We start from the raw sequence: 72,089 nt of genomic DNA, 5'->3' as shown, positions 1-72,089 counted from the left end.
AATGTTAGTTTACTCCAATACTTAAATATTTTATTTATAAAATTGATGTTTATAAGATTTGATAAGGTTTTTTAAAGTTATACTTACTAATATTAAATAAAAATATTATTTGTTTTTTGTTATTGCTTTGAACAAAATTGAAACCTACATAACCTAAATTCAAAGGAGGAAGTTCTTGATAAAGATAAAAATGATAAACTCTGATTTAATGCTATTTTTTTCAAACGTAAGATACTGTATCAAAGTAAACAACCTGATAAAAATCAAACTAATACCAACATTCAGCATCATGTGATTGAAATCAGGATTGGTGTCACAGGTAGTGACACCAATCTTGAATTTACCCTAACGTTGAGAGTTAAATGTCATTGCCAACAATACAATATTTACAAAAATAGGTATGACTGTAGCAGATCTAAATTTAGAAAAATGACGATTCAGAAACTTCCTTGCAATCATCTCTAATTTACACCTAATACAAACAAGTAAAAGTAAAACTGATCTACCATTAACAAATGAACATCAGGTATTTTTTTTTAAAAACAATAATTTCAAAAAGAACTGGATACTATATTGTAAAGAATTGGATACTTTATTGTAAAGAATTGAAAACTCGGTTTTGCAAAAGTAACAGAAACAAAAATCTAAAAGCACAGGCATCAAAGAATAGAGTAACATGAAAACAGAAATTATCTAAAAACATTCATAGTATGTTGTTTTTTTAAGAAAATAAAATTATACCATAAAGTTACCAACAAGTTCATGAAAAAAAAAAAACATTGCTGGAGAGAGAGTAGTTAAAATTCTAATATTAATTGATAAATACTTTAGTTATCGGTCAAAAAATGCTGCTGCTAATTAAACAATACAATTGATTATGGAAAAATCTCAGATATATTATTTATTTTGTCTAAATTTGACTCAATATTTATCTAAGAATACTTATCTTGTCTCAATTTGACTGAATAAATAAAATATATTGATGCACTTATAATCCATTTAACTTGGAAAATTTGATTATTCTTAAACCAAAAAAAAATAAATGTATATTATTATTGATGCAATGAAAAATAATATAAAGAAAACTATTTTAATGGAAATTACATCAGATGTGCTTCATTGAATGCAATAATTATAGGATTTCACAGAAAAAGTTCATGAGTGACTGATATGTATTGCAAACTGCACGTTTTCAACAGGTAAATGTATGTTTGAAGTATTTAAAGAGAAACTCAGTGAAAGTAAAAAGTATTAAAAATTACACCAGTAATTTTGCCTATATCTGGTGCAACATACACTTGTTGCAACTTTTTTAAATAATACCACTTAAAGAACAACCTCTTTAATTTCTGCACATTGCAATAATTAGTACCATTGTAAAAATCAGTGATGAAACTCAATCTTTACTAGATAATTAAATATATTTACCTGGGGTAATAATAAGTTAAAAAAAAGTATTGAAATTACTATTGTAAAAAACCATCAGCAATATTACTAAATAAACTCCTTAATTATCTGATTTAAATTATTTAACTTTGAGTGCTAGTAAAATAGTATTTTACATAATAAAACATTATTTTTGAAATTATAATTGTGAAAAATGTTTACTACATCACATAAATCCCCTTTTTAAGAATAAATTAAAGAAAACACGCAAAGGGTTAAATTTAGCTTATTAACACGTTGGCTGCCAACTATGAGTATACTTGTAGTAGGTTGGTGTCATTTATTTGCCAACTACGATTATACTTGTAGTAAGCCGGCGTCATGAGTTTGCCAACGAGTAAACTACTTGCCAACAAGTAAACTCGTAGTTATACTAACTTGTTTCAAAATTTTTTTTTTTCTTTAATTTTATTTAATGAAAATTAAAGTGTAAACCTATTCTTTTGAATGATACATTCTGAAACATTTGCTAATACATAACGAAGGTGAAAATTTTCACAAAAGGCACATTCATATCGTGTTTCTTTACTTTTTATTTTAGAGCAGACTCAACATGGTTTTGTTGGGAATTTTTTCTTTTCATTAGGTGATATTGAAAACAAATAGTGGAAGCTATTATTGGTGATTCGAGGCACAGTTTCATTCAAACACTCAACCAATAAATCCGTAACAATTATTTCTCTAAACCTAAGCAAGGAAATTGTTTTATCTAGTCTATATTTGCTGTTTAGACAGTAAGCATTAAACAATAAAGTCAAATCAAAGAGATGAAGTGCTACTTTTTATACCATCTAATTGTCTTTCTGAGGCAATCATAATATGATTCTATTTGTTCTGCCCTATCTACTCCTGAGATACATTGATTGTAATCTTTAATAATATTGGGTTTCATTTTCTTCTCTCCTCTCCTGTTTGTCACTTCAATCATTTGCAATGAATGCAATTCACTAATCATTAGCACGTCTCTTTTGTCTTTCCATTTAGCAACCACTAAACCCCCTCTGCTTCAGCTTAAAATGTCTCCCTGTTTCAGTTTTGCTTTGGTACATTCTTTTGGGTTTCAAAGGAATTGTAAAAGTTATTGGTGTATACCTTTTCCAATAAATTTTTCCAATAAGTCTAAAACAATAAATCTCGCCATTTGACCCAACAAATGTTTATCGAGAGTTGTCTCACCAGAGTAGATTTTTACTTACAATATCATCTGAGTAGATTTTTACTTACAATATCATATTTTTATTTACAATATCATCTGATTCGCAAAGCTCATAGAATTTGATACCATACTGTCTTTTATTTTTCAGATACTACCTGAATACAAGACATCCAAAGCATCATTGACTCATCAATTGATATATTTTTATTAGGACAGTAGATGTTATCCATTGAATTATTTAAGTGATCGAGAAGTCCAATAGTTTTACAGAAGCGTCCACTACCTGAATCTGCATTGTTAATAAAATGCCAAAACCATAACATTAGTTGGAATTTATTTCGTGGCATTATTCCAGACAATAAGGGAACTCTATAGAGACTGCTCTTAGACCAATAGTGTTCTAAAGATGGCATTTTGACACACCCCATATGAAGGAGAACACCAAGAAACTGCCGCATATCTTCTGAATTTATTGATTTCCAATCTTTAAAATGTGGGCTTTGTCTGAAGGGACGCTGCTTATTTATTTCTTGCGTTGCGTAGCGATTAGTTTTAGCTACCATAGTATTTATAAGCTCTTCTGTAACAAAAAGTCTAAAGAAATCTAATGGTTTCTTGCTCTCCATGTTTATCTTTAAACCAGGATTGGCAGTAAATTGAATTTGTTTTATAATATTCGGCTCATCTTTCCATTGGTTTGAGTTTCTAGATGGATTTGTTTCAGAAGTTGTTTTGTCAGGCAAAATATTACTTATAAGATCTACCTGTTGAGCTTTGTTTTGATTTTGTCTATAAGCAAGACCACCCGTTGTTCTAGCTCTTTTTGGCCGCATTAAAAAATTTTCTGCAGTGACTGCTAGATGAACATCTGTAAACTGATTGACATCACTCACATCTCCCAATGTGCATGTATAATAATTGAAACACAATTTATAATAATATTGCATCAAATAAGCTACATTACTATACCTTTTCAAGATGTAATTGAGAACTTGAAAGTTGTAATTAAGAAAAGTAAGATGCAATTGAGAAATACAATATGTAATTTAGAAGTCACAATATGTAATTAAGAAACACAAAATGTAATTAAGAAATTTTAAAATCTAATTAAGAAACCCAACATGTAAATAAGAAATCACAATACGTAATTGGAAAAACAAAAGTTCTAATTAAGAAACCGTATTATAGAAATAAGAATAAATTATTTGTAATTGCAAATTCACAATGTGACCTCAAAGGTCATTATAAAAAATCTTCTTGTACATGCATTTTAATAGGTTAATAATATCTAATATAGTAATTGCATGCACCAGCAATACAGTAATACAGTAATGGAATTGAAAGGTCATTGTGTTATTTGTCAACACACTATAAACAGAAAGTCTGTTATTAAATTGCATCCGTGCATTTATTTAACTAAATTTGTTTACATCCACTTAGAACAACCAGAACCACCTTGTTCAATTTGTAGACATGAAATACATACAACCAAATAAGTTGAAAGAAAACATGTTTTATCTTTATCGAAAGAGTTATTGAATGTGCTGAGTGAAATGACAACCCAATCATCATTTTGTGACTCTGGCGCAAACTTATTGATAATATATTGTTATTTATTGAAAACAAACCCATATGGCTACCTTGGCCAAATTAGGATCAAACCTAATAATACAAGGTAAACTAAAGCAACAAAATTAAAAATACAAATAACTTCTTTCTGATAATCTATATTATAAACATTTCTCAATTACAACTTTTATCTTCTCAATTACATCTTGCGATTTCTTATTTACAACTTTCATGTTCTAAATTACATCTTAAGTTTCTCAATTACAACTTTCATGTACTAAATTACATCTAACGTTTCTTAACTACAACTTTCAAGTTCTCAATTACATCTTGATAAGGTGCAGTCACCGCAAATAGAGTTATACTCATTACGGTGTTATGAGTAAACTCAAAGTTCAGCACTGGCAAAATTTCTTCTCTATTGTCTATATGTCTGCAATGATTAATTTTTGCCGAGGCTGTTTTTCGCGGTTTCATTCTCATTGCCAAGGCAAGTTATCAACATTTCAATAAATAAAACAAAATATTTTTTATTCTGAATATAACTGATAAAAAATAAGCACTACGATTATACTCGTACTTTGGCAATAGAGAAGAAATTTTTTTCTCCAGTGCTAAAGTACGAGTATACTCGTAGTGCTTATTTTTTGTCAGTTCAGAATAAAAAATACTATAGAACTATTTTAGATTAAAAATATTTTAATTATTAAAATGTTGATAACTAGCCTTGGCAATGAGAATGAAACCGCGAAAAACAGCCTCAGCAAAAATTAATCATTGCAGTCATTATGGCTCAGCAAAGAAACAAAGCGTAGTTTAAAATAGCTTGGCAGCGAACGTGTTAAGCGATTAAAATATTTTCACAATGATAAAAAATGATTTGAAAAATTTACTTTTTTAAAAAGTTTTAAAATTAAATCTATCTTTGAAAAAATCAATTGTGTCTATTATCAAATATTTTTAAATATATCTAACAAAGATCTCTAAAAAAAAAGAAATTGTCATTAGACTAGTTAGAGTTTTGTTTTTTTCAATTAAAATTATAATTTTTTAAATGCCTTTTATAATAAAATTATAAAAGATATCTAAAAAAGAAAAATAATTTCTTTAAAAAAAAAAGAAATTGTTATTAGACTAAAGTTGTTTTTTTTTAAATTATTTGTTTTTTTCAATTCCAAGTTATCAAAAAAAAAAAAGGTATTTAAAGTAGGTGATTTTAAAGCATGACAATTATTTTAAATGACGAAAAAATATAAATTTTAACTTTAAAATAGTAACATGAGCATTTTTTTTGAAAAAAAGTTAAACACTATAAGTATTTCTAGTTTTACAAGTTATTAAGCAAATTTTTATTTCAAACAAAACTTGGTAAACATTTAAACTATCAGTAAAGTATTTACAATTCCTGGATTATTTATTGTTCAGTTAACATTATAAAAATACTTTTCAAAACAATATATTGTTTTAGGAAAAAAACTGTCGGGTGATTAAAATTATCCATTAAATTATATCACATTGTCAATAATTATACAAATGGTGAGTTTACCATATATGCATTTTTAAAACTACCTCAATAAAAAAAATTACCGCAAAACAAGTTTATTTTACTAATTTGGAAAAACAAATTTTGTAAATGTATATCTTGTGAAATGTCTATTTTGTTTCAATTTTTTTTTTTTTTTTTAATATTAAATAATTAAATTTACTTTTTTTATTATAATTTAACATAAATTAATTTCTTTCTTTTCTTGACATTTATATTATTTGTGTCGTTTTTTTTTTCATTGTATATATATTATATCAATAATTTAAAATTGATGCTTCACAAATAAATGATTTTTTACTTTTAAAAAGTTATTAGCAATCAAAAAATATTACTTGTTGCAAAGAAAAAAAATCAAGAAAATTACTGTACCAGCATTTTTTTTTGTAACAAAGATTTAAGGTTTCAAGTATCATTTATTAAAAAAATACATAGTGATACGGTTTCATTTGCCTTAAGGCAAAAAAGGAAAACATAAGCTATATTGCTTCAAGTGTAAATTTAACCAAAAAAATTAATTACAGAGCTATACCTATAAAAGTAATTGTTTTTTTATTGATTATAAAAAAATAATTTCTTTTATAAAATATTTTATAAAACTTTAATAAATTGTTTTTTTATTGATTGTTATTGTTTGTTATGAGAAATAGCCTGATAAGTATTCTTGCAGGATGATAAAACAAAAAATTTTTATTAAGTTTATTTTATGATTTTTTATTGTACACGTCTATAACATCTTTTTTGTTAAAATTTTTGATGGAAAATTTAAAAAAGCATAAACTGGCAAGCCATTTAAGTACGCTGTAAGCCATTTTACATAAGCAGTTTTATGATTTTTTAATATTTAAAGAAAGCGTAAAATATAACAAGTAATTAACATTATAAAAACCACTTACAAAGTTTGAATGGCGATTATGTAAAAAAGTTTGCATGACAATTATGTATTATGACAATTATGGTAAAATACCACCCAAATAGGTCTTTTTAGAAAATCCTGCATGGGTTTTTAAGAGCCACTCTACTGCTTATTATTGACAATTTTCACGTAGTAGAAAAACAATTTTATTAACAGGAAAACATTTATGCCATGAAAAAGATTAAATGGGTAAAAAATAAAAAAAGATAAATTGTGTCAATCATTCATGAACATTTTTGTGACACATTGTGTCTACAATGTTCACTGTCTTCTACATATCACTAATGAAGTTGAATATTTTAAAAGTAGTTTAGACTAGATTTCTTGCTTCTAGTTAGAATTTTTTGCAAGTAGTTGCAATTGTAGAGCAAGATTATTGACAAAAAACACAATTTAAAAATTTTTTGTTTTATGACAAAAAAAAAATTGAATTAAATTTTTTAGAATGTAAAAAAAATTACTTTGTGATGTCTAAACAAAAAAATTATTTAAAATTCACAATTAACATCTGAAAATACCAATAAAACCCTCTCATGGAATACATATTATAAAGAGCTACAAATAAGTAAATATAGAGATCTTGTAAAACCTTTTAATTTTGTCTTAGAACAAATCTTTGTGATTTTAATAGCCAGCAAACCCATCTGAAAAGCAATTAATAGCTTCTATTTGCTTAGAAATATTTTAATATGTTCAATTGTTAACTTTATCATATATATCATATTTATATCATGAAGGAAACTATTAGAGATGAAAAATATCAAAAATCTTTAATTACATTTGCTTTATGTTTAACTTCTTTATCTAATCTATTTAGAGAATTTAAATCTAAAATTTAAATTTAAACTTATAGTCAATATCTAAAGTTTTTATGTCTACTTGTTTTTATCCTTTAAGAAGAGTTCGGGCAGCTTATGTGGAATGTTTAGTTATTGTGTTTTTTTATGAAATAAAGTTTAATTTGTTTTCTCAACATTAAGTGAAAGTTTATTTACCCTATTTACTTTGGTTAACTCCGTATTAATATATCTAAAGTATATTCCAAATTTTTGCTGAAATTATAATAACTTCCTAGACTAATCCATGGATGGACTTTTTACTTTAATTTCTCCTATGTTTAACTTCATTATATAATTTATTAAAGGAATCTCAGGTCTTGTGACGAAGCAGGAGCGATTGCTCCGTACAAGTGAAATTTGCCCATAAATGATCTTCAGGGCACAACAAATAGCACTCGCTAACTTCGTTACAAGAGTGAAAAATTATACTTGCCTGAAGAACCTGCAAAAGGAGAAAATTGTAAGTTGATTTTATAGAAAATATTTTTGGTAAAATTATTTTACTGAAGTCAAAATATGTTTAATTAAACAGTAGAGTTTCTATATTGCTAAATATACTGGGCCGTATTCAAAATTACGCATGTCATTAAGAACAATTTTACAAATAATGGAACTCTTAAAAATGTGCATGAATGAAAATCACACCTTTAAGGAAATTTCATATGCTTATGTTAAAAAAAAATTTGTTTGTTTACAAAAAAAAGAAAATGAGAAACAATACTCAATGCAGTATTATAAGAATTGACTACACAATAGGGTGTTTCATATTTTATCAACTTTTGAAATTGAACTCGAGAATCAATTTATAAATTGATTATTTATATGAAAATAAGTTTTTATATAAATAGTTAATTTATAGGGTCCCCGCCAGTTTGATTTTGGGCCAAAAATGTTGGGTGTTTTAAAGGCCTGGCAAGGACCTTAAAATTTATCCTAATTTTTTATTCTTTTATATAGTAGATGTTGGATTGAATATTATTCACATAAAAGGAGCATGTTGAAAAAATTAAGAAATTAGTCTACAGAATCTTCTAAAATTGGTGAAAAATCCAAATTTTTCTTTACGAAAATTTATTTTATAACCAGTTGGCGTATAAAAAATCTTTTTGATTTCCTAATAAACTATTTTCAGACGCTGAAAAAACAATAACCTGGATAGTTTTTATAATAGTGTCAAATGAGGTTTATATAGGCCTTTAAAAAAATTTCTTTTATCCTTGGAGGTAACCTGACCCTTACGCTAACCTTAATAGCCTAATAATAATTCATTTTAGTTGCTTTTAAGATAAAAAGTCATAATGAACTTATTAAGACTTTTTATCTTAAAAACAAGGTTAAAAGTGGTTAAAGTTGTTAGTTTTGTTGCCTCAAGATCAAGATTATGTAGATCTTTAACTTTAAATGATAGTTGTTTTTGTAAAAAAGTAAAAAAAAAAGAATGAAATGTTTAAATATTATTAAATAAAAAATTTATAGGGGAAAGTTCCAGTTTAATTGAAACCGTTTGAACATTAAGTTTTCTGGAGATTTAGTTTTTCCACTGCATTGTTTTTCAAAGATGTTTGTTAGATGTTATTCATAAACATGCCTCCTCAAAGCCAGCTCTAGTTCAATTGAATTTTGTTTATAACTAAATCTGAAATTTGTATCAGAAAGTCTACCTGTATTTGTAGCAATTGTATCAAAACATAAACCTTTTACGTCATCACATATTCCATATACATCCAGTACTTTAACTAAAGCATCATATTGAGCTTGTCCAGTACCACGATCAATAGCTGGAACGCCAAGAAGCTTCATTTTACCATCAATATTTACTGAGACTGCAAATCAATCTCTTTTTGATTTTTACTTTCGGGGATATCTTGGATAATTTTCCCATTAAAATGTGCTATTATGGGAAAAATAGCTTTACCGGTAGTGATTTTAACATTTTGCAAAAGTTATTCGAGTTTTCTATCAGCTTTTCTTTAGGTTTATTTCAGGTTATTTTTGTTTAAGCATTGGAAAGTAGTTTTCAAAATTTAAATTGTTTCTTAAGTACTTTGGTTTATACATTTTTCAATAATATTTTCCGATCAAATTTCAGAATTTTAAATTTATTGTGCTCTAATGCTTATTAAGTAGGGACCATTAAGGTTAGTGTCCGAGGCAGGTTACTCCATGGATCAAACTAGTTTTTTTTAGACTTGATTTGACACTATTTTAAAAACTATCCAGTTTATAGTTTTTTCCGTATCTGGAAACAGTTTATTAAAAAATCTAAAACTTTTATATACGCCAACGAGTAATAAAATAGGTTTTTGTGAAGGAAAGTTAGGATTTTTCACCAACTTCAGAAGATTCTATAGATTAATTTTTTAATTTTTTCAACATGCTCTATTTATGTGAATAATATTCAATCCAACTTCTCATATTTAAAAGAATAAAAAATTTTATAGGATAAATTATAAGGTTCCTTCCAGGCATTTAAAACACCCAATATTTTTGGCCCAAAATCGAACAGGCGAGTATTCTAAAAACTATAACTTTTTTTTTTTTTAATGCTCAAATTTATTTTTATATAAATGGTTAATTTATAAATCGATTCGCGAGTTCAATTTCAAAAATTGATAAAATATGAAACACTGTACTACACAATCAACTGTGCAACACATGATTGTTATATATTTTGCAATTGTATGTTTGGATTTTCATGTAAGTATTGATTATAATTAAGAGTGGTTGTATTTTTTTGGCCAAAATAAAAGAAGCAGCGATTATTTTTTAATAAACGATATATACAGCGATATAATTTTAAAAAACGATGTTTGGAAAAATAATTTTTGGTTTTACAAATAATAAATATTTAATAAATAAAGTAATTCAATTAATGCCATTCTTTTATTTGTTACTCGCTAATTTTTTTAAAATAAAAAATCATTTGCAGTAGAAATAATCATTTAAAAATTAACAAATTTAACATACTTTAATTCATTTATGCAAATGTCAATAAAAGAAAGAAATTTGTTATTACTAAACATTTTTAAGAATGTCTTTTTAACTTTAATTATTTAATATTAACATTACTTTAATTATTTAGTATTAACATTACTTAATAATACAAAAAAAATTAACTGACATTTAACTTGTTTTGCGGTAATTATTATTATTGTAATAATTTGAGCATGGCCAAATTTTTAAAACAAAACATAATATATGTGGTGAGGCAAGACGTGCAACTGCATGTGCCTCCTGTAAAAACCAGATATAAAAAGTACAATACTAATCTAAAACTCACTAGAAAAATGATTTGCCAGGTCAATCCTTCCGATTCTAATAAGTACCTTAACAAAAGCATCATAGTTATCAATCCCTAAAAGTGTACGACGTTCTAAAGTTTGAATTAATTCAATAGGAGTTTTAATTCTTTCAAGATGACCATCGCCAATTTCTTTTAAATATAAAAACTTAATTGCTTCAACATCCTTATCCAACAGATGATCTGCAATCCTCAGCATAATATCTCTATGTTTCTCATTATCCATTTCTTTAAAATAATAATCTAAAATTTATACAACATTTTAAATGTTTTCACATTTCTTAATATAAGAATATTATAAATAACATAATAACAACTAATTAGTTAACTAATTATGTAATAATATTATTATTGCCATAATAACATAACTGTTTCATAATATAAATAATATATTGTATACTAATATAATACCAGTTTACTAACATAATATAAATATTTACTAATATCAGGGATGAACCTAGACCTGTTTTAGAAACCTCTGTAGCAGTACGGGCACCAAAAAAAAGCGCTCAAAAATTATTTCTACATTTTAATTTTTCTTTTGCTTTTTTATGAAAAATAGAAAAAAAATTTCAGTTTTAAATTAATAATTTTCAGTTTATTTTAGCTACATCATTTTTTTTACAGGACAATAAAATAAATTGCTGTTTTATGTAATTACGTACTGTCCTTCAGTTACTAACCGAATGTTTAAAAAAAATAAATGTTGTTACAAAACTTCATTTTAAAAACTTGTTGCAAAACTTTATAACAATGGAATATTTAAAAAACTAGCTTTTTCTAAAGATAAAGCGATTTTGAAACATCCATTCAGAGTAAAGTTAACTTTTGTACTTTGGAAATTAAAAGTAAACTGCTTTTGATAATAAATGAACATAAGTAAAAAATTTCAGTCCTAATAACTATCGCGCAAATTTAATTTTTGAATGAATAAACTTTGGATCTTTAGGTTGCTATTATAGTTTACATGAGGAAAACGAAAAAATGAAACATTGTTTCTTCTCAATGTTCTTTTTGACTTTTAAAATAAAAAAAAATAACAATTACAATAACTTAATAAAAGTTTTATTAAGGTCTGTTTAAAATATTGTAAATGTAATTTATTTATTAAACATAATTTTTTAAATAATACTTTATGATTAAAAATATATATACTTTTTAATATATTAGGGAAGGTTGAGTAAGATGAGCAGGTTCCTAAGATGGTATAACCTCTTTTACAGATAGGCTGAAAAATTTTTTGCAAACTTTTTTGGTTAAGGATATTCAAACAAGCTTGACGGTGTTACTTATTTTAATTTCTTGGTTGGATAGTTAATATTCTTTGATTTACTGTTATTTTGTTTTACTGTTAAAAAAATTTACCACCCCCTGTTATAATTTTTTATTATTTAATATTTTGTAATTACGTCAGAACGACCAAAAATTTATTACATCCTCAATATTTTATGCTTATCTACTGCTAACTCCATAGGTTATATGAGATAAAACATAAGCTGTTGTCATGCTATTTAAATTATGTTAGTACTTGTTGAAGTTGCTTAAGATGATAAGTTTTTAAACACTGAAGATGAGATGCAGCTTTTTATTAAGAAAAGAGCGTTTTTCTAAAGTTATTTTCCTCGGAGCTTTATTTTGTTATTTCAAGAGCGAAAGTTTTTTCAAAAAATAGTATCGTTCACTTTTTTAGAGATAGTAAAGATTTATTTATCTTTTTTTTTTTATGGTTGAGATAATTACTATTTACCATAAAATGTCAGTTTTAGGTTTTTTTTAATTTTAAAGACAGGAAAAACTTTTTTTTTTAATAATTATTTGATAAACCTGCCTGCCCAAACCAAACCCTCAGTCGATGTAGAAGCAGTCCCTCGTGAGTCAGGCTATTTGTAAGTCAATGTAGCAGAACTCCATAGCAAGTCAGGCTATAAGATAATCGATATAGCAGCATTCCGTGGATGTTTTACAGTTAATAAATAAAAATAAAAACATTCAGAATGTTTTTAAAATTTGTCTTTTATTTTGAGGTTTTGTGGTTCCTGCAATTAAATTTATGTTTTTTGACATAATCTAACCTTGATTTTGTCAGCTTTAAATCCACAAACAAGCGATAAACCATGGTTCCTGCATTTAAATTTATGTCTTTTGACATAATCTAACCTTAATTTTGTCAGCTTTAAATTCACAAACAAGCGATGAGCCAATTTTTACCAAACACGATTTTTTAGCAGTAAAGTATAGATATATATATATATATATATATATATATATATATATATATATATATATATATATATATATATATATATATATATATATATATATATATATATATATATATATATATATATATATATATATATATATATATATATATATATACATGTATATACAGGGCTCATTTTAACGGTCGGACATCACCGTTCCCACACTGTTTTTGAGATCTGAATTATGGGGGCAACCAACCATTGTTCATTTTTACCGAAAATGTCGGTGGTTTGTTACCCTCCTCTAGCAGGTCTTAAGAATGGTCCAAGCCACCATGATGTTCGATTGTTAAATTGAGCTTTGTTTATATATATATACAACCCTTGGAATTAAAAAAAATTTAGTTCAGCAATAATTTGCCAATCTCAATCTTTTAGAAGTCAGTATAAGGTCGGCAAAAAAAATTGATCCAAAGGTCTTACCACAAAACATCTTTTAAATCGGTAGTTAGGTTGACATTGCCGAATGCTGACCTTAATATCAAGGGTTGTATGTATATATATATATATATACATATATATATATATATATGTATATATATATATATATATATATATATATATATATATATATATATATATATATATATATATATATATATATATATATATATATATATATATATATATATATATATATATACATATATATATATATTTGAGTCAAATCATTATATTTCAACCAATCACCCGTGGGTCACCATCTCTGACTTTCATGATTTTTACATATTGTTATGTGCATTATGTAGATAGGTTAAATTTGAAATTTCAGACTTCTAAGTACAACGGTTCAGAAATTATAGCCTTAGAAACATGACACAGTGGCCCCCCCCCCCTGAATTACAAATGGTCATAACAGACTACTTTAGAGCTGTATAACTTTTTTCTCACTTTCAACAAGTGTCTCATTTTTTCTGGAACTATATTCTGGAGAGTTCTCTCTCTGAAAAAGTGGTTAAATTAGAAAAAAATTATGACTACAACTTTGGAAAAATTCCTAAAATTGCTAATATATGCCCAAATGAAACTAACTGTTATCTTTACAAATAAGTTTTCTGATTAGCTACTAATGTCTGCAATGAATGGGCAAATATTAGGCAGCTTGTTGCAGTTTAGAACTTAAATATATCTAAAAGCAAAATGTCCACTTGCCTAAAAAGTCAAATTTTCAGCCATTTTAAGAAATTTAAATTAATCATTTTTAAAAATTTAAAGAAACTTAAATTTTTCATTTATTCATAGTTTTATCTCTTTTTGTAATATTATTTGGGGTAGTACTAATTATAGTAAATTAAAAAAACTTTATAGAAAGCAAAAACACGCATGCAGGATTGTATTTGGTGCACACAGAACTTTTTGTTGCGAACTTCTTTTTAGGAAGTTGGGTGCCCTAAGTACCTACAAACTTAATATACACTAAGTTCTACAATTCATGTTAAAAATAAAACATGGGCTTTCTCCTATTGTATTTCAGACTTACTTTAGTGAAATCTCGCACAAGTATCCTACTAAATTTTCAATTAACAACTTTATTGTACCAAAAACAAATTTAAAACTAAGTTCTTACCAAATCCGATACCATGGACCGTTTCTATGGAAACACATTTAAAAACTTATTACAAAAAAAATAATATTTAAAACATCTCTTTAGAACAATTCAGGAAAGAATCTAAGTCTCTTATTACAAAATGACTTCGATTTAAAATAGCTCTTTTTAAATAAATACATAAATAATATATTTATGTATTTATAATTATCTAAAAAAATATATAAATATACATAATTATCTAAAAAAATAGTTATTGACACTACTTCTCTTTTGTTGCAGTTTTATTTTTATTTAATTTTTTGTTATTAAAAAACTTTAATACTTTTGTATTGTTGTTAATCTTTGATATATTACGTTATAATTCAACACTAATATTTATATTATATTAATATTTATATTGTAACTAACGTGTGTAACATTCTTATTATGTACTTAGCTACTTTTCATTTTTGTATATAAACTAACAATTATTTCAATGTAAATGGGGCTCGATGATAAGACAGTTTATGCCTTCTGCTTGCTCCAGCTCTCTTAATTATTAACACAATTTATTTCATTGTAAATTTTAATATACTGCAAATAATAATAATTAAAAAAAATTAAAAAAAAAAATCTAAATTAATTTAGAGATCTTTATTTGAACCATAACGAAGGTCTCTAAGAAGTTACTGCCCCCTTTATTTGTGCCCCTATCTACATTAAAGACCAGATCAAGATAAAGATCAGATTGAAAAATGAATGTAAATGCATTAAAAAAAAATAATTTGTCACAGTTTTAAAGAATTTATCAAAGCCAATTTATGGCAAACCGCAAGAATAACTAAGTATTTAATATTAACATAGCATGATTTACCAGCTATATATAAACTAATTTTTATTTGACAAAAACAAATGGGTTATTATGTGCCTTTTATGACAAATGAATTAGTATATGAAATATGAAAAACGAAAACATGAAATATCTGGCTACGTTTTGCAAGATGATTATAAACTTGATAACTTTTTAAAAGGTTTTGCATTATCAAACGAGTTATAAAAAAGCCCATTAGAAAATACACCTACTAAAATACAATGCTCAGTGGAATATATGTTATGGAGCTTATAGAGTAGTCGAGGCAAAAAATGGCAAAATATCGGAATTAATACTTAAAAAATACCAAGGAGTTGCATGAAACCAGACCTTGACTAAAAATTTTATTTAAGCATTTTTACTTTTCGCTTTACTTTTTTTAGTCATTTTAAAATTATCCTTATAGATCTTAACTCTTACTTACAGAATTAACTCTTACTTCTGATCTTTCTTGGAAACTATATACCAAATCAATTGCAAAGTTAGCAGCTGTTAACTTTGCATCTCTTTATCCTTCTGGCCACTTTCTTACTTTGGATTCTATTCTTTATCCCTTTAAATCTGTCCATGTATTTAACACTGTTGTCATATCTGGGACAGATTTTTTAATGATGCCCTTTCTCTTTCATAGAAGACGCAAATGCACATTGTAAATATAGTTGAACCTGTTTATGCAGCCAATCTGTAATCATTATTACATTACTGAATGATTGCTTCTTTTCTCTTTTCCACAAATACTATAACAGGTGCTGCTATAAAGAGCTAGGATCTCTTGAGTCATCTACTAACTTTCAGACTCATGTTACTCGTCATTCAGTTAAAAAAAATAAAATATCACATTGTATCAAAATGTTGCATCAATTTCTCATTTAAATAAAAATTAGGTCTCTTCTTTTCATTCTTGTAAGTCTCTTTCTTTACTGTTTATTTTCCTACTTGCTCTAAAAGTTTCTGTCTAGGTTTTTTCATCTAACATCAGTTGTTTGGATTTTGCTCCATATATCTTGTTTACCAGATTCATGTAATTTGTATTCTTTTAAGCCGTTTGTTAATCATTATCATGCTTTATAAACTTTACATTTTCTCTTCCAGTTATTTGCAACTCTAACTTTTTGCTTGCAGCCTTTTTTATATTTTTTTATGTTGCTTGCAGCCTTATTGGAAATGAAGAAATAGTGAAAAAAAAAATTTTTTTTTTAAATTTCTTATTTGCTTATATATATATATATATTTTTGTTAAGTTTATAGGCCAAGGGAAGGCTATTTGTTGTAACGTAGTAAAATTTAGTTTTTACTTCTCATAAGGGTTTCACTTGTTTTAATAAATACAAAAGTATTTATAAGAATTAAAGATTTTTGATAAAAATGGTGTGTTAAACCACATCCACCCTCAACCCAAAAATATACCTCAAATATTTTGTTTTGGCCTGGATTAAAATGACAATATTTTTTTGTATAAAAAAATTTGATTTTGATTATTGTATATAAAGATTTTGAAAACTTGACTACGACTATTAAATTGTTTTAAAAATTTGTATACATTTTTAAAAATGAATTGAAAAAATCAGAAATAATTCCTTGTTAAAAAATATTATGTAAAATAAAACAAAAGTTAATTAACTACAACTAAAATCAAAAAAATAGAATTAAAACTTAACTAACATAAATAATAAACTTTAGCGATAAGATAATTTAAATTAGGTTTGAAATATATAACTTTGAACTGTTAATCTTTACTAATGTTTTATCTTAAAATATTATGCTAAATCGTATTAATTAAAATAACAACTTACATCTGAAGATTGTCTAAAAAAAATGCACATTTATAAGTTAAAAAAAAAAGATTCCTTACAATTCTTTGCAGTAACGTAAAAAAAAGATAAAATAATTAAGTTGTTACTTTAAAAAGTTAATATAATTTTTTTATTTGAAGACATTTATATAAAATATACATATTTACATTAATATAAAAAAATATATACGATATTCATTAATATATATTACTAATTATATATAGTACATATATTTAATATTATAATATAAATAAAAAATCTTTAGAAGTGATTTGTTACTTTATTTGAATGCCTTTCAATAATATAATAACATAAGTAAAGATCAAAGTTCTAGCAGCTTTCAAAAAGGTTTGCCCATTTTTTCTTCTCAACTAAATCTTTCTTCTTTTCCAGCGTATTGACTTTAATGATTTTTATATAAAGTTTGTTAAAGAGACAACCATTGTTTAAAGTCGTCGCTTATAAATTTTGATTTTTTTTTAATTACACTTGTTATTAAAAAATCTTATAAATTAAATAAAATAAATAAAAACTTATACAACTTTTATTGATACTTTTGTTGAATCATTAGTTATTTTATTTAAAAGTAACTTTATTTATACCAAATAATATTATTAAATAATATTCTTGCTTTATAAACATATAAACTTTATAAACAGGAAGATCGCCTAATGTAACAATGAGTGAAAAATCATGCAAATTAAGATAAAAATTAAAACTTTAGATTATCTTGAGAGCCTAAATACGTTAATTAAGAAAAGTTACTTATGTGGTTGATTCATATGGCTTGCAAAAAAAGAATAATAAATCGACTGAACCATACTGCATTGAGAGCAGAGATTTCAAAAAGACAGACATGCAAAAGGCAAAAATTAGATAAAATAGAAAAAAGAAAGTTAGAGTGAATGCTGCAAGTACTATCTTTAAATTAAATAAAAAATTTGTATAAAAACTTAGATGATTTAAAATGATCTGACTTAAATGGTTTAACTTAAATGATGATCTGACTTGAATGATTTACTTTCTGAAACAATTGTTAGTAAAAAACTCTGTCATATATGGTTTGATTCTGATAATACCAATTCAGTTGTGTATGAATGCATAATCATCCCAGTGGGCACAAGGACGTTTTGCGAACGTTTTTTAATGGTTTTTTAATCGTCCATATGAAACGGTGAACGGACGTTTTTCTGAAAACGTTATTAATTGGTTTTATTAACTCTAAATGAAAAGTTTTATCGTTTTTAACGTTTTCCTAAAAACCTTTTTATTTAAGTATAAGGTATTTAAGTAAATAACTTATGTTATAAAGATAAAAAACTTATTCACAAATAAAAAGTTAGGTCTAACAACCTAGATCCGGATAAATAACTAAAAGTTTAAACATTTTGTGTTTATTTATAATTTAAACATACAAAAACATAATAAAGTAATTTTTATGCTATTCTATTAAGAGCTCCCTTCAAACGATCGCCTATCAACTTATCGACCAAATCAAATTCTGCAGTATGTGACACTAATAATCCTAAAAAAAAAACACCATAGAAGTCTTTTATGCATTTCACTAGCGTGTAAAAATATAAATCAAAATGTAAGCAGTAATAATAAAAAATAAGTAATGTAAAATTTTACACAGTATATAAAAGTAACAATATAAACGACATACCAGATTTATTTAAAAATTACCTATTATTACTCTATACAATAATGTGTTTTTTTAATCTATTTCCATAAGTTCCAGCATTCTTAAACAATGCTACAACACATTTTGACATGTAATCCAAAACATTATCAGCAAAAGCTAAAAAGAACTTAAGAAATTGTAAAATACATTTAGTTTGATAAGATTTTACTTTATTTAGGTAAACTTTATACATAAATGTAAACAAGAATATAACAACAAATAAAACATTACTTTATTATTTAAAATTATTTCCCTTTCATCAAACCTTGTTGCATCATTTATTTTATCATTAAAAAATTATGAATCTTTAAACTTTCTTTCCACCAGGATATTCACTACAGATAAAGACTTTTTGATTTCAGATTTTAGGAATGGTATATCTGGTATCATGGTATCCACAAATACTACATATTGAAAACCGATTATAAAAAAAAAAATTAGAACAGAGTAAAACATTAATGAAAAACTGCTCTAGAAAACGGAAAATTGAATTTAATAGCATCTTTTTAAAAATGAAAAAAGTCAACATTTATTAACATACCTGTTCCACTTACAGGCTTAAAACTTGATGGCAGTTCATTGTAACAGTAAAGTGCAGCAATGCTTCTCTGGAAGCATTGCTGCACTTTATTGCAACCATGGCGCACTTCCCTCAAAAACAAAGGATCTGTGGTTGAAACCCCACCTCTGAGCAAGTTCTGCAGCATTGTTTAGGAAGAAGGCGTGAACTTCCAATTGAATGCTCATCTACGGTGCTTTGTGATCAGACCATAAAGACTTCTTGGGGCACCTAAAAAAAAATTTGTTCAACATTGTTTCATGTATTATTATTTAACTTATATAAAATAAATACACATTTTTTGAACTTTTTGAAAAATAATTATCTGGTTTTATTTAGCATAAAATGTTAAATAAAAACAAATAAACATACATTTGGCAACTTATTGCACTGTAATTTCAGGACTAGCTTCTTTAATAGTGCAAGCTATAATGATACGGTACGCACTTTTCGTTCTAAAATTGATATTAAAAAACTAATGTAAAAGATTGCACACTCTAATCTTTTATATAGACTTACATCGAAGTATTTAGTTAGGAATATTAGATAAATAACCAATTTCGAAAATATATATAGAAACTTACATACATGAGCTAAATTTAAAAAAAAATCCTGATTCTTAAAGTTTAGAACTTGAAGTCTTTAGATTACTTTATGCATGCATCTTACATCTCTTTAGTTCTTTAGTCAAGATTTAGGTTGCCAATTTTTATATTTTCTATTCTTTATAAGGTGAAATATATATTATTCTATTTTTTTACGTACATTCGCATTCCTAATTTTTTTATAATCTATAGTTGTAACTACTGAATATAGTCTTCCGTTTAAGCTAAAAAAAATCAATGCTTAATATTATCTATACAAAGTTATTTCTACTAGAAGTTTTATTTGCATAAATAATGTAGAACAAATGCTAGCTGGGGTAGAACAATCTAGATATAGCTTTATATATTTATGAAACGTTTCTAACCTAAACTTATTTTGTTTTAGGTTATGGTCATTTCATTGTTACTATACTAGTATCTTTGTTACTCAAAATTGAGAATGGTAGTTAAACTTTTTCAGTATATTTAAAAACAATTTTTTACCGACATAAAAAAATTAATTATAAACAAAATATATACAGACATATATGTATATATATAAATATATATATATATATATATATATATATATATATATATATATATATATATATATATATATATATATATATGTGTGTGTGTGTGTGTGTGTATATATATATACATATATATATATATATATATATATATATATATATATATATATATATATATATATATATATATATATATATATATATATATATAATTTTTCAATAAGTTTGCATATATGTGAACTAAATATAAATAAAAAAAACTGTTTTTAAAACTTGAAGTTTTTTGAATAAGTTGAACTCAAAGATTCTAAAATTTTGAAACAAACTTTATTCATATATCACACCTTTCTATTATACTTTAGTCAAGGTATAGTTTTGTCAATATTATATTTATTTTTATAATTTGTATATTATATTTATTTGTATATATATTGTAATATATTACATTTATTTGTATAATTTATATTGAGAAAATAAAGCGTATTATAAATAAGTAAATATTTTTGTATAAAATGAGTAAATATTTCTGTACTCGTCTACCTATTATACAGACATGTTCTTCAAGTTTTTATAATCAATTATTGTTACTACTGAAATAAGTAGTAACAGTCATTGGTTATAAAAAAAACTTAGTTCTTAACTCAACTATACTTAGTATTATGTACGTACTAAAGTCAGTAAATATTTATTATATTTAAAAAGTCTTCAATGAGAAGACCACACCACTTATCAAACTTTTTACATTTAAAACTGTGTTTTATCAACACTGTGTATCTAATGAGTTTTTAAATAAAACACATAATAAAGTTGCTCTGTTTTTTTAAGAATATTGAGCTCTCTGTTTTGTAGAATAAGTATAAAATTATTTGTATATATATATATATATATATATATATATATATATATATATATATATATATATATATATATATATATATATATATATATATATATATAAATATATATATATATATATATATATATATATATATATATATATATATATATATATATATATATATATATATATATTGCATTTATGTATGACTATATAACTTAATAAGAACTTATGAATGTATCCTTGGGGTCGCGATCGCGTCACAAAACGTGTTTCCATTTTTGTAGGGGGAAAACATTGAGCAAAGCGATTGAGGGTGGAATGCAAGAAGCGAACTTGATTCAAGTTCGACTTGAACTTTAAATTGTAACCAATAGCGTCAGAGTAAGGGTTTTCCTATCAAAAAATACTCTGCCGCTATTAATCACAAAGTAAAGTTCAAGTCGAACTTGACTCAAGTTCGCTTCTTGCATTCCACTCTTTATAGCGCGTTTTGTTTAATGCCTTGACCCGGCTCTAAAATAAAAAAAACACTAAGCAAAACGTGTTAGAGTCAAGTTTTTGAGAATATTTTTTTTAAAAAGAGTTACTGTGCTTTTGAATGTTCAAGCAATATTAAAATTTCTCCAGAGCTAAAATAATCTTTGACACCGAGAAGATTAATTACGTCGAGAACTTTGAATTGAAGAAATCAGTCGTAATGATATTGACAAAGAATATTATTAAAAGCAAGCTTGAAACATTTTATTTCTGGTATGTTTGAAACAACTTATATAATATATATATATATATATATATATATATATATATATATATATATATAGAGGTTTTACCCTACAAGATGATTTTGCTGCAAATTCTAGTTCTGAGCTTTTAATTCCAGCATTCACAAAGAATAAACTACAGAATCTCTGCAGATGAGGTTGGAACATCTAGTAAAATAGCTTCAGGTAGAATTCATATTGAGAGAGTAATTGGACTCATAAAAAATCGATACACTATCTTAAAAAGTGTTTTGCCATTTTGAACTGTTAAAAATATATAACAGGAAACATTATCTTCGATTCAAGCAAGCTGTGATAAAGTTATCATGATTTGTGCTGCTCTTACTAATTTGGGAGAAAGTATATTATTTAAATAATGTACGTATTTGTTACTATTATTTTAAATATATAATAAAGTCGTTTTTAATTATTATTTTAGTTTATGTAAATCTTGTTTTTGAAATCCTTAAATTTTCTCAATTAAAAAAAAAAAAGCAATTGAAAATTCATCAAGACTTGTTTTAAAAGTTTTATTTTATTATATTAAATTGTCATAGTAATAAGACCTATAATTATCTTTATTTTTACTTTATCATAAATCAAGAATGATGTTGAGTTAATTGCAACTTTTAAAAACAGCTATTTTCATAACCACATACTATTAAAAGTGTAATTTCTTATTATAATAGCATTAACTTTAAATATGCATTTGAAATATATGTTTTACAGAGTTTTTGAAAATTTTAAATTGTTTGAGTTTTTCTTTTGGAAAGGGTATTTATATAATTTTTAAAATCAGGAATAATAGAAAACCTATGGCTTTGACTCCCTCTCCTTTGCCTATGTCACCTACCTAATTAAAGTGTGGTTAATTAGCTTTAGAAAGTTGTAATTGTTTTGATGGGCGGAGATATGTTTTAATTTGCATAGATTTGGAGAGGGAGGGGGGTAAATAGTCAAAAGGTTTATAGTTTTTTTAAGTTTATTTCTTACTCATTGATTATTCATAGGTACACTTTATTTTTATATCCTATTTTTTACTGAAAAACTGGAATAAAAACGTTTTTACTGCATATTGTTTAGAGTAAATAATACGCAGTAGAAACGTTTTTGATGCTAATAAACAGGGGGAATCTTAGTAACAAGAAATTTTTTAGAAATTTCTAAAATTTAATAAACAGGTGGTTTTTAAAGTAAGGAAAACACTAAAACAAATTTACATTCCTTTAAATATAATAAATGGAGGAGAAGGATAGGGGGGGGGGGGGGGAGGAATTTAATTTTACATTTTAATTTGAATTAAATAGTCTAATGCGTGTTTTGTAAAAATTATTAGTTTCGATTTCTAAACTAATATTTTTGATCAAAAATGCTTATATTGTAACATATAAAATTCCCCTCCCCCCTCTCCCCCCTCCCCTCGTTTTATTAGATATGTACTAAATTTCCTCATCCCCCCCTTCCCCTTTGTATTAAGGACTCGAGAGTACTCTACTCTAATTTAATTTTTGTTTTTTTTTCTCTTCTTTTTTATGTGAATTTTTTGCTTTGGGAGATAGAATCAATAGTTAGGAGGGGTTGAATATTTAATAAAAGTTTTAGATTAAAGGGGTAGTAATTAATTGAAATCAAGATCTTTACCAAAATTGGAGACTTATTTGTTTATTAAAATAGAGGCCTTTAAAACTAAGGAGCCCAGGTCTGTAGCCCCTCCTCCGATTAATCCCTTTTTTGAATCTGTTAGTTAATTTTTAAGCTTCATGGAGACTCTCGAACTACAGGATAATAAAGTTTGAAGTCTAGGAACAAAAGTACGTGAAAATGTTTGATTAAATATGAGGTCAATCAGTTAATAAAGTAATTTTTTTACAATCTTATACTAAACCTAAATTCATCAAATAAAAATAACGTCTTTAAGTAGTTGACATAGACATAACCTATAAAAAGTTTCCACTCTTCCCAAAGTAACAGCCCATTTAATATATATTTTTTTATTAATGTGCTTTATTTTTCATCTTAAAAAATTATATGTGAAGTTTAACTCATAAAGTTTACCATACCAAGCTTTACCAAATAAATTTTATGCTATAATGTTTTTAATATGAGAAAATAATCGTTTTTTATAAGTAGCGCAGCACCTTAGCTTCTTACAGCATCTTACTTCTAGATTTCTTTTCTTAGAATGCACCATCACATTGCAAATAAATTTTTTATTTCCTGAAATAAATTATTAGGATTATAAAAACTTTCTTTATTTATATAATTTGTTTTCATTATAGAAAAAAAATTAGCTTTACTTTTAATATTATTTTTGCATTTTTGGCAATACCAAACTTTTGAAGTTGGAAGTCTTTTAAGTTTTAAACATTTTAAATGAAACCACTGATCACACTTATCACAACCCACCACATCTCCATCATTTTCAGTTGAATTGTTCCCTTGTTCATTTTTACAAATGCAATAACTAAGTTAAGACTTTTCTTGATAATAGGCTGAGCATTTTCTATTCTGCGTGTCATTAATTCAGGGAGGATGACTTCTCTCCAGAAACTGTGACTTTTTACTATTATGTTTTCAATAAAATCTAGATTCTTTTCTATTCTGCACACAACAAATGCTGTTGATGTCCAAACAATCAAATCACAATAGTTTACCTCCAAAATAAAAATTGAATTTGTGCATAATAATGATAGGATGAAACCAGTTCATATTTTGAATTTTGTGATTGTATGTAAAACCTGTTACTGTTTATAGCACCTGAAGACCCTTTTTCTTTCAAACTGTGAGGCCATTTAACTTCTATGGCAGCATAACCACAACACAAAAAAAAAGCCAAGCCATCTGGTGAGACTCCCAACCACGGTTTTTGTTGACAAATATAAAAGCCGATATGAATGACTTCAAAATCTTTATTAATCATTGTCGGAGATAAACAAATTGATTCAGTTACACATTTATCTACCGAGCAAATATTTATATACTCCGCTAGAGCATTTTCTTCCTTTTCTTTTCCCCATAATAAGGAAGGAGTATTGAAGATAAGTTAGGTTTTTTTATTTTTAAAACTATAGATTATCATTGAGTTTTAAGAGATGCTCGCATAATATCATAAACACAGGAGCCAGTTATTCTTCCACTTCTATGCTCATCCCACAATACACAGGCTGACTAAACTCTGGTTTCTTCTTCAAGGTAATTTACTTCTTCAGCTGATATACTCAGTGACTTGGCAAGATTGTTAGCTTCTATAATAAAGTTTTGTTCACTTAGATAAAGGTGTGAATGTTGATAAAAGCTTCTTAATGCTTGTGGAAGTCAATTGATTAACATTTGATTTTAAAAATGGGGTTTGAAAACCTTTAAACAATGACAATACAGCTATTTTTGGATTATTTTGTTGAAGAGACTTCAAAAATTGATTTTGATTTTCTGCTAATGCCTATTAAAAAACAATATAAATCATTACAATATAAATAAACAATAAAAATCTTAATTATATATCTTAAAAATAGAAAAGCAAAGTTCTTTTCTAAAAACTTGAATATTTATAATTTGTAATAATATAAATAAAAATAATATAATATTTGTAATAAAATGAATAAAAAAGTTGTGCAGAAACATTTACCGCAACAGCAGGTTCTCGCGTCTTAAGTTATAGCTTGCACTTAGCCTTATCACTATTGAAATTTATTCTTGTGATTGGACCAGGTTTTACATCGCCAGTAAATATTTGGTTCCATTAACATGATACATCAGGTTTCAGAAATTATTCCTAATTGAACAGCTGCTTCCATTTTGAAAAGAATTGCAGCCACATTTTAGCATGTTTCACCGAGTCTAAAAAATTGTATTAAAAACTACTGATAAATATTAGAACTTGCACTTATAATCATTAAAAGTTTAACTGATTATTTTTTTGTTATGTTCTAGAACAGTAGAACTCTTGTATAATTCTACTATAATATAACAAACTCTCAAAGAAATCTACTAAATATTGTAAAAGAATTCTACTAAAGTTCTACTCTTTTAATAGAGCACAAAGATAAATAATTTTAAAGGTATTAAATTTTAAGTATTTCACTTTTACTAACCCAGCCGTGCAATTACAGTGGCTAGAAACAACTGATCCATTTTTTGTAAGAGCAACCGATACAGTATATGGAGAATTGTTGGTTTTGTAGGAGGGCTTTACTTCGCCTTTTAAAAGAACATGACCAAAATTTAAAACAATGTTATATAACGGCTGTGTCCAACCAGAAACATAGTACTTATATGCTTCCAACACCTTATAGTTTTCCATTGCTCCTGGATGAAAAACTTTCGAACTCTTAAATAAATATACAGATCATGGTACTGTATAGGAGGCCACTCTGCTGAGTTATCTTTCCATTTATCAGCAGCAAACTTGTATGGGCACTGCTTTATGCCAAGTACTTCCAACTTTTCGATATATCTTTCTAACATCTTAAAATCTAATTTATTGCAGTATTTATATAACGACATGCTATCGATCGTTTAAACAAAACTTTGTGATTTTCAAAAGTTTTCTCTAATATTTTTCAGTTTTTTCGATATTTTAACGCCGGGCTAGAATCTAAAACAAAACGCGCTAATAACGCGTTTTATTCGATGTTTTCCCCCTACAATGATGGTAACTCGTTTTGTGACGCGGTGGCAATCTCAAGGATAATTTAAAAAAAGTTTCTTTACAGTCGTAAAAGTTCGTTGAAAAACTTGAAAATACTGCCAATTTTTAAGTAAAGTTGCACATGCGGAGTTTTCAGTTTTTAGCTTAGAGAAAACGTTTTTATAAGGTTTTTTCAAGGTCCCGTAATATATTTAATCAAATGATAAAAAAATTCATATTTAAACTTTTTTTGAACGCTTTTTGAACGCTTTACTTATACAAACGTCGTTCAAGCGACCATTAAACGTTTTCCAAACGTTTGAAAAATATATTTGTGCCCACTGGGTGGGTGTGTAAATTAGGTAAAATAATATTTTTATAAAATTAAAAAATAAAGTCATATGGTATATAAAAGTAAACTATTTACACACTAGGGTGGGTCAAACGCCCCTTATTTTTGATAATCGAAAGGCACTGTCTTTTGTGTGCTGTGGGTGCACTCTGTGATCAATTAAAAACATAATTTAACTCATTTAGACAATTTTTAGACTCTGCTCAATGGGCTCAAAGGTCAAATTTTCACCTCAAAAAATCATATTGTAACCGATTAAATAACTTTAAAAATGGATATCTATGAGGCACTGTTTTTTATCCAAATTTTTAGGTCTATATGATCATTTTAAGTCTAACTTTATACCCAGCAAGCATTTCAACGTTGATTCAACGTCGATAACGCGTTGATTTATTGACGTTGATTTTAGCGTTGAAATGGAAACAAAATATCGACGTTGAAATATCAACATTGATTCAACGTCATTAAATTAACGTTGTACTGACGTTGATTTACAAACGTTGATTTGGAAACAAGAAATCGACGTTGAAATTTCAACATTGATTCAACGTCAATAAATTAACATTGAACTGATGTTGATTTATAAACATTGATTTAAGCGTTGATTTGAAAACAAGAAATTGACGTTCTAACCCAGCAAGCACACAACGTTGAAACAACGTTGAAATAACGTTGAAATAACGTTGATCAACGTTATTTCAACGTTATTTCAACGTTGTGTGCTTGCTGGGAATATCTACATCGATTCAACGTCAAAAAAACAACGTTGAAACATAACACTTTAAAAAGTTTACTAAAATGTATATGTTTAAGTTTTTTACAAAGGAGATAATTTCTTTTTCGAAACTACTTCCGCTTTCACTTGACTCAACGTTATCGTCTACTACGAACTCATCTTGATTTTTTTCTTTATCACTTTCGTGTCTTCATCGTCTATTTCGTGGTTGTCAGATTTCCGTTTACCTCCATTCAAACGATAAGGTGCATACTTTAGGCAATAGGCTATAAATAATCTAGTTTCTTTGTCTGTTGCCTTAGGCTCAAAGCGCTTAATCGATTCTAAAAAATAAATGCAAAAACATTCAAATTTGGTCAAGTGAATAAAATTTTATAGAAAGGAGGAAAGAATATCTTCAATTTACATTATTTCATAAGAATACATGAAGTTTACAATTTTAATGTAAACTAATATATTTTATTTTTTGAGTTTTTATATCTATTTTTTGTAAATTCAACTAAATTCATTTATTTTTAATAGGCAGCCATTAAAAAGAAATGTAAATATATAAAAATATATAGATCAACATCTTTTCCAATTTTCAACACTTAAAATTAAAATTACAGCTACCAATTACTTTTTTGTAAACATTTAACCATTCTGGTTCCATTAATTGTGTGTAACTTTTTAGATATTTCGCTAATTTGCAAAGTTATTTGGACCAACCTCCATAATACTATATGTTGAAATCCTGAGTTTGAAAACAGAAAGTACTTTATAAATATAACTAACATATATATATATATATATATATATATATATATATATATATATATATATATATATATATATATATTATATATATAGATAAAATATAGTATATATATATACATAAAATATAGTATATATATATATTTTATATATATATATATATATATATAAATATATATATATATATATATATATATATATATACATATAAATATTCTATATGTATATATATATATATATATATATATACATATATTATAGTATATATTACATATATATAATACATATATTTTAGTATATATTACATATATATACATAATATATACTACATTATATATATATAATATATATACTATATTAAATGATTTACTTGAATAAATGTTGCATACAAAACAACAGCAAGTTAAAGGACAGCTAAAACTCACAAATGATATAGTAAAGAAACCTAGCATTATCTTTTATTATTAAATATTCACTGTATATGATGTATACACTGTACATACAGTCTGTTCAACTGACTAGAGGCTACCTGCTAACTGTTTTAGAAAACAAATAATTTTACTCCACTTCAGATACTCCTGGTAACATTACAGTCACATGACATATTCACAGCTAATCTTATAACTTATACAACAAAATACAAAATTCCATATAATTTTAGAATATGAGTTGTGAAATATATATACAGATTATTAGTTTGTTAACTAAATATACAAGTTATTGTTACTATATTGGTGTAATTCTATTTAAATTTTCCTGATTATCAAGTTGCAATAGTTTTTTATTTTTAAAATACATGTTATCGGACTTCTAGTATTCACGTCTAGCTTACGTTACACTAGTTTTAATGACTTTCAACCAATTTTATACTAACAACTCATACCATCAAGACATTATAATACAGTAGACACACACAAGAACACTGCATTGACTGTCTACATTACATACACATCTATAAGACTCAAAACAGTTCACAACTCTCACTGACCCTCGTTAAACTGCAACAAAGCACTGCACTTATAGACACTTATGTCAAAAAAGTGACTTACAATTGTATGCAAGTTGTACTGAGCCCCACTAAGTGTCCTCTGGTCCCATTGTCAATTCAGAAGTCTATGGCAATTGCCCTGACAGGATACTCCAAGAATAGTCCTTTTGGGATAACAGAATGGGATACCTTAACAAAATACCCTGGTGTATACCCAGAGTATTTTGGGATGTCGGTTTTAGGCAAAAGCTGGAGGTCTTCTTGTGTTCATACTGTACCATAAGGCGCAAACCCATAAGGTACTCGAGACGTCTATGACACACTTATATCAATAATGTATGTTTGCCACCCTAATAATACAAACCACATAGTAACTACTTATAAAACGAATAACTCTACCCCATCACTTATACTGTCTACACTCACACTTATGCTGGACACTAACGAAAACTTAGGAGAACAACAGAAAATGACTCTTACATATCTCGACAATTGTTTATTTGTATTTTTTGTTTTTACAACATTTTAGTTATCATTTTTTTAGTATTTTTCTACTTTGAGGCTCTTTTTTTCCACTGGACATCTGTCCTTTTGTACTTTTATCTAACTCTGCTAAACTCTTTTTAACTTATTATTCATCTCTAAGGCGTTCACTGCTTGGTGCAGCTTCACAAAAATGCATTTACAACATAATAATGTTTGTCAGGAGTTTTGATTTCATTTTGTAATAAAATTGATAATTCGTTTACAAAATCAAACATAAAGCTCTCTTCAGAAGAAGGTTTGCTCTTTCAAAATGGTTGAATACTTGAAAATGAGCAAAGTATGGGCCATAAATCGACTGAAGTACTTTTAAATAATGGCATCCCATCAACATTCACAACTAATTCAATTTTCTCCAGATCTGGAAATTTACTTTAATGTTTTAAAATATTAGTTTCCAAACCATGATTAATGTAATCGCCACCACACTTATTCTGCAGAGGAATGTTACATGGAGTTTTCAATAATTGGAAGTTCCGCATGGCCATTGTTTCTCAAAATAAAAAAGAGTTGATTCGATGCAGAATAAGAAGTTTGGTTCACAACAACCCATTCCGCTAATTTTTCACGAAGATTTCCATATACTGTTTTTTCTATGTCATCTATGTCTGATTCTGATTCTTGTGTCTTGAATCATGGAAACATTTATATCTATACGTTTCCATGATTCAAGACACAAGAATCAGAACTGCCCGAGTCAAGATTGGAATCTGAGTCAAAATCTGTTTCTTCAACACCTTTAAGTTTTTCCTCAATTGATTCTTCTGAAACAACTCTATAATCTGAAATAAATATTTATTGTTTATTTGTTTTTGTTGTATTATCTGTCTCAGTAAATAAATCAATTACTATTTTATTCATTTTTCTCCATTACATATTCTGTGATGACATATCAACTGAATACTTTTATTTTTATAAATAAATATATTATCAGGTTAGCCAGCAATATATTTTATATAGCGTTTTTGCAATATTGGGAATAATATTGTTATTGTTCTACTAAATATTAAAAATTTTTTATAAAATTGTCATATATATATATATATATATAAGTAAAAATTTTACGTTCATATATTCAACAGTGCTCGATGAATGATTTCAGAGCTATATAACTTATATAGCAAACTTATATTATTAATATAAGTTTATTAATATAAATACAAACTTATATTATTAATATAAGTTTGTATAAGAGATTAAATAAAAATAACTACATAACTTTTTTACAACTTAAAGTTGTAAGCAGAGTCTTAAATGTAATTTACAAATGTATAGTGTCAGCCCCAAACAAAAGTATATATTGGACAAACCACAAACAATCATTTGTAAACAGAAAACTACAAAATTCAACCACCCTTTCCAAATACAAATGGAACTTAAAAGAAAACCTTAAAATAACACCCAGTTTATTTTTGTAACTAATTTGTTACAAAAAAATAAAAAAATGTATTTTTGTAATTGAAGCTGTGTAAAACAATGTTTCGTAAGAAAAAGAGAATTCTTTTCAATAATCATTAATAATATTAAAATTGAAGCATTTTTACTTCCAACCAGGAGAATAAAAAACGAAAATTATAAACTAAAAAATCTTTAATTATTACCTATAAATAAAAAACATATATGTAATGTTGTAAATACTACAACTTTTAAATAAAATACAATTAAAATTAGCACATTTCTGCGAGTGATTAGCCATCTTTATTTTAATAAGAAGTCTTATTTGTCTCGATATCAAAACGAAAGTAAAAAGACATGTTGATTTAACGTTGATTAAATCAACATTAGTTTATTAACAATAAAACAACGTGGAATAAACGTTGAAAATTCTGACGTTGAGGTTTCCACCTTGATAAGACGTTGAATCAACGACTTTTTCTTCAACGTTAGTTTATCAACTACAAATCAACGTGAAATAGACGTTAAAACTTCTGACGTTAACATTTCAACCACCCTAAGACGTTGACATGACGTCGTTTGCTTGCTGGGTAGTAATTGAATAAATTTTAGACTGTGCTCAAGCATTTAGGACCCTGAGTTTTGACCCGGTTTCTTTAAAATTTGACCGGTTTTTACTATACCTTCAACTTGCGGGTCTCTTTATTTTATTAAGATCGCTAACATTTATGATGCTTTGAAGCTATATTTAAGAAGAAAAATTGATTTTTTCGCATAGAGAAAAATCAAAAATTATTTTAAATTTTATTATTTTCCTGTTTTATGTTTTATTTTAGAGGAAAAAATATTATATCTACATTAACAGTAGAAACAAATGTAATTTAATATTCAAAATAAAATGGGAAAAGATACAAAATCGAAACATTAAGTTTTTTTGATCAATGATATGGGGATGTGAGAATATGCGTTTTTTGCCGTAAAAAAAGTGTTTTAAAAATTGGTCCGCATTTTTTTTGATTTAGCAAAAAGTTGACTTAGGCCAAACCAGGCTGCACCTCTATTTTGGAGCTAAACGAAATGAAATTTTGTACTTTTATAAAAAGAAGGTAAAATAAAATTTATTTATTTCATGGTTATTTTTGTAAATAAAAAATAGTGTAATTTTACTTTTTAAATCTTTGGTTTTTTTCTATGAATCACTGCTCCTAAAATAAGCAAGGGTCCTTCTTTAATTCAAAGGTTCTATTAAAATATTTATTAAACCACCTATCCAAAAAATTTGAAGTAAACCTGATGTGCTCATATTAAGTTTAGGTTTCCTCAAGCACCCAAGGTTTTTTTGTGGATTTGAAAATTTGAAGCATTGTTACCCTGAGTTCGCATATATAAAATTTCCGGATCATATGGTAGTTTTATTGAATTCTGATTGGCACAACACTTATTTTCTTATTTCGCTTCTAAACTTTGAACATATTATTAAATTTTGTTTTATTAAATATACAAGTTGTTTGGTCTACTGTTCTGTCTATTATTTTGATTTTAGTGTATTTTTTATTAGATTTTTCATATAGATTTTTTATATTCTTTAGTGATTTGCAAATCTCAAAATGCCTAAAAACATTATTTTTGATCATCTTCAGTCTTTGTATACTGATGTAACTTTTAATTCACAGACAACATGCCTCGAAGTACATGTTTTTTTTTTTATATTACAAAAATAAGTTTTCTTTTACTACCACAGCAAATATTGTTACTGAAACATTTAGTAGTCAAACAACAAAAAATCAAGTCAGACATTTAATAAACAGCAGTGTTATTAAATTCAAAAAGAACATCTCAAGGGATATGCCAAAGTTTGAAAAACTTTGTTCAGAAGTTTTCTTTAGGACAATAGTTCCCGAAGCTATTAATGAATTTTCATCAGCATCTACTCCAGCCTTTGTTGAACTTTCTTAACCATCTAATTCTTTAGTAAATCAAAATTTGATAAATCCAAATGGTTTAGGGGTTGTGCCAATCAAAGTTCAAGTTGTTCAAACACCAATAAAAGCTAAATTAAAACGTCGTCTTACTTTATTATCACAATCACGTAGTGATAAAAAAAAAATATATAGGGAAGCATTTTTTAACAAAAAGAGCAAACTTAAACAAATGCCTATTAAAGTAAGACTTTTGAAGAAAAAAATTAGGAAGAAAAATGTCATTATTTGTAATCTTAGAAAAAAATTTAAAATCTATTAAAGTTAAAGCAGGTCAACAAAATGCAAAAGGATGTTGTTATTATTAAAAAGACAGAGACAAAAATATCAGGAACTTAAAAAACAAAAATCTGAAATTCTACAACTTAAAGAAAAACTTGTTATAAATTCTTAAATAATTAAATCACTTGAACATCAAAATCTTCTTCTTGGAGAGAAGATTCATAGTTTAGAATGCAATTTAATGGTTCCGAAGAAAGAAAAAAAAACATATAATACAGAACTACGAACACTTATTTTTGATGCTGTCACTAACCAAGTATCTGCAAATTGCATTTCTTCTTTATTTCAAAGTTTTACCCAACATCTAGGTATTAACATTAAAACTGTTCCTTGCCGCACTACTGTCGAACAAATGGTTAGGAAACTAGGTGTTATCACTGACCTCCAAACAGCAGAAATTGCTATATCTGAAAAGAATTTAACACTTGGATTTGATGGCACAACTCAGGGAGGTGTACATGCCAACTGTATCCACCTTACTACTAAAACTGGTTGTCAAGTTGTAGCACTAGATGAGTTTAGTGGTGGCACATCAGAGGACTACGAGCAGCAATGTCAATCCATAGACAACTTAGCCAAAACTTATGCCTCTTTTCATTTAAAAGATTTTCAAGAATGTCGTCAAACTATAATTGGCAACATATCTAATACAATTTCTGATCGAGCTGTTACAAATCATGCTACAATAAAAAAGTTAAGTCTGGCATGGAATAAAACCTTCAATAAGTTAAATTGTCATCTTCATCCTCTGGAAACATTTTCCAGTAGCTGTAGATCTGCACTAAAAGTAATAGAACCAGAAAATGGAAAACTATTTTGTAGCGACTGCATGGCCGGAAATACTGTTGTGCAACTAAATAAACTTCGGTACATGGATGGAAAAGGTGATCCAAAAGGATTTGTTTTATTTTTATTAAAAGAAGAGCTTCCTAAAGGTTTACTTCCTCGATACAGAGGAAATCGTTTGCATATTTTTTTTCATATTTGTGGAATATTAATTCAACATTATGACATTTTTAAAACATTTCTGACATCAGGTACTATTTCATGCGTTTGATTACAAGCCAGTTTAACTACTGACTTTGCAAACAATATTGCTAAACGAGAACTTTGTGCAGCTATTTTAATAGGAAAACTTATAACTATTCCTTGGATAAAAAAATTTTGTTTCAGCCAAAAAAAAAATCTCTCATTTAGATGGTATTGTTATTATTAAAAGAGTCCATGATACTGTTGACCAATGTCTAAAAAATCCATTAAAAATCTTATCAAGATCACAAAATTTCTTTGATGAAGAGTTTGATAAAAAAGATTTTGTCTGGAAGGCTCTTATTGAATTCTGACCTAAAGATGACAATATGAAAAAAATGATTTCTGTTTGCTTGACTGCTATATCTGAAGCAATCAATAGGCAATATAAGAAATACTTTAGTATGAAGCCCACAGAACAAATGGAATTTGAGACTGAATCTGCAAGGCTGCACAATATTGATGTTGAGGAAATGATGGGAATGTTTAGTGCAGCACAGAAATTTGTACCTAATGCAACTCTTTGTTACCCATCCTCAAGACTGCGTGCCAGAAAAAACAATGTCATCAACTATTTAAACGGTCTTCCAAAACATGTTAAAGAGTCTGCGATGGAGTGGTTCATAAATTTTGCAACAAAAAAAGAGAGATTAATCGATTAAAGACGTCTGAAGTGAATAAGGAGATGACACGCAGAGCAGAGCAAAAAAGGCAAAAAATGATACAAAAGAAAGAAATAATAATAGACTATGATATTCCAAAAGTTCAACTTGCTTGTGACATTATACTTGGGGACCTCAAGATGGTATGCACATCTTTAAACGGAACACTTTTATCCATAAAATTTTAAAATAATAAAGTTTAATGTTTTTGTATTATTTTGTTTGTACATATATCACTTTTTAGTTTTAATTTTGTTAATTATATATTCAGTTTTATATTTATAACTAAATATTTGTTTAATGTACTCTAAGCTTTATTTTGATATTTGATTTTTTAGTTGGAAGACAAAAATTTAGACGAATAAACATTTTTTTGCAAAAAAAATTAAAAAATTGGGTCCAACTTTTCATAGCCTCTCTATATATAAAATATTACAACTTAAAAATCTCATAACTTTTGAAGTACTTGACCTACAGAGATAATTTTTATATTTTTAGAAAATTCAAAATTAGAGCCATATATTTATGTAAATGATCTTGTTTTGTTTTGAAATTTCAAAATTTTCTCACATCCCTAAAAGATACCATTGAGATATTACCATCATCTCAATTGCCTACTAGAGAGCAAGTTCTGCAATATTTACATGGCAAACTAATTAAAGCAAGAAAAGAAAAATTACAATTAAACTCAGTGATATAGTTTCTTGCGAATTTCTTCATGGGAGTTTTGAAATTGGTTGCTAAAACCCTGGAGGATGTAATTTTCTTAAAAGCACTTGTGTTGTTTTGTCGCTGAAGAAATTCTTATGATATAAGATTTTCTTATGACACTTTAAAGCTTTATAGATATGCAAAGAGATATGGTATTCAGAGTTCAGCACATACAGCTACTTCGGCTAATGTCATTAACTCAGCTGGTGGAAACCTAAAGGACTTTGATATTTCTCTTAAGTCAGCAAAGATCCATTTAAATGATGCATATAGTGATAATGGTTTAAAAATAAAGGAAATTTTCATTAAAATAGCCCAGAGAAAACCAGGTGAAAATAGAAATGTTGAGCGCTTAGCACTAGTGAATTCAAGTCCTAGTATTGATAAAGAACAACTTATTGGGATTCTTTCTATAACAGATAGTCGTGGAATAACACAAGCCAAAACTATTTAGGAAATAATGGAATCTTGGAATTTCTAGGATTTAATACATAGTGTATGCTTTGACACTACATCTTCAAATACAGGTGAGAATAATTTGTGCACCTATTAGTATAATAGATGATACTTTTGTAATTTGTTGTTTTTAGAGTTTTCATTATACTTTTTAATTTTTTTCTCTTCAAATAATTGAATCAAATTAAGGCTCGATGCAGGGTGCATGTGTATTGCTGGAAAAATGAATGTGCATACCGTTAATATGGTTTGCTTGCAAAACATCACATATATGAGCTCCATATTAAGGTTAGAACCATACTATTTATTGTTTATTTATAAAATGCTTTTATTCTAGTTCTGTTCAAATGGCTTTTTTATTTTCTTATTTGTCATTACCTAGCATGCAGCACTGGCAGTTTCTGATATGGTTTCAAATGGACCAGTTAATAATCTTTTCAAAAAAATTCAAAATTTCTAGGAAACTATAAAGCTGCACATAAATTTGAACAACCTTAGCAGTTTTGAATGGAGCAAGCAAAAAGGAACATTTTTAGAAGAAAAGGTAGATATTTGTTTCCTTCTTTTTTCTAAATTAAAAAAAAAAGTCATATTAACAAATTTGAATTACATTTTTTCAAAGGCTTTTGAAACCAAAATTTATCTTGAATGTTCCTTGTTCAGAGACAATTTTCCATGTGGTGACTACAAGCATTTGGCAGAACTTGATCTAGTTTGGCTAGGCAGTGATAAACTAGCAAATTTTAAGTTTCGTAAACCTATAGCTTTTCATCATGCAAGATTTTTATTAAAAGCTATCTACTACATGACAATAGAACTGCTTACATTTAATTTTCAATAATTTGATATAATTAGTGCAGAAGAAATAGCAACAGTTAATCAAGTTGTTGAGTTTACTGGGCTATTTCATGCAAGATGATTTTTGAAAGCACCATTGGTAGGCTCTTCTCCTTTCTTAGATTTATGTGCAATCAGGGACATGATCAAGTATGGATCATTTAATAAAACAATTTTAACTGAAGCAATTACATGTTTAAAAAAATCATTTATTGTTTCTTACAGAACAAAATGCTGTACTTGCTATATGCGATGAAACGCTAGACAATAACACAAGAGAAAAAATTGCCAGAAAGTTATTTTTATACCTTAAACCTTCAAGATTAATATTGGGAAAGCCACTTTTTCCAAACATTAACATAACAAAAACGTAGTAAATGATTGTGCTGAGAGAGGAGTAAAGCTTATCGAAGACTTTACACACATGTGCCAGGATGAGAAATTAAAGCAATGTTTGATGCTTTCAATTTCAAGTCACAGACAAAAATTTTTAGTCAATACTAAAGCAAGTTGTCAAAAATTATTTAACATATGTTATGTAATTATTACATTGTTTATGTGATCTAATTTCATATATTTATGTCAAGTCATCAATTTATGTCAAGTCATAAATTTATTCAAGTTAATTTATAAAAAATTGTAATTATTATTTACAAATATGCTAAAAAAGCTTTCTAAAACCACATATGTGCATAACTATGCATAACACAATAAGAAAACTATCCCTAACTGTATATTTCTTCTGCTGTCGATAGCTAGCTATTAAATCTAACATTACGTAGAAACCGGTTTTTTTTGATAAACCAGGTCAAAGTTTTAACATAAAAAACTTACAAAACAACACCTAAAGCTATCCTAATAGTCTCTATTTTGCTGAATTGTTGTTTTAATTGATCACACAAATGTCCTTATTCACTTAAACAAAAACAAAAATATAAAAAAAATTAATTAAGGAGGTTTAGCTACTCATAATATGACTTTTTGGGGCAAAAATTTAACTTTCGAGCCCGTTGAGCGGGGTCTAAACTTTGAGCAAATAAGTTAAATTTTATTTTTTATTGATCCTAGAGTAAGCTCACAGCACATGGAAAACAGTGCCTTTTGATTTTCAAAAATAAGGGGCGTTTGACCCACCCTATTACACACACACACACACACACACACACACACACACACACACACACACACACACACACACACACACACACACACTCGCACACACAAACACAATGATATTTGTATATATATATATATATATATATATATATATATATATATATACATATACATATATATATATATATATATATATATATATATATATATATATATATATATATATACATATATATATATATATATATATATATATATATATATATATATATATATATATATATATATATATATATATATATATATATATATATATATATATATATATATATATATATATATATATATATATATATATATATTTTTTTAAATTTAGTTTCAGTTTACATTATTTACATGTCGTGATTTACATGTAATATATAAATATATAAACTTGGAATCTGGAAAAAGATCATATCGATCTTGTCGCCAGAACCATATAAAAATTACAATATAAATATAATATAAGATAATACAAGTAGATTATGACAAAATAACAATCCAAAACATTTCAAATAATAAATTGTTAAAATAATTTTTCAAAAATATTTCAATATATGATCCGTTGAAAAAATAATATTCTTTAATTTGTTTTTAAAAACAGAAAAAGAGATAGATGAATCAAAATTCGGCTGGACAATTTTATTCCAGAGATAAGGTGCTCGATAATCTATACAAAATTGATTAAACTTTGTTTGACAAAAGGGTTCTTTTAAATAGTTTTTATTTCGCAAACTATATTTATTCTTTTCTTTAAAGGTAAATAGATCTTTAAAAACATGTAATAAAAGGTTGTTCATACAACAAAACGTAAAACATAAAGTATTATACAAATTAAGTTCAAAAACGTTTAATACATTCATATCTTTGATTAAAGGTTTTGTATTTGAAAAACGATTTAAAAAATGTATTATTCGCATTGCATGTTTCTGATGGCGGTAAAGACATTGCAATTTACTTTTGTCTGTACTTCCCCAGGCAATATTTGCATAGTTTATATAGCTATGAATAAATGAGTAGTATAGTTGTTTTAAATTATTTTAATTTAATAATATCTGGCCTTATAGAGGATTCCAATACTTTTTGCAACTTTTGTTGATATATAATCAATATGAGTTTTCCATGTCATATTTTCGTCAAGATAAATACCTAAAAATTTTAAAACGGAATCCTTTTTTATTTCTACTTCATCAATATAAAGTTTTGGTAAATCATTAGGCAAAAAACGCTTTTTTGTTGAGGTGTGGAAAAGGATCCACTTTGTTTTGTCAATATTTAAGGTTAGTTTGTTGCATTTAAAAAGTCGAAATTTTTATAAGTTCTTCGTTCATATTTAAAAAAAGTTTGTTAATGTCTTTGTTTGATAAAAATAAATAATCGTCTGCAAACATGATGCTCAAAAGGTTCGAGGCCTTATTTAGATCGTTGATGTATACTAAAAAGAGAAGTGGACCAAGTATAGAACCCTGTGGAACACCACATTTTATTTCAATTAATGTTTTATTTTGAAAATCAATAGGAAGCAAATCTTCTCCGTGGTAGACGAATTGCTTTCTATTTGACAAGTAGCTTTTATACCATTTGATCAATTTACCAGTTATTCCGTAGAACTCAAGTTTTTTAAGTAGGATATCATGATTGACTGTATCAAAAGCCTTTGATAAATCGACAAAAACACCAAGTGTATATTGTGATTTAGCAAAAGAATTTGAGACTTCACGAGTAAACTGAATAATGGCTTGTTCAGTTGAACTATTTTTTTTAAAGCCGAATTGATTTTTATATAGTAAATTATTTGAAATCAGGTAGTTGTATCTCTTTTCAAAGATGATTTTTTCTAAAATTTTTGAAAATGTAGGAAGGATAGAAATAGGGCAATAATTATTGACGTTTGATTTTTCTCCGTCTTTATAAATCGGGATAACTTTAGCAATTTTTAATAGGTCAGGGAAAACCCCTTGTTGTATAGATGTTTTAAAAACTTTAAATAAAATGTTTTTCAAACTTTCAAAGCAATCTATAATTATGTTCCCGTTTATTCCATCGGCACCGATTGCTTTGTGTCTTTTTAGAGATTTGAAGGCTCTTTCAAACTCTTCAATTGATAAATCTAGGAATAAGTCATGGGGAGAAAGTAAATTATTAGAAGTTGTCAAAAAATCATTAAAGGAAATATTCGTAGAAGGAATCCTATCAGCCAGCCTACTTCCGACATCAGTAAAGTATTTATTAAATTCTTCCGCTATTTCATTTGGTTCATATACACATAAATTGTTTATTTTAATCATTTTCGGAAGATAATTTGAACAGGTTTTCTGATTCCCCGTTATTTCTTTAAATATTTTCCATATTTGTTTTGAGTCATTTTTATATTTAGTAATAAGATTAGAGTAATAATTTTTTTTTCAGGTTTTTACGAATTTTTTCAAATAGAGTTTTGTAGTTTTTATATATGCGTAAATTAGCATGAGATTTCGTTTTTAAATATTTTATATACAAATTTTGTTTAATTTTTGAAGATTTTTTAAGACCCTTGGTAATCCAAGGAATTTTTAAGGTTTTTGGTTTTAAGGTTATTTCGAAAACGGGAAAATTTGCATCGTACACCGAGAAGAATGTATTAATAAACTTATTATAGATTACATTTATGTCTTCATTAAAATTAATATGCTTCCAATTTAACATTGATAATTGATACTTAAACGTTTCTAAATTTTTTTTGTTAAAAATACGTTTTCTTATAGTTTGACTTTTGATAGTGTTAGGAGTTAAAATTGTGTTGATTGTTAGAAAAATGGGAAAGTGGTCTGATATATCTGATTGTATAATGCCTTTTTGTATGTTAATGTTATATACATCTGTTGTTAAAATATTGTCTATTAGAGTGGTTGAGTTTTCTGTAATTCGAGTAGGCCGGTTGATAAGCGGTATTGCTCCTGATACAAATATTTCATCATAAAATTTTTTTATTTTTTTGTTTTCGCTATATCGTAAGCAATCCATATTTAAATCGCCAATTACAAAGTTTTTTTTCTTTTCTTTGTTACCTTTATGAAAAATATTGTGTTTTAAGTATAAGCTTAAATTTTCTGACGCACCACCAGGTGGTCTATAACAACAACTTAGAAGAATGCTTTTGCTTTTAAACTTATCGCTTTTATTGTTTAAAATTTCAATTGTAACGATTTCTTTATCGCCATCAGAAACGCACAAATCATTCCTAACGTTATGCGCAATGTTTTGTTTTACATAAATCAGAATTCCTCCGCCGCGTTTATTCAATTGTCTTTCTAATAAAATTGTTTCAAAACTATGTATATATATATATATATATATACATAAAAAAGGCATACTTTTAACTCGACTTTCTGTTGGTACCGGATGCAAAAAAAGTTATTTTAAAAAGGCTGATAATCTATTATACCTTATTTTAAATCACAACAGTTATTTGACTTTAAAACAATGTACCACGCCCATTTATTGACTAAAGGCGGAACTCCACAAGATGAAAAAATTCGCGCAAAGCAAATTTTTTTGTAGATAAACATGCGCAAATAAAGCATTTCTGTTAATTTGACAGAAATGTTTCATATGCGCATGGTTATCGACGAAAAAACTCGCTTCACGCGAATGTTTTTGTATTGTGGAAATCCGCCTTAAGTTATAGCTTTCTCGTATTACCCTATTGCTGCAATTTATGTCCTAATATTGCGGATTGTTATGCGGAACTTATTAAAAGAGAAACGTCCAGAACTTGTTATGAGATAGCTAGTTGTCGATTCTGGATATTGTAAAATTTGTTAATAGTACAAATATATTTCTTTACCTGTTTAAGCATAAAATAAAACTATTACTTTTAAATAATGATAAAATTGATGATTGTTTCTAATTTATTAATGAAGTGATCGTTCCTGGCTAGGGTGGAGTGAAAATAACATTATTCAGAAATACAACTTGTATCCCTCGTTTTTATATTAGCTTTAAGAAAATGAGCAAAATTTGACAAGAATTACCTCCTGCAGTAATTTTTGACTAATCCGACTTGTTATTGCTTTCGTAAATTTTACATTAAAATTTATTACTTTAGTAGAAGTTACAAAGTGAAAACATATTAGATATGTTTGAATTATCCATTAGTATTATAACCAAAATAATCACTTTTGTATAAAAAAATTTCTTTAAATTTTTTAATACACGTTTAAGAGAAAGATGTTTCAATTGAAGAAATTTAATATTAGGCATACACATATTTTCAAATGTTATTAAGATTATTTTGTTAGTAAAAAATAATACTTTTTATAATTGAATAATAAATTCGTTATAATGTATAATGTATTTATTAAGAATATTAGTTAGTCGAATATGGTTTGTGTTGACTTGTTTCTACTTTGCTATGTTTACTTATACTATGATAATTCTATATAATACTAAAACTTTTCTAAATTTATTTCAGTAAATAGAAAGTTAAGATTTAAAACAGGTCAAACCTTAATGATGCAGTGCAACTAGATTCTATCGTTACTCCCATTACCCAGTACTTTAAAACGGTCTGCTATAGTTGAAAACACTCCTCTATCACCATTATTATCTTCAAAACAAATGCGATTGTCTCTTCCTTCTCTTTCATTAGTCTACGATAGCCATGGAATATGACAGATCTACTGCAGCTTTGGCATTAGCTGTACTTGAAGATATTGGCATTATTTCAAATTATGAAAAAAAATGGAGCGAAAAATTATGAAAAAGAACGGAGCAAGACAAGGCGTGAGCGCATGAAAGCCAGAGATAACTTGAAAGTTAGTGAAGTCAAAGTAAAGGTGTTGCATTTTAATGGCAAAAAAGACCAGACTCTCTACAATGGATAATTTGTTTTTTACATGCAAATGAGCTTGACTACGTCATTGGTTTTCAGAATTGGATGGATCAACAACTGATCCTAGATACTATTCAAGTTTTATTGGAAAGTCCCTTGAAACTTGTGAGATCTTAGAGGTTGTTGATTTTCAACCTATAAACCATGATGTAGAAATGCCAGAAGTAGACAGAAAAGTGCTCATTACAGATCAGCTTTACCTTTTTGACATATGTCAACTGTACTAAGTAGCACTTGTTTTGTCAATCTGGTATAGCACTGGAGAACTGGCTCATTCTAGATGGCTTACTACAGCCAAGAGGATCCTCAAAGTATGTATTTCTATCACAAATCCTCAAATTTGGTAACTATAGCAACATACATTATGCGCGTTTTTGACCCTATGTGGTTCATCATCAAGAAGCAGTCTTCTATTTTTCATAGCAGCAGGTATCTATGAAGCACAATGGTCAAATCACGGTATCTGTCAGATGCATTATCTAAGTAGTAGACAAAGTTATTTAAACAAATGAATTCTTCGGTCATCAAGAATATATTCTGCTGGCAATGATATCAGATGAGTCACCACAAATCCGAGAATTAAGTGAAGAAAAAGTTTTAAGTATTTTTAAAACCAACTAAATGTAAGTGACGTAGTTATTGAAAGGGCGCGTAGGACAGGAAAAACTGGACAAAGTAAACCTCAATTGATCGTAATAAAACTGCTGAACTATAAAGAAAAATAAGCTTATTAAAGAACTCAAAAAGGTTAAAAGGAACAAGAATATTTAAAAATAAAGACTAGTCTTTGTATACCCTAACCATACGGGAAAATCTTTTTGAAGAAATGAGAGCTCATAGAAATAACGGTAAATATTCTGTTGTTGTTTATGATAAATTAGTAGTTAAAGATTAAAAAGAAATTACATAAGAGTGCTTAAAGTTTATTTTCCTTTGGTATATTGTGTTTTAAATAACATTTCTACTTGTTATTGTTAAAATGGCGGAGGCCAACAATAATAATGTTTTTGACGTAACAGGAAAAAAATCACACTAAACATAATTAATGAAGATGATAAAAACATTAACTTGATTGACAAAATTTTAGTAGAAACGGCATATTACGACGTTAAACATTAAAAACATTAATATAAACTTTGAAAATTTAAAATTGATGTTAACTAATATAAATAACAAGTTTAGTATAATTTCTCTGACAGAAACTTGCTGTCATCGAGACACGATTAATTCTAACTTTCATTTATCAGGATATAAACCTATCCATCAACCGAGACTAAACGGTACTGGCGGGATGCGTATCTATTTTTGTCCAAAACTCGTTGACTTTAAGCATGTAGATAACCTTAAAGTAAATGACTCTGATTGAGAGTCATTTAATTTTGAAAAAATTAATTAAAAAATAAAATTACATTTATAACAGCATTATATAGACCGCCAAATGGTAATAACAATCAGTTTGAAAACCACTTAAACAACTTGTTAGCAAAGCTCGTAAAAAAACACGTTTCTTTATTAGGTGATTTTAATTTGAATTTTTCGAATAATAAAACTGATAATCACGTCGCGCCTTTTATAAATACACTTTTGCAATACTGCATTTTCCCCATGATTACCAATTAACAATTTAAAAAAAAAGAAGTTTTTAAAATTTCCATGAGAGAAAATTTTTCAACACCAACAAAGGAAATGCGTTTATTTTACGCAAAATTTGTTTGCCTAATAATGTCTTTTTTCCCTAATTATTGTAAATAATAAATATTGTTAATAAATTTATTAAAATAAATCGCTTTTCGATTTATTTTAATAAGAAGTTTATAAAAATAAGTGTTCGTAAAAAAGTAATTTAAGGTATTTAAAACTATTTATCAAATTCAAAAAATGAATAGTAAGTAGATAAGGTTAAACACATTTAATAATAATTTTAAAAAAATGTTTCCTTTTTTTAACGCAGATCAATCATAACGCAGAAATTTTATAATCCCAGACTTGTGCGCGTACAAAATGTGAAGCAATAATTGTAAACGTGTTCAAGAAATATTGTGAAACTATCTCAGGAAATGCTTTATTAAAAACATTATATGTGTCAATTCTTTCTGATGCATCAAACCACAAGGATGTTAAAATGCATCCAATTTGACTCGTTATTTTGATGTCACAGAGGGAGTGCAAAATCAACTAAATAACATGTATTTGATTGTGTAAATGGAGAAAAATCAGATATTTTATCAGAAGTTATCTTTAAATGCATCAGTGCTAACAATATTTTTTTCTAACTTTTGGCTATTTTTGCACACAACGCCAAAACCAATTTCAGAGGTTTAAAACGAAACGGTAATAACAATATTCACAAAATGTTATTTGTTAAGCTAAACCGTTAAATCATAGATATCGGTTGCAATGCTCTTATTTTATCAAAAGCAATAAACACTGCATCTGGTTGTTAAAATCTATAAAAAAAAGAAAAATTTCTACCTTTCATGGTAAGACATCATTTGAAAAACCAATTTCTGAAAGAAGTAGACATTTTTTGCAGTGTCTGTCAAGAATATATAGATAAGTGGACGCGTCACTTTAATCAGGTTGAAGTTTTTATATGGTCTTTACTTAACTGTAAAGTTAAGTGAATTGAAATTACTGAAACTATAATATTTTTGAAAAAATTAATAGAAATCACATTCGATAACAATTGCTCGACAAAATAAGAGGTTTAAAACAAAACTGTAATAAAAATATTCACAAAATGTTATTTGCTAAACCGTGAAATCATTATTATTAATCATAAATATTCACAAAATGTTATTTGCTAAATGTTATTTAGCTAAACCGGGAAATCATTGGTGTCGGTTGCAATGCTATTATTTTATCAAAGCAATAAACACTGTATCTGGTTGTTTTCTAGCATTTTTTTTTTCTAGCATTCATGATAAGACAGAACTTGCAAGTTACCGAAGAAAGTCGTCATTTGAAAAACCAATTTCTGAAAGAAGTAGACATTTTTTGCAGTGTCTGTCGAGAATATATAGATAAGTGGACGCGTCACTTTAATCAGGTTGAAGTTTTTAAATGGTCTTTACTTAACTGTAAAGTTAAATGAATTGAAACTACTGAAACTATAATTTTTTTTAAAAAAATCAATAGGAATCACATTCGATAACAACTGTTCGACAAAATTCTGGAAACTAATTTATATGGCACAAAGGAAAAGTTTTTTCTTGGAACTCACAATCTGTTGAATGAGACAAGAGATGGTTAAAATTTTTTCTCATTTCGAAAATAATCACGTTCCTTATAACAATTTGTTTATATTAGGGAATGCCGCTTTATGTTTGCTAGGTACAAACGCTTCCGTAGTGCGACTGTTTTCGATTGCCAATGATGTTTGGACGAAAGGAAAATCCTAACTTACAATGAAAACTTTGGCAGCTATGTTTTTTGTTAAATTTAATTTAAGAAAATATAGCTGCTCAGAATATGCAGAAAAAATTGAAAATGATGAAACTTTGCTGAAAACAATTCATTCTTATGAAAAAATATTGGTGATTTAAAAATGCAAATAATTTATTTTCTTCACATGTTATTTTAAAATAAATAATCGAGTTTTTAGTAAAACCCATTTAAACCAGGCCTAGAGGCAGAGCGGGAGCAAGGAGGACCGTGTTCACTTGCCCTTTGTCTTGTTTGGCCACTAATAAATTGAAATTAAACATATATTCAAAAATTTTTAGTATAACACAAAAAAGAGCAAGGCGAAACCGCCTTGAAAATATAAAAAATATAATTAGTCATTTATGCAAAATCTTATCTAAAAATAGGTGAATATGAAAACTAAATAAATAAAAATATGTATATGTATATATATATATATATATATAACTTTTGTTATAATCAGCAACATACATATGTACACTACTTCTAATGAATAAAGATTAGAGCTCAAAAAAAAAATAGTTTGTTGCTTTGTAAGCATGGTGATTTAAAATAATAATTTTTACATTTCAAGGTATTTTGCATAAAAAGCATTACTTTTTACTTTAGTTAAATACAAATTTTAGTTTAGTAAAATTCTTCTAATACTTTAGTAAACCCAAGAACTTCTCTATATTTACTACTTTAATTTGACTTATTTTGAAATTTTTTATTAAAAAATTTAATTTAGTTAACTAATGTGATATTATCAGAAGATGTATATTAGAATAAACGTCGGAAATGTTCTCAAATATTGGATGCAGAAATTAGGTAAGTTATATTATCTATTAGTGTATCATAAGAAGAGATATTTTTCTGTTTCTGCCGTATATGGAAATATTTGTTGAAATTCAAATTTAGTCAAAAAAAATTTAACATGCATTATAATTTTTTTTTTTTAACTTGTTAATGGCATTAATGGTGATGAGAAAAATACTCGATAAGAAAATAAGGTTGCTTTTATTTTACTTTATAAGATACTTTTTTTTATATCAAAACTGCATTTTTTTTAAAGTTTTTCTTTTGGAAGTCTTTGCTGTTTTAAAGTGTTTTTAAGTTACTTTTTGACTTCAGTTTCATTTTCAGTATAAGTATAAAAAAGTGTTAAATTCAAATTACAGCTTCATTCATGTTTCTACAAATATAGTTTTAAAAAGTAGAGCAGTCACAATATATTGGAGCATCGTGTACTATATATCATGACTTAGAATTTGCGAGTGCTGCTAAAAGAAACTGCATGAATGCTGATCAGTATAACCGAATGGTCAGAGGATCAACTACAATTATGAATGCGCATGCACTAACATCCAGTAATCAGTATCCAATAAGCCAAGACAGAGAGATGTCCAATTCTTTGGTTATTAAATACCCTTGTCTAAATGACAAGACATTGAAACATGTAATCTTTGTTTTAAATTAACATTTTGATTTTAAAGTAAAACTGTAATTTTATCTTGTAAAATCTAAATCATGCTATTCTAAACCTTAAGCCTATTATGATTTCACCTAACCTTACTCTATTTTTGGCAAGTCAAACAAACACAATTGATCTTTGTCTTTGTTGTCTTTATGGATTACATTGTTAAATAAGTTAAAGAAAAGATTTTCAAATGAAAAACCATTAAAAAACAAGAGGCTGAAAAGTTTAACACAAACATCATTTGAAAGTGGAGGAGAAGCTGATGTTGAATCTTCACCTAGTAGGTTTTATATTTTGATTTTGTTTTTTAATTTAGTATCCATATTTCTACACAAATGTTGCATTTAAAAACTAATGCTGTAGGTGATTAAATGGTTTTCCATAGAGGGGCAGATTCAGCATTTCTTGGTGATTGAAAATGCCAACTACAAGTAAAAAAGGTAAAACACTCTTTATTCAGAAGTTTTTGCATCTGTTCTGAAATGCGATTTTTTTTCGGTATTCTTCCCTACGGAAAAAGGAGTCAAGCAAGGTGACCATCTCTTTCTCTATACGTTTTGTCGCCGATGCTCTTGCTTTGGTGGTTAAAGCGGATAGCAAAATATAGGATTTCCCACTACCAGGAATACCAAAACCCCTTAATTTACAACAGTACGCAGACGATTTAAACTTTTTTGCTAAGGACGTAAAATCTGTCCGCTATTTTTTCAAAAATGGTAAAACAGTTTGAAAAAGCAATTTGTTTAGTGATCAATGTCTCAAAAATCAAGGGTCTCGCACATAGAGGTTTTGATCCTAAATAGTACCCAGAATTGAAAAACATATAGCGGAACAATAACACCGGTTTCAAAATGTTTGGTGTTTTTTTTTACACCAGACTTAGTTACACTTCCGATTTCAACTGGTTAGTAACTCTAAAGAAAATAGAGAAAAAACACAAATTTCAAGGAATACGTACTTTGTCACTTAAGGGAAAGACTATGTTGATAAATACGCTGGCAATGTCAAAATTGTGGCAAACGTGTTGCCCATTCCCGATTGGGTAATAGAACGATTACATAAAGCCATTTTCAAAAATCTGTGGCAAAAGACCAATTTCAATCCGGTCAAGAGAGAGAGACATTTTTCATACCCGTCAAAAGCGAGGGTATTTTGTCTCCAAAGGAGCAAAGTCTTGCATTTCGCCTCAAAACGCTCTTTCAACTGAAAGAATTCCAAGGCGATACCCTTGTCTAAATGACAAGACATTGAAACATGTAATCTTTGACATTGAAACATTTTGACGCAAAAAGGATAAAAATTACGATTATTACTACTTTTCAAAGTACTGGTAGGCAAGTTCACAAAATTTACAAATCAAAACCAAAGCTGGAACTTTTTAAGACAAAGCAATTTTCCAAAGCATTGGGAAAACAAAACTACAATTGAAATATTAAACCAAACCGGGTTCCTGTTTAACATCCCCCTAAAAACAAAAAAAAATTTTCTTAGAAGTAGCAAAAAACAAAAAGACAGTCGTGCCAAAAAAACTTTTCTGGAACGGTTCAACAAAAATAACAATGACCCAAACAACGTTGACCCAAATTTGGAAAAAAATACTTTACCCCCCACGCAACCGGACCGACAAAAAATATCCTCTTTCGTTTTTTACATAACAGTCTACCTTCTGCGGCCTTACTTGCCAAAAGCACCAGGCAACAGATTGTTAAAAACAACAAATGCAATACTAGTGGTAAAATTGAGGACAACATTCATATCTTTGCCTACTTCCCTCCTTCTGTTAAAATATGATAGTATTTTAAACATGTATATACCTCATTGACACCCTAAAAAAAATTTTCTTTAATAAGTCTGATTATTTTAATTGAAACAATTAAAACATGATTTACATAAATCGTTGAACTTGATTGCTGTCATGTTTGCAGATGACACCAAACTCTTTTTATCAAATAACAAAATTATATCATTATTTCAAAATATGAATATTGAATTAACGAAAAATTCTGAATGGTTTTAAATCAACAAGCTTTCACTTACTGTTGAAAAAACTAATTAAGCACTTTTTCATGCATCTTTTAAAAGAAACTTTCGCCTTGGAATTTATCATTACTTTTTATTGACAAAATTCTAATAAAAAAAAAAATTGATCAAACTTTATTGGTATCTATATAATGAAAACCTTAATTGAAAATGTCACATAGAATTCTTGTGACAAAGTTGCTAAAAGTATAAGAATATTGTATAAAATTAGAAGTGTTTTAAATAAATGTAATTTAACTCAATTATATTACTCCTTTATCCATTGTCACTTAAACTAAAATTTGAACTTTTTTGCTTTGACACGGAAGTGAACGGACGTGTTTCTGCAGCGTGGTATTTTTAAATATATAAAAAAAACTTGTTTCTTTTAATTGTTTGCAATTATTTAATTAAACAAATATACATAAATATATATTTTTAAATAAAGACATATTGGTTAATTATGGCTGTTACAATTAATCAAGTAAAAAAAACGATACAAAAAATGTTTAAAGAATTTAAGAACGAAATAGACGAAATGATGATGCAACATGAAAAAAACGTGTTAAACATATTAAGCGCAAACACAAAAATATACGATTAGATGAAGTAGATCTAAAGGTTAATCATCATGCAAAACAAATAAAGATTGTAGAAAATAACGAAGAAGAAATCAGAAAAAGCTTAAATTTTCACAAACGCCTTTTGAAGAACAAATTAAGACAGCTATTTCCTCTCAGGAAAAGAAAAAAACTTCTCACATCGAAAAGCAAAATCATAATTCCGACTATCTTAAAATAATAAGTAAACTAACAGAGAGGATAGATCTCGCAGAAACAATTTAAAGGTGGACGGGTTAAAAGAAAACGAAGGTGAAACGTGGATTGACTGCGAGTTCAGTAAAGTTTTTTAAAAGCATTTGGGGTTAACAAACATTAGGATTAAAAAAGCTCATGGAACTTGTCACAGAGATTTAAGCAAACCAAAAACAATTGTATTAAAACTGTTAGATTATAAAGTAAAAGGTAAAAATATTTAAATTAATGAAGATTTTTGTGTCAAAACTGTCACATTAAGGAAGGCTGTAAGGGATCAAATGAAAGTTGAACGAGCGCCTGGAAAATATGCATTCATCTCTTACGCCATTTTGATCATTCGGGATGGGGCTGCGAGCAAAAATAAAATATTATTTTCGTAACATGTTTATATATACTACAATTTTATTTTAATTTCTATATTATACTTTGTTTAATTAATTATTTTAATTTTCACTTATTAAAACGGAGGTCAAATTTTTGTTTAATTTTAATGATGAGAATGCTAGTGATGATAACATTTTAATGCAAAAAATTTAGAAAGCCAGTATTGTTCAATTTCTGAATCTACTCAATATCTCTGTCAGAACAAAAATAACTTTTCTATTTTAAATGTAAACATTCGAAGTATTAATAAAAATTTTGAAAATCTTAAAATCTTATTGGATCAACTAAACCACGAATTTCAAATAATTTGTATCACGGAAACTTGTCTTAAAACTAACGGAGAAAGTTCAAATTTTGAATTAAGTAATTACGTATCACCAATCGCGTTCTAACTACGCTGGTGTTGGTGTTAGTATTTTTGTCCACAAATCAATTAACTTTATTTTACGTAAAGGATCTTAATGTTAATGAAACAGATTATGAGTCGTTGTGCATAGAAATTATAAACAAAACCACCAAAAATATTTTATTTTATTCTATTTATAGACAACTATCTGGTAGTTTAAGAAAATTTAAAACTTATTTAAGCAGTTTTTTAACCAAAACTAGTTTAACACGGAAACCTGTTTACTTAGCTAGTGATTTTAACTAAAATTTGCTTAATTATGATTCAAATAAAAATGTTCAATACTTTTTAGATACTCTAACCCAATATAACCTAATACCAACAATAAATAAGTCAACGAGAATAACTAAGACTACATTGTCACTACGTGATAATATAGTTATTAACAATTTTCAAAATTGTCGTTTAGGAACGGCATAATCAAAACTGATTTAACAGATCACTTTCCAAAATTCTTAATTACTGATAACATTACCCAAAATAATCCCCCCTCAAACTTTTCAATTTTAACGCGACAGATCAATGAATACTCCTTATTATATTTTTGAACTCTTTTATCAGAAAATATCGATTTGAATCTTATTTTACAATCCCATCTTATTTTACAAGTCAATAATGCATATGAACTATTTTTAGCGCAATTCTGTAAACAGTATGACATACCATTTCCTGTCAAAAAAGTAATTATAAAATCCAAGTCTCTTTTAAACCCCATGATGACCAAGGGACTAATAAAATCGTCTAAAAAAAAAAAAAAACTTTATGTTAAATTTTTAAGGCATACAACATATAAAAATAAAATAAACTACAAAAATTATAAGAACTTATTTAAAAAAACAAAAAAACACTCTAAAAAAATTTATTATACAAAGTTGCTGGAAAAAACCAACGGCACACTAAAAAAACGTAGAATATAATTAAACAAATAATTGGTAAAAATAAATGTGTAAAAAATAATCTCCCCCAAAAGCTTGTAATTGACGGGGAAATTATTTATGATAAAAAAAAAAAATAGCTGAGAAACTAAACTCATTTTTTCTTGAAGTAGGGCTAAACTTGACGAGTAAAATTCCGTCAAGTACCATAGAGTTTGAATCTTATATTAAACCGTTTAATACTATTATGGAAGAATTTAATTTAAATCAAAGCGAGATAAGGAATGCTTTTAATAGTCTTAAATGTAATAAAAGTGCGGGCATTGACAAAATTAGTGTAAATGTTGTGAAGTCACTTTTCAATATCATTGAACCGTCATTATTTCATATTTTTGACCTTTCATTAAAACTAGGTATTGTGCCAAAAAAACTTAAAGTTGCTGTAATCACTCCAATTTTATAATCTGGTGATTAAACTAATACTTCCAACTACAGACCTATTTCCGTCTTACCTTCTCATAATTATTGGAACGAATTATGTGCAATAGACTATAACTATTTGATGTTAAACAGTTTGCTGTACAGTAAACAATTTGGTTTTAAAAAAGATATTTAAGCTAACCATGCGGTAATTGAATTTATTAATTATGTATCAGATGCATTCAATAATGACTATTTTACCTTTTTTTGAGTTTTTATTGATCTGTCAAAAGCCTTTGACACTGTTAACCATAAGATACTTATAAAAAAACTGGAACTCTATGGAGTAAGAAATAAAAACTTACTTTGGTTTGAAAATTACCTGGCGGACAGGTCACAATGTACTATTTATAAAAAAATTGAAAAAGAAAAACACATAAAATGTGGTGTTCCCCAAGATTCAATCTTAAGACCATTATTATTTTCATTATATATAATGATTTATACTTAGCATCAAATATTATAAATGTTATACTGTTTGCAGACGACTCCATTCAATTTTATTCAAACAAAAACATAAAAGTTCTCTTTAATATATTTAATTAAGAACTATTAGAAATAAACGAGTGGTTTACAAGTAACAGACTTTCGTTAAATGTAGAAAAAAACTAAATTTATTTTAATCTTCAAACCTAGTAAAGGTTCCTTTAAAATTACCTAATCTTTTAATCAATAAAACATGTATTAAAAGTAGTTTTTTAAAAGTAACACTAGTTGAAAATTTGTCATGGAAATCACATCTAAAATGCATAGAAAGTAAAATCTCCGTAAATATTTCCATATTATATAAAACTAAACCATATCTTAACGCTGCTTCCTTGAAAAAAATGTACTTTACATTTATTCATAGTTTTATCTCTTACTGTAATATTGTATGGGATAGTACTAATTATAGTAAATTAAAAAAACTTTATAGTAAGCAAAAACACGCAGGATTGTATTTGGTGCACACAGAACTTTTGATTGCGAACCTCTTTTAGGGAAGCTTGGTGCCCTAAGTATCTTATAAATTTAATATACACCAAGTTCTTCGATTCATGTTTAAAATAAAACATGGGCTTTCTTCTATTGTATTTCAGTCTTACTTTAGTGAAATCTCGCACAAGTATTCTACTAAATTTTCAATTAACAACTTTATTATATCAAAAACTAATTTAAAACTAAGTTCTTACCAAATCCAATACCGTGGACCGTTTCTGTGGAAAAATTTTTCAAAATTTATTACAAAAAAAATAAATATTCAAAACATCTCGTTGAAACAATCCAGGAAAGAATCTAAGAGTCTCTTATTACTTATTATTATTATAACAACCGATATCTTTAATGAAACTCTTAAAAAAGGTATAATAAAAAGTGACGTTTCTGACCACTTTCCTATTTTTTTCTCTATTAATATTGACAACAAATTAATACAACAACATAAAAAAGTCATTATCAAACGTTTTTTCACCGATGCAAGTCTTGCATCGTTTAAGGATCAATTATCTTTAATAAATTGGAACCATATAAACAGTTCGTTTGAAGCTAATGAAGTATACGATACATTCTTTCAATCTTTCTATGAAATATATGATGCAAATTTTCCAAAACGTGAATTTATTATAACCAATAAAAGTTTAAAGTCACCATGGGTCAATAAAGATCTTAGGAAATCCTCAAAAACAAAGCAAAAACTAAAATGTTTGAAAGTCAAAGAAAAAAATTTAAAAAAAGATATTTCTATGATTTACTAAAAAAATATAAACATAATTCAAAATGCACATGGCAAATTATAAGTCAAATAACTGGAAATAGTAAATTAAAATTATGCTCTGTGCCTTACACTATAAAAGTTGATGGCGTATTTTTATATGAACTCAAACAAATAGCAAGAGAATTAAATAAATATTTCGTGTCTATTAGCCCTAATTTAGCCAAAAATATTCCAAATATGATTAATCCAATAAATGGTTACGTGTTTCCATTAATCTCTAATTTAGATAAATTTGAGATATCTTCTTCAGAATTTGAAAGTGTTTTTAAAATGCTTAAAACTAATAAAGCAGTTGGTCCTGATGATATAAATTGTATTATAGTCATAGATTCACGCGATACCATAAAACGTATTCTTTTTAAAGTTTTTAAATGTTCTATAAATCAAGGAATTTTCACCGATCAATTGAAAATAGCCAAAATAAAGCCTATATTTAAAGGAGGTGAACCATCAAATGTCAGTAATTATCGACCAATATCTATCCTCTCTGTTTTTTCAAAAATTTTAGAAAGAATTCTGTTCAACCAAATATCTAATCATCTTGCTGTTAATAATATACTTTACAAAAATCAATACGGTTTTAAAAGAAGTAACTCTACTGAACATGCAATAATTCATCTTACTCTTTTATTATGGATTTTATTATGCTTTTTTATGGAACCAAATAATTTTAAAAAATTTTGATTTCTCTCATGAATGGAATTATTATATGTTCAAAAGAAAACTAAAAAAAGTAATTTTCTCAATTGAAAATATTTTTATATACTTTTAATTGTACCCAGTTTTATCATCACTCATTTATATTTTACTTTTATACAATATTGATTTAAAGTTTATGTGAGAAACTATATTTAAACACCATTATTTGAATTTCGTTAAAAGTTGCACTGAAATTATTTGTAAAGTAGTCAATTATTATTTACTTGTTTACTTTAATTTTTATTTTAATTCGTAATAATTGTAAATAAATAGTATTACGAACGGTATATACTTTTAATATTGAATTTAAATAAAATTATATTTTATTAAAAAAATATATATAAAAAGATAAAAACAAAAAACAAAAAAAAATAAATAAACAAAAAAAAAAAAATTTAAGTATGTGAATGGATGTATCTGGAAATATTGTATGTATAATACCTTTGGAAGTTAACCATCCTTTGACAGTGGTTTAGCATTTTTGTCGGTGGAAGCGTAAACGTAAACGCACCAACATTTGATAAATTCTTCTACACAATCTTTTGGACAACCTTAAAGTGCATTTGGATGTACCTAGTGCAACCATATTCATTTTATTTTCGTTTATTTATCAATTAATTAACAATTAAGATTAGTGTAACTGTAAGACACATTTGAGTAACAAGAATCAGTGATCGTAAAGATGCGAGTAAGATGCGAGACTTATTTGTTTATCAAGAATATTATTATATTATTGTTTTCGCTTGAGTCATGCGGTTTTGAAGAATTGATATTTTAATTCAAGCCATAAAGACCATAACTAAAGAAAAGTTTAAAATTTGTATTTATTTATTTTATTTATGTTTATTAAGTTCAAAGTTCTTCAACAGCTGTTCTCGGTGACAAGACCTGTATGGTCTTCTTTGAGTATCCGGGTTTTTTATCTTTATTTTTATTTTTATTTTTTTTTTAACGATTTCTTTGCATGTAATTTTCTTATTGTTATGTTTGTAAATATAGTGTTAAATATTGTAATAAAGAAAAAAAAAAAAATATGTATATATATATATATATATATATATATATATATATATATATATATATATATATATATATATATATATATATATATATATATATATATATATATATATATATATATATATATATATATATATATATATATATATATATATATATATATATATATAAAGAAAGAATGAACCATATCAGGTTTCTCGTTATCACACATGCTTTTGTGTTCTAATAAAAGTTTCACAAGTACTTGTATTCAAGACCAGGAAAACTTTCCGCAAATCACCTCTCCCTGAACCTTTTTTTTTATGTTGTTCCTGAAATCATTGCTCTTTATTAGTAAATATTCGCTTTTTTTTAAACTATGTTGTCCCTGAAATCATTACTCTTTGTTGTGAAAACGCCCTTGTAGCATCATCTTTAGTGAAATGCGGATTTGCGGACCAGACGCATCAATGCTTTATTAAAAATAAAAAATAAAAACTTTATCTAAAAAAGAAAAGATAACAAGCCTAACGATTTATACGGACTAACTTTTTTTTTTTCTTTTTTATAATTTTTTATTTTTAGAAGAAAAATAATAAACATTGATGAGCCAATTAAAGCTCCTCCAACAGTCTTAAAAAAATAATAAAACACCGATGAGGTAGCTAACTAAAGCTCCTCCATCAACAAACAGTCTTTAGTTCGTTAAGTTTCTAAAGGTGTGTAAATATCTGATAACTCAGGTGAGCGACGAAACTTAAGCAGTTCAGTTTTATTGCTTGCAGAAGGATTACCAAAAAGAATTGAAGCAGCCATTGGAGATGGAAAAGCAATAGCATTTGCAACAGCTGCTTCTATAACAGCGAAGAAAGTCATTTTTTTACTCATTTTGCATTAATCTAATTGTTTTTACGTAGGAGGGGCTATTGATGCAGAAATCCATTTTTTATCCATAAGCATTTTACGCGTTGTTTTATTTGCAAGTAGAAGTAAACATATTTTCAATATCCTTTATGTCAAAACTTAAAATAAGTTTGACTAGAAACTTTGAATTTCTCAGTGAGAGGCTAAAGTCTATTGCTAGACCTCCACTTATAATGCTATAATATGCAATATCGAGAACAGGGTGCATATAGTCGCCTCCAGTTGATCCACCTGATGATATTTTTAATTTTAATGTTAATGATTTAATTTTAAACATTAGTAATGGCCGTAGTTTACTGTTAATAATTAAAATAATAACTCCATACATGCGTTGTATTTTGAACGGAAAGCATGCTTTTGGTCATTAAATTGAAATTTAATCAATGGGACCGATATATCATGCCAAAATGCCATTTTAATGCACATCAGAAGTTTTTATTTGAAGAATTCATTTAAATACCTAACCATGCGAATGTAAACGTTCATTTCGTTAAAATGTATTGGATTTGCTGTTTCAGAAAAAGCAAGGATTAAGTCCGATAAATAATGACGAAAAAAAAATTAAAAATCTAAATAAAAAGAAAAATGACTATTCAAACCTTATCAAAACAACATTGTGGAAAGACTATTCAGCTAATAACTTAGACCTTCCAACAATGCTTTGCTCAAAATGTAGAAAAAAGCTTGCTTGAACTGACCCTTATTTCACTATGCGACCGTGTTATGAAGATAAAATATACATATTTATATATAATGTACTTTAGGTAAAATTTATTTACGTTATTATGGGGACAATAGTTACTAGCCATACGCTATGAAAGTTAGACCTGAATACCAGAGATAACTGAAGCAAAAAGTGTGAATGTTTTATAAGTAAAAAATGGGCACAAATTAAATATGATAAAAATATTAGCCTCTATGGTTGAATGTGTTTCGGGAAAACCTGTTTATAAAGGTGCCAAAGACGTTTCAAACAAACCTGCAAAAAGACTTATTTGTCCAGATTGCTATGTTTAAGTGTCACAAGGAATTCGACATCCTTGTTCGAAGTTAGAAAGATAAAAGATTTTGACGGCCATTGTAAGATCAGCATCCGCTACAACGCAAGGAACAGTTCTGTCCAGTTCTATTAAAGGCTTGACCACAAATGAATCAGGGAAGACTTTAGCTTTGAAAACTTTTGGTTTAAAGCAACTAGTTGTCTCTGTCGAAAAGAGGTTAAAAAACCTTTCTTTTCTTTGGATAAATTAAGCAAACTTCAAATAAAACTACTTACCAGGTAAGGTTTTGATGCTTAAAAATTTTTTTTTAATAATCTACTTATGAATTTAAAGCCAATTTTTTAATAACTTTGTTATAACTTCTAAGTAATTGCAATATGATTAAATTTGCACACTTTCTGAGAAGTGATATTGGGCGGAAAGTGTGGAATCTGGTTTCCATATTAAACTGATGTTCCCATTATTATTAGGAGTAAATGAAAACAAAAAGGTAAGTAATCTATTACCTACAATTTTTTTAAATAAATAGAACGCAATCTGTATCATTCATTTTGAATTTTTATTCATAAATAGTTGGTAGAAAAAGATACTGCTATGGTGTATTGCAATCACGTTGAAGAGCTGATAGCTTTTCATCACAGAAAAAATAATGATATAAGGAAAGAGTTGATAACAAATTAGGTGCAGGCGGAGGGCAAGAATTCCCTAAAGTTACTCTATTGATCACACTAAAACCAGAGCTAGAAAATTATAAAATACCAAATAAATTTAAAAAGTGTGACGGTTATGCGTTCAAAGATTTCAAAGATACAAGTGTACATAAAACAATTATAGTGGCTATTTTGCCTTGAAATAGCCAGTATAAAATGAAAAAAAATACCATAACCTGCTGATAATTTTGGATAAATTGAACATTTGTTTAGATTACACAGTATCTGAAGATTTGAAGGTTTTGCTTCAAATGGTTGGAAAACAAACGGCAACATCAGAGCACCATTTTCCGTTTTGCAATACCTAAAAAAGCTGATTATTATTCTTTAGAATCTTTGTGCAAATTATGCGACCAATATATATCTGATTGTGCATAATTAAAAAACTTTCACAAATTTTGTTTAACCCCTTTATTAACATTGGACAAAAATAAAAAAATAATAGAGTTTGTAAATATTACCAGTCTACATATACTTTTTGGTGTTATAGACAAAATTTTGAAAGAGATTGAAAAAGATTTGTTTGAAAGCAAGCAGTGTGTGTTACAGTTTGTCAACCGATATCTGTCTACTATAAATATCTGCAGAGTATCTTATTAAGTGTAGCATCGTTTAAAAGGCAATGCTTGCAATAAACTGTTAAAATAATAGACAGCTTTGTGCTGTTTTTTCAGGAGTCCAGTCTAGGAGATACTGTATCAAAATACATTAAGGTACTTAGAGATTTTGAAAAAGTAGTCCATGGCTGTTTTGGAAAATCATTAAGCTTTATATATGTCAAAGATCTACGAGCTATAGAAATCTAGGGGCTACAATTCCTTTGAAGGTACACATAGTTAAGCAACATATTATCGAATTCATCGATATGAATGGTGGAGTCTTTGTTATCATAAATAAATTTTAAGTTTGAGATAAAATAAAAAATTATTTTTTAATATGATAATAGTAAATAAACATTATTATAACAATAATACAACTGTTTATGCAAATTTAAACTTGCATAAACTATGAAGATTATTCATTAAATAGACTAAAACTTATTTTGTGAATTTTATATTCTCTAGGCTTAGGTTACTGGAACAAACAAGCTCTCAAATCCATTCACCAGGATTTCAATCAGTTTTAGCAAATAAAAAAAGTAGGAGAACACAGCCCAAACTATATTAAAATTTTTTATCATCTTAGAAGACGTAGTTCTAGGAAGGGGGAAATTAGCCGTCGAGAAGGGATTGGGTTAGCTCCAATTACCTAAACTTTTTCCAAGTCATCCTCATTTGATACCAGAATTAAAATACTAAAAATTTGAGTATACCACAGAGCTCTTAGTTACCTATCTTGAACAACAAAATTACTCGGCACTCGCCTAAAATACGTAATTTCTCCCTCGGCCCCCGGTGAAAAAAGTTGTTTTTTACATTTTTGAAATAAGGAAGATTCTTCTGATAATAAACAAATAAAAAAATTCTGGGGATGTGGCAAGGTCTCAGAGCATTTTCCCATCCACCTTGAGATCTTAATCAACAGTATACAGAGCAACAGTATAGTTGTCCTATAAGGGGCAATCAAGCGTAAAATAAACTTTGAACAAATACTTCAACAGGCTTGATGCGTTCAAGCAGGTGAGTTTTACCACAGGTTTGCCATGGGGTTAGCACCTTTAACTGTCGCTTTATCAACTGCCATTCACGTTGACGTTGTCCGCCCATCTTGGACTACTAAGCAGCAACCTGAGCAAAAAATATTAAAAATTTAAATAATTAAACTAAATCCTACTGATTAAATAATTAGCGAACAATTAGAAAATAGTAACAATCAAAAATCAAGTGCCGTATAGAAGACATTTTATTTACTTGCCCGATAAGAGTCAATCAAGCGTAAAATATACTTTGATTAAGGTAAAGTGTACTTTTCTTTCACAAGATTTTACAACATTTAATTATTGGTGAATACATATTGATAATTAAAACACAAACTCAACAATTGTTAGCAATTCTAAACAACTAATGACAAATTATAAACAATTGCTAAACAATTGGTAATAAACAAATTGGTGATAAGCAAATTGGTGATAAGCAATAGCTAAACAATTAACTTAAATATCATCAACATTATTAAATAACGTAATAACTAACAAATTTCATAACTGCCGTTAAACGGGTATAATCAGGACTGACTTAACTCATCATTTCCCTATATTACTTATTACTGATAGCGTAACTTCTAATAACACTACCCTTGAATCAACAGTATTCACAAGAAAAATCAATGAAAGCTCCATAAGCCGATTAAAAAAAGTAATAAATGATTCCGTCGATTGGAATCTTATTTTACAATCTCATGATGTATTTAGTGCTTATGATTTATTTTTGAACAATTTTGTAAAATGTATCATGATGCATTTTCTTTAAAAGTAAAAGTAATAAATTCTAACCAAAACTTATAAAAATGAAACTATTTACAAATGCTATAAGAATTCATTTTAAAAATTAAAAAATAATCACAAGTTAATTATTATGCTAAAATGCTTGAAATTAAAAAAGGAAACTCTCGAAAAAAGTGGAACGTTATTAGAGAATTAATTGGGAAAAAAAAATTGCAAAAAATAATTTACCTCAAAAACTTTTTATTGATGGAAAACTCATTTATCATAAAGAAGTTATTATTGAGAAACTGAACAGTTTTTTCCTTGACTTAGCAGAAAAAATTTAGTATAAAAGGATTTGATTTATATCTTACAACAACTGATATAATTATGGACGAACCAATTATGAAAAAAAAAGAACTGCGTAATGCTTTTAATAGTCTTTAAAAAAATAAAAATGCAGGTATTGATCAAATTAATGGGTGTGTAATTAAATCTGGCGTTAAATTTTAATATTATCTAACGAAATATATATATATATATATATATATATATATATATATATATATATATATATATATACATATATATATATATATATATATATATATATATATATATATATATATATATATATATATATATATATATATATATATATATATATTAAATTAATCTTAGATAAGTGAAAATCGTACTTAGATAAGTGAAAATAATTTGTAAACAAGTATAAAGCAAAACTTGAAGATAGATGACAAAAAAATTTATTTTTTATCACAAGATAAATTAAAAATATTGTAAGATACTTTCAATAGAGAGAATGAGATCATTTAATTTATTTTTAAAAACAGGATAAGTTAGGGGTAAGCCAAAGTTAGGCAAACTAGTTTTGTTCCAGAGATGAGCTGCACGATATGTGATACAGAATTGATTTAATTATGTTCGACAGAATGGTTCATTTAAATAATTATTACTCCTCATGTTTAACTTGTTTAATGGTTTCAAAATAAAAAGGTTTTTAAAAATTAAAGGAGATAAATCATACTTCCACAAATAAACGAAAGATAAATTTTTATATACGTATAGTTTATATATATCGAGGATTTTCATTTGATCAGAAAATATTGACTAATGGATTAACCGATCTGCAGAATTAATTAAACGGATTGCATGCTTCTGTCGGCAATAGAGACATTGTAACTTGCTTTGCTCAGTGCTACCCCACGCAATAACTCCATAACTTAAATAACTATGAATAAAAGAATAATAAAGTTTAGTTGAATTATTTTTATCTAAATGAGTACGCGCCTTATATAAAATTTCGATACTTTTTGAAACTTTCGAGCAGACATAAGTTAATATGATGTTTCCATGTGATGTTCTCGTTATCTGGTGATGAGACTAATATTTCAAAGTACAGACCTATTTCAGTCTTGCCCTGCTTTTCTAAACTAATTGAATGCATTATGCATAAAAGATTTTATATACATCTAACTGAAAACAAAATTTTATACTGCAATCAAAATGGTTTTAAAAAACCATTCTACTAACAATGCAATAATTTAATTGGTTAAACATATATCAAATGGGTTTAATAGTGATTGCTATACAATTGGGGTTTATATTTGTTTATCCAAAGCTTTCGGCACAGCAAATCATGAGACTTTAAAAAAAACTATAAAACTATGGTGTTAAAAACAAAAGTTTACTTTCGTTTAATTCATATTTAACTAACAGAAAACAATTTATACTTAAAAAAAGATTCAAAAAAAAAAACCTAATAACTTGTGGGGTACCCAGGGTTCTATTTTAGAACCATTATTATTTTTACATTATATAAATGACTTATATTTAGCATCAAAAATAATAAACACCAAGTTATTTGCAGATGGCACAAATTTATTTTATTCTGACAACATATTATTGTTCTTTTTAAAACTTTTAACGAGGAATCAGATAAGATCAATGAGTGGTTTAAAAGTAACTGACTTTCATTAAACGTAGATAAAACAATGTTTTTCCTATTCCATAAACCTAGTAAAGCCAATAGTATTCCTCTTAAATTGCCCGATCTTTTAATTAATAACTTAATTATTAAAAAGGACTTGACTATAAAATTTCTAGAGTGGTTTTTGATGAAAAATTTTCATGAAAATACCACATTAAATCTATAGAAAGTGAGATCACAAAAGTATTTCCATGTGATATCGAACAAAACCGTTTCTAAAACATTCAATCTTTAAAAAGTATTTTTTTTGTTCATACACATCTATCTTTCTTATTGTAACGTTACCTGGGTTAGCAATAATCACACTAAACTCAAAAATATTTATAGCAAACAAAACCATACTTGCAGGATAATATTTGGGACAGGAATGCACATTGCGAAACTCTCTTACGTCAGCTTGGAACTTTAAACATTTATAAAATTAATATTCATCAAGTAATGTTATTTATGTTTAAAGCAAAACGTGGGTTATCTCCAGTAACATTTCAATCTTACTTTAACAAAATCTCTCATAAATATTCTACCAAACTTTCAGTTAGCAGCTTCATTGTCATTCCCATAAGCCATCTTAAATTAGGCTCGTACAAATTCAATATCGGGTACCTTTTGTTTGGAAAACTTTTCTTCATACTTTTAATGAAAAACAAGACTTTGTTTTAAACTGAACATTGGAAAGTTTTGAGGCTGATTCAAAACAGCACTTACTAAACATGGACTCCTATATACCAGGTTTCAAGTATCTTTTTTTAAAACAATTTAAAAATTTTGAATTAATAAATCATCCAGTTTTGGTTTTTTTTACTAATTGATTTCCTTTTTTGTTTAATGTTTTTGCTGATATTTATTAATTAGCCCTATAGACTTATTTTTAATAACTTTTATTATTATTATTTAGCATTATTTTTAATAAAACTTATTAAACTAATAACGTGGAAGTTATTAATAACAAATAACGCAATTTTTTGTGATTCATAACTTCCACGATTTGTATTTTTTTTTTTTTATCATTCTGCCGGAGGATTGTTAACAAAAATTTATTTTGTTGCTGAAGTTTTGTAGTTACTTATACCGTTTTATTTATCACTTACAAGTTATCTAAATTTTTAAAAACGTTTAAAAACAACAATGTAACGGGACTCGGTGATAAGAAAAAGTTTTCTTCTTGCTTCGGCCAGGATTTTCTAATATTGCAATTTCTTTGTTGGAGTTTTCAACAAACGGCAAAATAAAAAAAAAATAAAGCTAGCTAAAAGAAAAAATTTTAAACTTGGAAAAGGAAGAAATAAAAATGAAAGAAAAAATGGAAAAAAGATAATAAAAAATCTTATTCTCTTGATTTAATAATATTATTCTTACTTATGTTGCTACTGGAGTAGGAGCAATTGGTGTCATATTCTTTTTAATGCAATATAATAATGATAAGCCATTGAGCAAGCCAGATGAGCTATCTAAGAATCTTTAAAGAAGGATATGATACAGATGGGAAGGCCTTGTGCTATGGCATTTCCCCACTACATGCTTGAATTAGGTTTTTCGAATTTATTTTGTGTATTTCAAATAAAATTGAAAGAAAAACTTGAAAAGTAAAAAAGTTTTCAAAAGAAAAATAATTATTAAGAAAAAAAAAATATTCATGATAGGATGTTTGAAGAACAGGTTTGAGAGTTAATGAACCAAGAACTGGCGGATCAGGAACTAGTAATACCGGAAATTTATACCGACGAGCTTTTTCTGGCCCTCTGAATGTTTTATAAGCTGATAATTTCTTTAATTGTTGAAGAATTTATTATCTGATTACATATCATTCTAATTGCAAACAATCGATCCGAAAAAAATACTAAATACTGCTATGATACATATAAAAAGTCGTTAGAGACACATAATTAGTTCTAGGTCCCAGCTTACATTCACAAAGTATTAGCACATGCTGGGTCATTTATTATTAGTTCATTAGTTCCATTTGGTTTAATGGGAGAGAAAACGGTGGAATCTTGACACATAATTTATAAATTTGGTTGAGAACATCATGCAAAGGAAAAAGAGTAGAAAAACAAATTTATTTGACATTTTCATTCGAGGTATACATACTTCTGATATCCTAGTTAGTTCAATCTCATTAACTAAAGATTGAAAAGTAAGAAAATATTGTGCCTACTGAAAAAATTTAAAAGTTTGTTAGCGGTTTATAGCAGTGATAGAGAAATCAATCAGATGAAATATGAAATAAATTTAGATGAAATTAATTACTAGATGAATTATATTTAAACGTTGACAACGTTGATAGAAATATATAATTAGATATAGGTGAAGAAGAGTAAAGTTTTGAACTGTATAATATAACTTTATATTTTTTTGTCTACTTTATAAATTTATTAAATATATAAATAATATCAAATAAAATATTAAAACTTTTTTTTTTTCCTAATATTTTGTCGTTTAAAAATATTACAGTAACTACATATATTTCACAATTTTTACATAATTGATGACAGGACTTTGAGAAGGATTCAGGATGATCTTGTCATGAAGCCCTTTACAACATATGGTTAACTTTGAATTAAAATACAATGTCTGTAGTGAAATAATGATACACCTTTTTGCAAAAATATTTAAAAACCAAGATAAAATGTTAAAAAGCCAACATAAAATGTTAAACGAAATAATATACAATATAAAACAACAACAACAAAAAAAACCAATTAAAAATAAATCAAGATATTTTCAATTGAAAATATAATTTTTTTAAGTTTTTGTTTGAATTAAGCAAAAATCAGTTTGGCAGAAAAATCAAAATTCGGTAAGATTATTAGTTTCGGTAAGGACCTCGGTAAGAAACAAAAAACTGGTCTTTGCTTTTACGGCAGGAAGGGGCAATAAGATTGTTATTAGTTCAAATATTATATTTATTTTAGGTTTCAAATTAAGTTTTCCCTCACCCCCAGAATGATGGTGTTGAAAGATCTTCATGATCATAACTTTCAGAAAAAATAAGATTATTCAATGAAAGTTAAAATTTGTCAATGAATTTAAATTTATTATAACATTGCAGCAAAAATCTTTTTTTGGACTCATTCCTCTCATATTTGGGGAGAGGAGGGCTACTTTTGCGAATATTTGTGATTCCGGGGTTCAATCACCGCAATTCTTTTGCAAAACATTATATTTTGACTTAATCATGAACTTAACATGTTAGGAGCATTGAAAATTGTCCATTATTTAAACAATGCCCAAAAGTATCACATATAAAAAATCCAACTGATGCCCCCATTGCTCATGTGGATTTTGTTCCCCACCTTGCTGCGCCTATTAGATCGCTTAACACCAAAATAAAAAATATTATCTTTTTTACCCAATTAAGGCTTAATATCCACATAAATAAAACGATTATATATTTTGCCACCTATTTCAATAAAATGTTACCACTGCACAGTCGGACTGTAACATACGAAAGGATGGCCAAAAATATTTTTCTAATTTTTTTAAAATTTTAATAAAATGTATGTAGCTAAGTATGAATATTCAAAATTTCACTAAATTTTGAATATTCATACTTAGCTTAAATAACTTTAATCTATTGTTTCTAAGAAACTTAACTTTGTAGCATTAGCGCAAATGTGATATTTCTCAGGGAAGGGTTTTGGGATCAAGCCCCAAATCAAGATTTTCCTTTACTGTTATTTTTTATTCTAATCATCATCAATTTCTACATCTATCTTGAGGTTTTCATTAAATCGATCAATATCGCTGTCATCATCTGATGTGTCATCATTATTTTTGCCATTGCTTGTATTAACGTCTACTTTTTTTTGTTTGTTTTGTTTTGTTCTTTTTATTACATTTTAAATAAGCATTTCGTTACAATTTTAAAAATACAAATATATAATATATATATATAAATATATATATATATATATATATATATATATATATATATATATATATATATATATATATATATATATATATATATATACATTATATAGATATTATATATATATATATATATATATATATATATATATATATATATATATATATATATATATATATATATTATATATATATATATATATATATATATATATATATATATATATATATATATATATATATATATATATATATATATATATATATATATATATATATATATATATAATTTTTTGTTAAGTGAATTTCTACTAATATATATATATATATATATATTATTATTATTATATACATACATACATACATACATACATACATACATACATACATACATACATACAAACATACATACATACAAACATACATACATACATACATACATACATGCATACATACATACATACATACATACATACATACATACATACATACATACATACATACATACATACATACATACATACAAACATACATACATACAAACATACATACATACATACATACATACATACATACATACATACATACATACATACATGCATACATACATACATACATACATACATACATACATACATACATACATACATACATACATACATACATACATACATACATACATACATACATACATACATACAAACATACATACATACAAACATACATACATACATACATACATACATACATACATACATACATACATATATATAATGATCGTTATTAAATAATAAAAGAACGCGGGAACTTGTAGAAGGCCAAACAGTCATGTCGTCGAGTACGCTAAGAAATAATCGTGTTAAAATTTATAAGATATTTACAAGATAAAAGATAAGTTAACGAAATAAGAAACTTAAAATATTCCCTTATAAATGCAAGATACATTAATAAATATTACAGTTAATAATGATATATATATAATTTTTATTAATTAAGGGTTAAATAGAGGGTAAAAAGGAAGATCACTAAAAAAATGTCAAAAGAATATTGTTAAATCTTTGATTGTAAATATGAGTTCTTTTAGCTTTCGTTTATAAGAAAAGTAGTTACTTTGATGAATAATATCCTCAGTAATATTTTTTTAAACTATTTTATTCCACAAGAATGGTCCGCGATAATCAATACAATATTTAAAAAGATTTGTTTGAAAAATGGGCTACTTAATAAAATTATGAATACAAATTATGGAAAAAAATAGAGGATGAATTGGTTTTACATTTAAACATAAAACAAAGAATATTAAAAGTGTTAAGCTCATATATATTAAAAACTTTCCTTTCAAATAATAGAGGCTTGGCATGAGTATAATGGTCTTTAAAATATAAAAGACGTGCTATATGCTCTTGCTGACAAATAAAAAGGTTTAAGTTTATTTTTTTTTGTACTACCTAAAGCAATGTTTGCATAGCTTATGTGACAATGAATAAATGAGTCATATAATTGTACTAAAGTATGTTTATTTAAATCATTTCTTGCTTTGTACAATATTTCTATACTATATGTGATATTTCCATGAAAAATTTTCATGTATACAAGCACCTAGAAAGTTGGTTACTGTTACTTGTTTAATTTGTATATTGTCAATAACAAGATGATGATGGTCTACTTCTTCTAGTACTAAAAGGTCTGTAACTTCTTTTGGAAGAATATAAGTTTTATTTTTTAGATCTCGTACTTAAAGATAATGCACTTATAATTGGATCTGATGAGTTTATTGCACGTGTAAATACATCAAATAAGTTTTCTTCTCTTGTCGATTCTCAATCCCAAGTTTCTTAACATTAAAAAGTGTATACGTTTTTTTGCTTCAGTGTACATTTGTTTGTATCCCTTAATTACGTGCCAAACCTTTAATTCAATACGATAGGCAATATGTAGTAAGCATTCAAAAAATCGAACCCAACGGTGTAATGGTGACAGGCCATGTACAAGAGCATCTTTTTTTGCATTGAATTTTTTTAGGTTTTTCATATCACTCATCTCATTAGGTGTTGCTTCACAAAAAGGACAGCATAGCATAGATGACTTGTCTGTGATGAACGCCATAACTTTGCCATCTATCATATTCAAGATAAATATAAAATCCACAAAAAAAATCGCCATTTCGCAAATCAACTTTAATAGGGTTCAAAAGTGATATTTCTTTTTCTATATCTTATTGATTTTAAGGTCTCATTTTTTTCTTTTGTAAGCTCCATGCAGATAGGTCGACAGAATCTTTTAATTTGAGAGTAAGATTGAGCCACATTAAGTTTTTTGTGTTAATGTATAATGTTAGTTGTAATGGCGTTGTCGCTACTGTTATTAAACCTGAATCACTATCATCGACGCAATCCATGCTTTGATGATATTTAGCGTTTCCAGAAATTTTATCTTATCCCCAAGGAACTCGATAATATTACAACCTTTATTGTTCTCTTTCAAATGCTTCAAAATTGTTGCTTGATTCAAATCAACTATTCTTTTGGCTGTGTTCTTTATGAGAGCCTTTAATTCTACTTTGATAAACTTTTTTTTTGTAGTTATTAAATCTTATGGTGGACTTTTTTTTTAATAGTCCTAAGCAGTTGTTGTCATTTGTGTATCGTGATATGAACTTTTTGTGTGATTACAGTCGATGAAATAAACTTTATCATCTGACAACACGTCATTTTTATTTAATCTGTGTAATATTTAAATTGCTTCAGTTTGATGTTCTATAACATTTTTTAGAAGCTTAACCATGATATAGTTTTGAAAATTGTATGCTGATATTTTGATATTTTAGATCTACTTTCACGACTACATTCATTATACTTTTTTTAATTTAAATTATCTAAAACCAGTCTCAATGACCTTCCAATCAATGTATAAATGTCTGAGAAAATATAAAAATTATTTATACATAAATTGGTTGGAACATTAACCACAAAACTCCTTTTAGATGACCGTTTTGACAAAAAAATTTTACTTTGTAACTTAATATCTCGTTATTGATTTATTTTAAAAATTTGATATTTTCACATTTTCATCTTGAATGTCTTAGCAAACAAACTCACCACATAAAAAATCGTAAAAAGTATAAAAAATTTCAATTTTTGACCACCCAACGTTCCACTGCGCACTGTACAGTGGTTTTAATTACTTTTCAAATAAAAACAAAACATAGTAAAACTTTTTAATATTTTAACAATAGGGGAGAGTGGGGTAATGGCAAACGCGGGGTAACTCCGAATAGGTAAAAACAGCATTAAAGAAAAATAAATTTGACAATTCCTTTTTACCTTCTGAGAGGAAATCCTCCGTTCCAGACGAGCAGTAGTGTAATAAAGCTGCAATAGTCGTTCACTATAATTTGATTTTATTTTTTTCCGATAATTTTATGCAACTTTTTTCTTGAGTAACATTCTGTTGTAGCCTCTGTGGATATAAAACCACTCCTTTTTGTTGTTGTTGTTGCATAGTATAGATTTTGTACTAAGTTATTACAATTAACATTTAATTCGTTATTACACAACGGTGTTTGTGATTGCCCCCCGGTGTGTTCGGAATTACCCTATGTACGTAGGGTAATTCCAAACACTAATGGTTTTATTTTTGCCATAAATTTTTATTTTATAATAAAATTTTAAAAAAGTTGCTTTTAAGGGTTTGGTGACTGAATAGATAAACTTATTGATTTTGTCTAACTGGTGTCTTTAATTAACAATCCCGCTTAGGTGTTCGCCATTACCCCACTCTTCCCTACTGAATATCTTTCTTTAAATTCAAAAAAATTAATATCAAAAATAATTGTAATTTTATTGTTTAAAGGTTTGAGTAAACAAAATTGAAAAAATAAATAACTTTTTTCTGTTGTTGCATAAAACAAAATAGTATTGTTTCAATAAAAAGTGGCTTAAAATTTGAACTTTTATTGATAAGTTTGGTACGAATCATATTCAAAAAATTAGTTCTAATTGTCAGATTGGTATTTTTTTACTTAATGTTATTTTGTTGAGCTTATTTAAAGTGCTCGTATCACCAAGTGGTCTGGGTTATATAAGCATTATTGCTACTTTTTTAAAACCTCTGTATTTTCAAGAAAAATAATTGAGTATCCAAATATTTATGTAGACGATATGTAGTGATCCCTAAAATTTGTTTATTCGCAAAAATTTTGGATCCATCATAATTATTTTTTTAAAAAATTCAATTTTCGCTTAAGGTGCTCATAATGCCCTATTCTGTCATATGCACAGATGTAACGAAAATAGTTTAACAAAAAGTTTACAATATCAACTATCAA

This window comes from Hydra vulgaris, chromosome 02, assembly GCF_038396675.1.
Source record: "Hydra vulgaris chromosome 02, alternate assembly HydraT2T_AEP".
Classification (NCBI taxonomy): Eukaryota; Metazoa; Cnidaria; class Hydrozoa; order Anthoathecata; family Hydridae; genus Hydra; species Hydra vulgaris.
This window is presented reverse-complemented; position numbering follows the sequence as displayed.